Genomic DNA, 72089 nt, shown 5'->3' on the forward strand with positions numbered 1-72089 from the left:
TGTGTAATAACAAAGTTATTAAGAAAAAAACAAGGGAAGGCAGGAACAGAGTAAAAACAATAGAACATGCAAACAATGTGGTGGAGCTCTCAGTGCTCTGGTGATTTTAGTCTTTACCATGTGTTCCAAGGCCCCAGTGCATCTCAGTACAGAGTGCCACTCCTCCTTGTGCACAGCCAGATACCACGAAGGTGGGGCAAAGTGATGTGGTGGGGTACAGATTCTGGATTAGTGGTGCTGGAAGAGCACAGTAGTTCAGGTAACATCCGAGCAGCAGTAAAATCGACGTTTCGGGCAAAAGCCCTTCATCAGGAACAAAGGCAGAGAGCCTGAAGCGTGGAGAGATAAGCTGGAGGAGAGTGGGGAGAAAGTAGCAGAGAGTACAATAGGTGAGTGGGGGAGGGGATGAAGGTGATAGGTCGGGGGCGAAGGGGAGGGTGGAGTGGATAGGGAGAAAAGAAGATAGGCAGGTAGGACAAGTCAGGACATGTCACGGGGACAGTGCTGAGCTGGAAGTTTGGAACTGGGGTGAGGTGGGAGAAGGGGAAATGAGGAAACTGTTGAAGTCCACATTGATGCTCTGGGGTTGAAGTGTTGCAAGGCGTAAGATGAGGCGTTCTTCCTCCAGGCGTCTGGTGGGGAGGGTGCGGCGGTGAAGGAGGCCCAGGACCTCCATGACCTCGGCAGATTGGGAGGGAGAGTTGAAATGTTGGGCCACAGGGCGGTGTGGTTGATTGGTGCAGGAGATGTTGCCTAAAACACTCCGCTAGGAGGCGTCCAGTCTCCCCAATGTAGAGGAGACCGCATCGGGAGCATTGGATATAATAAATGATATTAGTGGATGTGCAGGTAAAACTTTGATGGATGTGGAAGGCTCCTTTAGGGCCTTGGACAGAGGTGAGGGAGCAGGTGTGGGCGCAGGTTTTGCAATTCTTGCGGTGGCAGGGAAAGGTGCCAGGTTGGGAGTGTAGGATATGGGGGACGTGGATCTGACCAGGTAGTCCCGGATGGAATGGTCTTTGTGGAAGGCGGAAAGGGGTGGGGAGGGAAATATATCACCGGTGGTGGGGTCTTTTTGGAGGTGGTGGAAATGTCAGCGGATTATTTGGGTATTTTCGAAGGTTGGTGGGCTGGAAGGCGAGCACCAGGGGTGTTCTGTCCTTGTTACGGTTGGTGGGGTGAGGTCTGAGGACAGAGGTGCGGGATGTGGACGAGATGCGTTGGAGGGCATCTTTAACCACGTAGGAAGGGAAATTGTGGTCTCTAAAGAAGGAGACCACCTGGTGTGTTCTGTGGTGGAACTGATCCTCCTGGGAGCAGATACGGCGGAGGCGGAGGAATTGGGAATACGGGATGGCATTTTTGCAAGATGTAAGGTGGGAAGAGGTGTAATCCAGGTAGCTGTGGGAGTTGGTGGGTGTCAACGTCAGTGTCAAATCGGTCATCATTAATTGAAATGGAGAGGTCCAGGAAGGGGAGGGTGGTGTCAGAGATGACCCAGGTAAATTTAAGGTCAGGGTGGAATGTGTTGGTGAAGTTGATGAATTGCTCAACCTCCTCGCGGGAGCACGAGGTGGTGCCAATGCAGTCATCAACGTAGCGGAGGAAGAGGTGGGGAGTGGTGCCGGTGTAATTACAGAAGATCGACTATTCTACGTAGTGAACAAAGAGACAGGCATAGCTGGGGCCCATACGTGTGCCCATGGCTACCCCTTTGATCTGGAGGAAGTGGGAGGATTTGAAGGAGAAATTGTTAAGAGTGAGGACCAGTTCGGTCAAACAAATGAGTGTGTCGGTGGAAGGGTACTGTTGGTGACGTCGGGAGAGGAAAAAACGGAGGGCTTGGAGGCCCTGGTAATGGCAGATGGAGGTGTAGAGGGATCGGATATCCATGGTGAAGATGAGGCGTTGGGGGTCGGGGAAACAGAAATCTTGGAGGAGGTGGCGGGCGTGGGTGGTGTCTCGAACGTATGTGGGGAGTTCCTGGACTAGGGAGGATAGGACAGTGTTGAGGTAGGTAGAAATGAGTTCAGTGGGGCAGAAGAATGCTGAGACAATGGGTCAGCGAGTGTAGTCAGGCTTGTGGATCTTGGGAAGGAGGTAGAACCGGGCAGTGCGGGTTTTCCGGACTATGAGTTTGGAAACTATGGGTGGGATATCTCCTGAGGTTATGAGGTTCTGAATGGTCTGGGAGATGATGGTTTTGTGATGGAGGGGTGGGGTCATGGTCAAGGAGGCGGTAGGAAGAGGTGTCCTCGAGCTGGGGTTTGGCTTCAGCGGTGTAGAGGTCAGTGCGCCAGACTACCACTGCGCCCCCTTTATCTGCTGGCTTGATGGTGAGGTTGGGATTGGAGGGCTGCACGTTGTGAGGGTGAGAGGTTGGAGTGGGGAAGGGGAGTAGACAGGTTGAGGCGGTTAATGTCCCAGCGGCAGTTGGAAATGAAGAGGTCGAGGGCAGGTAATAGGCCAGCGCGGTGTGTCCAGGTGGATGCAGTGTGTTGGAGGTAGGCGAAGGGGTCTTTGGAAGGTGGGCGGGAGTCCTGATTGTGAAAGTAAGCTCGGAGGCAGAGGCGGCGGAAGAAGTGTTCGACGTCACAGCGTGCATTAAATTAATTGATGCATGGACGGAAGTAGATGAAGGTAAGGCTTTTGCTGAGGACTGATCGTTCGTCCTCAGTGAGGGGAAGGTCTGGAGGGATGGTGAAAACTCGGCAGGGCTGGGAGCTGGGATCTGGTGTGGGTGTGGAGCTGGGAGTGGGGGCGGAGCCTGTAACTGGAATGGGCGGGATGGGGGTGGAATCATGAGCAGGGTTCCACCCCCATTCCCCCCATGGTGACGTCATCATCCTGGGAAAAATACTTCCACTGTCTCCCTTTCTAATCCTCTGGTCATCTTGTATGTCTCTATCAAATCCCCTCTCGCCTTATTCTTGCCAATGAGAAGAGTTTCAAGTCTCTCAGCCTTTCCTCACAAGACCTTCTCTCCAGACCAGGCAACGTTCTGGTAAACCTCCTCTGCACCTTTTCCAATGTTTCCAGATCCTTCCGGAAATATGGAAACCAGTACTGAACACAATATTCCAAGTGTTGCAGCACCAGCGTTTTGTATAGTTGCAGTATGGTATTTCAACTTCGGAACTCAATCCCTCCATGAATGAAACCGAACACACCGTTTGCCTTCTTAACAGCACTATCAACCTGGGTAGCAACTTTCAGGGATCTATGTACATGGACTCAAAGATCCCTCTGCACATCACACTACCAAGAATCTTTCCATTGACCCAGTATTCAGCCTTCCTGTTATTCTTCTCAAAGTGCATCACCTCACATTTAGTTGTATTGAACTCTATTTGCCACCTCTCAGCCCAATTCTGCAATTTATCAGAGTCCCCTTGCAACCTGTAGCATTCTTCCACACTGTCCACTACTACACTGACTTTAATGTCGTCTGCAAATTTCCTAATCCATTCACCTATACCTGCAGTGGTCCCAAAACAGATCCTGGTGGCACGTGACTCGTCACTGGACTCCAGGCTCAATATTTTCCATCAACCACCACTTGCTGTCTTCTTTGAGAATGAAAGTTTCTAATCCAAACTGCTAAATCACCCTCAATTCTATGCCTCTGCATTTTCTCCAACAGCCTACCATGTGGAACCTTGTCAAAGGCTTTACTTTTGTCCATGTGTACCACGTCAAATGCCCTACCCTCATCTACAAGCTTGGTGACCTTCTCAAAAAAACTCAATGAGGTTTGCGAAACATGACCTGCCCTTGACAAAACCAAGTTGACTATCTGAAATCAAATTGATGTTTGCCAGATGATTATAAATCTTATCTCTTATAATCCTTTCCTAAACCTTTCCTACAACAGAAGTAAGGCTCACTGGTCTATAATTACCTGGGTCATCTCTACTGCCCTTCTTGAACAAGGGCACAACATTTGCAATCTTCCAGTACTCTGGTACCAAATCTGCAGACAATGACAACTCAAATATCCAAGCCAAAGGCCTTCTCCCTAGCTTCGCAGAGAATCCTCGGATAAATCCCATCCAGCCCAGGGGACTTGTCTATTTTCACTCCTTCCAGCATTGATAACACCTGTTCGTAACTAACCTTGATAATTTCTAGTCTAATATCTCATACCTCATTCTCCTCCTCTACAATATTCTCCTTTTCCTCAGTGAAAACTGATGAGAAATGTTCATTTAGCATCTCTCCGATCTCCACAGGGTCAACATTCATCTTCCCATTCTGTCTGTGATTGGCCCTATTCCTACCCTAATTATCTTTTTATTCCTCACATACCTATAGAAAGCTTTAGGGTTTTCCTTTATTCTATTTCTTAAAGACTGCTCGTGTCCTCTCTTTGCTCCTTTTAACTCTCTCTTTAAATCCTTCTTAGCTGTTCTGTAATTCTCCATCACCTCATCTGAACTATCTTGCCTCATCAACACCTAAGCCTCCTTCTTCTTCGTAACAAGAGATGCAGTTTCTGCAGTAAACCAAGGTTCCCTTACCTTATCACTTCCTCCTGCCTAACAGGGACATACCTATCAAGGACACGCAATTTCTGTTCCTTAAACCAGCTCCACATTTCCATTGTCTGCATCTCCTGCATTTTGCTACCCCATTCTGTGCATCTAATTAAGATTAGATTAGATTGGATTACAGTGTGGAAACAGGCCCTTCGCCCAACAAGTCCACACCGACCCACCGAAGAGCAACCCTACCCATACCCCTACATTTACCCCTTACCTAACACTACGGGCAATTTAGTATGGCCAATTCACCTGACCCTGCACATCTTTGGACTGTGTGAGGAAACCGGAGCACCCAGAGGAAACCCACGCAGACACGGGGAGAACGTGCAAACTCCACAGTCAATCGCCTGAGGCTGGAATTGAACCCGGGTCTCTGACGCTGTGAGGCAGCAGTACTAACCACTGTGCCACCGTACCGCCCACAATTCTTGCCTAATAACATTATAATTGCCCTTGCCCCATCAATAACTCTTGACCTGTGGCATGTACTTATTCCTTTTCATCGCTAAACTAAACTTAACTGAATTATGGTCTCTCTCTCCAATGTGCTCACCTACAACTAAATAAAACACCTAGTCTGGTTCATTTCCAAGGACCAGATCCAATGTGGCCTCCCCTCTTGTCGGCCCTTCAACATACTGTGTCAGGAAACCCTCCTGTACACATTGCATAAAAACTGATTCATCCGACGTATTAGTTATAGCATTTCCAGTCAATTTTGGGGAAGTTAAATTCCCCCATAATGACCACCCTGTTACTTTCACTCCTATTCAGAATAATTTTGCTAATCCTCTCTTCCACCTCCCTGGAACTCTGCGGAGGCCTATAAAAAAAACTCCAAGCAGTGTGATCGCTCCTCTTCTGTTTCTAACCTCAGCCCACACTACCTCAGGAGACTAGTCCTCATCAAAAGTTCTCTCAGCCACCGTTATACTCTCCTCGGCTAACGTGACTTGCATGGACCCATTGCAGAGCTTCAAACTCCATGAGGCAGCCATACTCTCTGACAGACAGACTCAGTCTGGAACCTGCTCTGTCCTTAAGACGTTATGCACTGCCTGTGCTCCTCCATTTCCCCTTTGCACATTCCCTTTCCAACACACCCCACCTGCATCACTCCACGAATGCTGCTGGCAAGGGCAGAAGTCTGTGGAATACTCTTCCTAACCTTCTCTATCCTCCTTTAAGATGTATTTTAAAATCTTTCTCTTTAATCAATGTTTTGATCATCCATGAAGCACCTTAGGAGATTTGCCATTGTAAAAGACTCCACACAATGCAAGTAGTTGTTGTTATTGCTGTACATGAGGAGAAACAAGAATGATGCATTCAAAATTCTAACAAGAAAGTCACTGACAGGTGTAGTGTGCAGGCCACCAAATAATAACATCACATTGAGATGGGCAATAAACAAAGAAATAACTAATGCCTGTAAAAATGGTATGGCTATTATCATGGATGCTTTTAATCTACATGTAGCTTGGTCGAACCAGCTCAGTCAGGGTAGCCTTGAGTTTATTACGTGTATCCATGATAGTTTTCTTGAGCAGTATGAAATGGAACTGACAAGGGAGCAATCTATCCGGCATCTGGCCCTGTGCAATGAGACAGGAATAATTAATGACCTCAGAGTTAGGGATCCTCTTGAAAGAAGTGATCACTGTATGGTTGAATTTAGAGTACATATGGAGAATGTGAAGATAAAATCCAATACCTGGGTCCTGTGCTTCAACACAGGGAACTACAATACAATGAGGGAGAACCTGGATAAAGTAGACTGGAAACCAAGATTTTATGGTGGGACAGTTGATGAGCAGTAGAAGATTTTCAAAGACATTTTACAAAGTGTTCAGCAATGATATATTCCAGTGAAAAGGACGGACTGTAAGAAAAGGCAAACTCTGTGATGGGTATCTAAGGAAAGCGATCAAATTGAAAGAGAAGGCATGCAAAGTGGCCAAAAACAGCCTGAAACTAGAACTGGGAAAACTTTAAAGGTCAACAGAAAGCCACAGAAGAGCTATAAAGAAACGTAAGATAGAACATGAGAAAAATAAACTAGCACAGACTATAAAGACAGATAGCAAAATTTTATATTGAAGGAGAAAAGAGTGGCTAAAGTAAATGTTGGTCCTTTGGAAAATGAGAAGGAACATTTAGTTATGGGATATCACAGTGGAGGAAACTAATATCTTGCCAATAATTAGCAAAGAGACAAAGATAGGTGAGGATTTGGAAACGATCATTATTATGGAACAGCTAGTGTTGGACTGTTGGAGGTAATTGAGCTAATGACAGAAAAGTCTTCTGACCCTGATGGAATGCATCCCAGGGTACTAAAGGAGATGCCACGAGAAATAACAAATTCACTGGCATTAATTTTCCAAAATTCCAAAATTCACTGGACTCTGTGGCAGTCCCAGCAGATTGGAAAGCAGCAAAAGTGATGCCACGTTTTTAAAAAGGAGGTGGACAAAAGGTGGGGAATTATACACAAGTTAGCTTATTCTCTGTCGTGGGAAAGATGCTTGGGCCTATTATCACGGAAGAAATAGCAGGGAATCTTAATAGAAATTGTCCCAATGGACAGACAGAACATGGGTTCGTGTAGGGCAGGTCATGCTTCACAAATCTTTAGGAATTCTATGAAGACATTTCGAGCAAGGCAGGACAACGGGGACCCAGTGGATGCGGTGTACCTGGATTTCCAAAAGGCCTTCAGCAAGGTGCCATGCAAGAGGCTGTTGCATAATATAAAAGTGCATGGCATTAGGAGTAGAGTATTAGCATGGATAGAAGATTGGTGGACGAACAGGAAGCAAAGTGTGAGGATAAATGAGTACTATTCTGGCTGGCAATCAGTGACTAATAGTGTGCCTCAGGGATCAGTGTTGGGACTGCAATTATTTAGAATTGATACAGGTGATTTGGAGTTGGCGACCACATGTAGGGTGTAAAAGTCTGCATATGAGACGAAGATGAGTAGCAGAACAAAATGTGCGGAGGACTGTGAAACTTTGCAGAGGAACATAAATGCATTGAGTGAGTGGGCAATAGTCTGGCATTTGAAATAGAATGTTCATAAATGTAAAGTCATACTGTTTGGTTGGAGTAACATTAATAAAGAGATTATTACTTGAGTTTTTAAAAGTTGCATCATTTGCTAAGCAGGGGCACCTGAGTATCCTTCTGCATGAAGGTTGGTTACCAGGTAAAACAATCAATTCAGAAAGCAAATGGAAGTTTGGCCTTCATTGCTAAAGGGATTGTGTTTAAAAGCAGAGGTTATGTTCCAGCTGTATTGGGTGCTGGTGAGGCCACACTTGGAGTACTGCATGCAGTTTCTGTCTCCTTACTTGCTCAAGGATGTACCGGCACTAGAGGGGGCGCAGGGGAGGTGAACTAGGTTGATTCCGGAGTTGAGGGGGTTGGCTTAACAGAGACTGAGTAGATTGGGATTATATTCATTGGAAATCAGAAGAATGGGAAATATATAAAATAATGAATGCAATGGATAAAACAGAAGTAGGGAGAATGTTTCCACTGGCAGGTGAAGCCAGGACAAGAGGGCATCGCCTCAAGATTAGAGGCAGCAAATTTAGGACTGAATTGAGAAGGAACTTCTTGACCTCTATGGAATTCATTGCCCAGGGGATTAGTTGATGGTAGTTCAGTGAACGTTTTTACAGCTAAGGTAACGTTTTTTTAAAGAAATAACTAATTAATTAAGGGATATGGTGAGAACGTTGGTAAATGGTTCTGCGTCCACGAAATGATCAGCCATGATCTTAATGAATGGCAGAGCAAGCTCAAAGGCAGGACGGCCTTCTCCTGTTCCTCGTTATTTTGTTGTTATATTTTGCATTCCTCCCGCACTCTTGACTTTCAGGTGCTGGTGTTGGATTCGGATGGACAAAATTAAAATTCACAGAACACCAGGTTATAGTCCAACAGGTTTATTTGGAAGCACTCGCTTTGCAGCTTCTTCGTCAGGTGGTTGTGTGATTTTTAACTTTGTGCCTCACTCTTTTAACTGATAAACAGCAACAAAAGCCACGAAGCAGTGCGCATGCTCCAGGCAACAATGGGCCCTGGTGGTTGATGTCAGCGGAAGGCCAATGGAAAGGCAGGGGCAGAGCTGGAGGACCTGGCGCGGCATTTGGTCCTCCGACCAATCAGAGTAAATGAGGGACGGGACTAGACTATACCACGTGATCATCCTCACGGTGGGCCGGATGTGCGGGACGTGTGGATGGAGAGCTGTTGGTAAGGAAAGAAATAAACAGCAGGAAGTTGGACGGAAATGTTGTTGGTATGGGCTGAGAGGTTTTACAAACATTTGATGCACATCGGAAAATACAAATTTGAAACCTACAGTCCCGTTTTTGCAGTAAAGTTGTAAAAAACCTCATCGTGTTATTGCCGCCATCTTAATTCGGGGCAAAGATTCACTGGACACGAGCGCGGCCGCCAGCTTTGTCGGGGGCAAAGTTCAGAGGTAGCCCTCCCTGGTCGAGAGTCATAGGGCAGGATTTACACAGAGCACATTCAAACCCAGAGAAATGGATTTTTTTTTCTGGATTTGTTTCTTCATCCATTTAAATGATTTGGATGTGAACAGAGCCGGTACGGTTCGTAAGTTTGCAGATGACACCAAAATTGGAGGTATTGTGGACAGTGATAAAGGTTGTCTCAGAATACAATGGGATATTGATCAGATGGGCCAATGAGCTGCGCAGTTGCAGATAGGGTTTAATTTAGATAAATGTGAGGTGCTGCATTTTAGAAAAGCAAACCAGAGCAGGACTCACACTGAATTGTAAGGTCTTGGAGAGTCTTGCTGAACAAAGAGACCTTGGAGTGCATGTTCATAGTTCCTTGAAAGTAGAGTCACAGGTAGATAGGATAGTGAAGAAATTGTTTGGGATTCTTCGCTTCGTTGGTCAGAGCATGGAGTAAAGGAGCTGTACAGGACATTGGTTAGGCCACTTTTGGAATATGGTATGCAATTCTCGTCTCCCTCTTATCAGAAAGAGGCACAGAAACAAGGAAGGTTTGAGAATTGATTTTTTAAGGATGTTGCCAGGGTTGGAGGATTTGAGTTGCAGAGAGAGGCATAATAGGCTGGGGCCATTTTCCCTGGAGTGTCATAGGCTGAGGTGTGATGTTGAAGAGGTTTATAAAATCGTGAGGGTCATGGATAGCGTAAATAGACAAGGTGTTTACCCTGGGGTGGTGGAGCCCAGAACTAGAGGATGCAGGTTTAGGGTGAGAGGGGAAACATCAAAAGGAGCGTAAAGGGCAACCAAAATTGTAACATTTAAAAGGCATTTGAATAGGAAGGGTTCAGAGGAATGTCGGTCAAGTGCTGGCAAATGGGAATAGTTTAGGTTAGAATATCTGGTTTGCATAGATGGGTTGGACTGAAGAGTCTGTTTTTGTGCTAGACATCTGACTGTGGGATCATAAAAGTGAACACTGCTCTGATTCACCTCTGGGCTCCTTGATGTCCACATGTATGTTATTTAGCTTCCTCAGTCTCTCATGAGTGTATTTTGCCATGTTTTGTATTTTACTACTACGTTCACAGACCTTTTTATAAATGGATTGTCCACTGCTGCCCAACTCCTGACTCCATTATCAGGTTATTTTTTCAACAATATATTTGACAGTCAAGAATTCTTTTTTCCAATAGTGAGTGGATTTTTCTTCCATTTCTTACAGTCAAATTCGGCACCATTTTCATTCCCTATAATTCATATTGCACTCCCTGAAACATTATGTGTATTTCTCCTTCCAGAGATACCAGTGATCATTGCCAAAGCCGTGTTGCCTGTGGACAGGGTGATGTTCGACTTCCTTGTACAGCTGCAGTTTGAATGGTGAAGGCGTTCCCACAACGTGGTTAGGTAAGAGACATTACAGATTATTCACTCAGCGATAGTGAAAAGTAGAAGATATCTGTACAAATCAACATGTTTTTAATTTCACAAAAAATGTTGAGAACTTTTGACATACGGCCACAGCTGGAGAATATCATGTCCGGTGACCAAAACCATTGCCAAATAAGCAATTTTTCAGGAATGCCTTAAAGAAAGAAAGCAGATCTTAGAGGGTGGGAATTCCAGACCGTGTTGCCTTGGAATCTATAGACACAGTCACACAGCTGAACTCAAAAATAAACACATCATTGGGAGTCTAAACTAAAATGAGTTGTTGAGATGTGAAAGGGTGTGTGGTGCAGGGAGATAGGAATGATTACAGCCAGGAATTTAGTCAAGGGTGTGAAAGTAAATTGTTGTTGCTTATAAATGGGAGCCTTTTGATGGATCAGCAAGTTCTGGTACAAGTGAGCACTTGGGCGGTAGAGTTTTCAATATTCTGGATATTATAGGGAGGGTGATTGTGGGATTCTGGCCAGGAGTGGGTTTACCTAATGAAATCTAGAGTTAACAAAAGGAATGAAGGAGTGTTTCAGTAAATGAGCTGAGGCTGTGGTGAGGTCAGGTGATATCACTGAAGTCGAAATAGTGATCTTGGAGTGGGACTGGGATGTCAACCTCAGCTCTGGGATTCAGCTGTTTGTCAGTTTGTGAATCAAGTCTGTAACAAGCTCAGAAGCTGATTGGCCCTGGAAGAACCCAAACTGGGTGTCACTGAGCAGGTTATTGTGAGCATGTGCTTGACAGCACTGTTGATGACAACGTCTATCACTTCACTGCTGAGCGAGTGTGGTCTGATGGAGGGAAATTGGCTGGGTTGGATGTGTCCTGCGTTTTTGTGTTGAACAACACTGGGAAACATTTCCCAGTGTCAGTAGGTGCCAGTGCTGGAGCACTACTTGTCTTGGTGAGCAGCAAGTTCTGCAGCACAGCCATCAGTACTATTGCCACAATGCTGGCAGGGCCCATAGCCTTTACACTACTTCTCCATTTCTTGATCTGATTTGAAATGAGTTTTCAACCAATTCGATTCACATCTGTGATGTCATGGACAAATGGAGAAGGCTCATCCACTTGGCACTGCTGGCTGAAAATTGCTGCAAATGCTATCGTCTTATCTGTTGCATGGATGTGTGAGGCCCCTCCATCAGTAAGGGTGGGGATATCTGTGATGCTTCCTGCAGTGAGTTGTTTAATTGTCCATCACATTTCCTGACTAGGTGTGGCAGAACTGCAGAGCTCAGATCTGATCCATTGGTTGTTGGATCACATAATTCTATTTGGTGTTGCTTGTACTGTAGCTTCAGCAAATTTTCACCACATTTTTAGGTATCTCTGGTATTGCTCCTGACATGCCCTGCAGAGCTCTCCATTGAACTCGGGTGATTCCCCTGGCTTGATGTTAATGGTTGAGTGGGGGATATCAGGCCATGAGATTTCAGATTGGGCTGGAGTACAGTTCTGCTTTGTTGTTGGCCCACAGTGAGGCGGAAGTTGCAGGGTCAAGAGGGCTGATTGTGTTGTTGTATTTTCCGGTACATTGGCAGATGTAATGTGGTCCATCCAGTTTCATTCCTTGTTTGAGACTGTGCAGTGATTAATACAATGAGTGATTTGATGGGCCACTGTAAGGAATGCAACTTTTAAAAAAAGGCTTTGTGATTTACACATGAAAGAAGTGAAACTCTCATGGTATTCGAACAGATGAAAGATTCAACAGACAATCAAGGTATTGTTCAATGGATAACTTCAGTTACATCACACTGTAAATTTTTGCTATAAATTCTGTGCCTTAGGATTGTGCCCTCCACAATCACCTGATGAAGGAGCGGCGCTCCGAAAGCTAGTGTGCTTCCAATTAAACCTTTTGGACTATAACCTGGTGTTGTGTGATTCTTAACTGAGAATATGACAGCACTACTAACAGGGCTGCATGTAAACACGCTCAGTCCAGTTAATCAATACATTCGGAAGGATTTCCTCCAAGTTTGACACACTATTAGTCAAAACCGTCAACTTCAACCTGCAATGATGCTCTTAACAAAAACTTCAGGCTGACACAAAGCTCCCCACCCCACTGCAATGTGGTAACTGGGGCCGGCCCAGGAATTGGAACTGGGACACTTGCGGACTGTGATCTCAAAGGAAGGGAGCAAACACAATTCTGACAGGTTAGTCCTCAAAGATGAGTAGCAAGTTTGAGACAAGGCAGGTGGTATGTCATCTTGCACTTAGCTTAATTGCATTTCTTATTTACAATCGTGTTTTGCAAAGTATAAAGAACCAGTTTGTTTTCCATGGTTGGGGAGTTTTATCCTCGTTGATCACCGTTGCTGTCTCTCGCTCCCCAAGTAAAATCATAGGATCTATAAGAAAACAATAAACTGCAGGTGCTGGAGATCTAAACCCCAGAAACAATGTGCTGGAGAAACTCAGCAGTTCTGAGGGCATTGGTGAAGAGAAAAACATGATACATTTCAAGTTCACTGACTCTTCGTCTGAATGGACAAAAGGTCACTGGACTTGGAACTTACAATGTTTTTCCCCCTCAGAGGGGCTGCTGGACCTGCGGTTCTTCAGCAATGTGCTTTCTATAGTGAACTTTATTTACAAAACAGATCGGAAAAATACAAATCTCCAAAAGTGAAAGGTTCATTGCAAACATGAGCATAGTTTCCACACTTGAGTTACACAAGCACGCCTCAGTTTTAACTCAAAGTAACATTCCATCTCAAAATTAGCCAAGTTACACCAGTAATAAAGCTCATCCACCCAATGAGGCACTTCAGCACAACATCCTGCAGTGTTGCACACAGCCACCTTTACCAAGGAATGATCACATGTTACAAAATTGAAGGCCAAGAGCATGTCTCTTTAAAGGAGCTGAAGTCAAACTCAATTTTTTTTGAAGGAATTTTATTAAACCTGATTGAACATTTAAATCTGAGCATAATCTTTGTTTTTTTAAACAAAGTTTGTGGGAAAGATCCCACATCGTTTAAAGGTTCAGTTCGGCCTGATACATAGAGCCAAAGGTCAAGCAAACATCACACTGTGCACTCACTTCTACAAATTGTTTATAAAATCATTTGTCACATTAAAGAACTGGACAATAAATGTTACTGTATGCAATAAGAGAGAAGCCTGTGACAGCAGATTTAGCTTTGGAGGGCAGTGTGTGCGCTTTCTAAATTCTGGGAGCACTTAGGAGACTGCTCCCAGATGGTGATAGTGAGCATATCTGGAACGCACTGTTTAGCTTTGGGAATCCTTGGGAGACAATCTGTGGTTTCAATAGTACTTGGCTTGCGTTGTGGGTGTACAGTAAGCAATTCATAAAGGTACTTATGTATTGTTGTTGACTACCTGCATGGTATTCAAATCTGCCAGGTTGCCTTCAATAGTGTGAATGCATCTTTTGTAAATATTTGGAATATTCCAGAACTGCCCAGTGCTTGGCAAATTCAGGGGGGACAAAAAAATCACTGAGTAATTTGAAATTAAGAATCCAAGAGGACCTAACCACTGAAGTATTCAATTCAAATAGTTATATGGATTGCTCACATTTAAAATACCTGTTATCCAGAGAAATGGATCGACTGACAGAATTGGGACCAAATTCCTAGCTGGGGCATGTGAAAGGTGCTTTGATAAAGTCACCTCCATTTACCAACAATAATTTGGCAAGCTCGGAAATTTAAAAAAAACAATACGAGCTTCATTGCTGCTCCAGTCGGGTCCCACGCTCTGAGAAAAAAAAACAATGTTCAGGTTTATTGCATACACTCTGAAACACATGTTCCTTCTATAGATCCTGCAAGTTTCCCCAATGAGCACAGTCCATCCAAATGATGTTGGTAATTTAGGCCAACTCATTCCTTTCCGAGCCTCTATAACCTGAAGAGTGACCAGGAGCAATTATTCCACATATGTGGGAACATTACCAACGAGGATTTTTTTTTTCCTTCAGAATTGACTTCCATATATTCAGTGCCCAAAACAGATAGAAAGCTTGTTACCTTTTATAGAGCAATAATTCAGTGGGAGTAAAACGCCAACCTTTTATTGCTTAACAATCAAGCTGCCTAAATTTTAATTATGAACACTTCTTAATAGTTCACTAGATCCTAACGAAACATTTTGTGTGAAACAAATCATATGATACATAGTTATTCAGATGATAAAACAAGTTTGTTCATTGAAGAACCCAGAGGAAAAGGTCATGAAACAATGTGAGTTTGACCTACCTCAATCATCATTTCAAGTGCATTCTCTGCATCAATTCACCTTTTCCTCCTCGAAGTATTCAACTTCTTGAATAATGAAGTCACAGTTGTACAATACAAAATCAGACCCTTCAGTCCAACTTGCCCATGCTGACCAGATATCCAAAATTAATCTAGTCCCATTTGCCAACAGGACATTGTTGTCAATGTGAGTACTGAGTCACAATTAAGTAGAATGGATGGCTTTGAGGTATGTAGAGAAGAGGTGTTGGAAATTCTGGAAAGGGTGAAAATAGATAAGTCCCCTGGGCCTGATGGCATTTATCCTAGGATTCTCTGGGAAGCAAGGGAGGAGATTGCAGAGCCATTGGCCTTGATTTTTATGTCCTCGTTGTCTACAGGAGTAGTGCCAGAAGATTGGAGGCTAGCAAATGTGGTTCCCTTGTTCAAGAATGGGAGTAGGGATAACCCTAGCAACTATAGGCCGGTGAGTCTCACTTCTGTTGTGGGCAAAATCTGAGAGAAAATTGTAAGGGATAGGATTTATGAACATCTGGATAGGAATAATGTGATCAAGGATAGTCAGCATGGTTTTGTGAAGGGCAGGTCATGCCTCACAAACCTTATTGAATTCTTTGAGAAGGTGACTAAGGAGGTGAACGAGGGGAAAGCAGTAGATGTGGTGTATATGGATTTTAGTAAGGCGTTTGATAAGGTTCCCCATGGTAGACTACTGCAAAAAATACGGAGGTATGGCATTGAGGGTGAGTTGGAGGTTTGGATTAGGAGTTGGCTGGATGGAAGAAGACAGAGGGTAGTAGTTGATGGCAAAGGTTCATCTTGGAGTGCTGTCACTAGCGGTGTTCCGCAAGGATCTGTTTTGGGACCATTGCTGTTTGTCATTTTTATAAATGACCTGGTGGAGGGGTTAGAAGGTTGGGTGAGCAAGTTTGCGGATGATACGAAAGTCGGAGGAGTTGTTGACAGTGAGGAAGGATGTGGCAGGTTACAGCGGGATATAGATAAGCTGCAGAACTGGGCAGAAAGGTGGCAAATGTAGTTCAATGTAGCTAAGTGTGAGGTGATTCACTTTGGTAAGAGTAATAAAAAGATGGGGTACTGGGCTAACGGTCGGATACTTGGTAGTGTGGATGAGCAGAGGGATCTTGGTGTCCATGTACACAAATCTTTGAAAGTTGCCACCCAGGTAAATAGTGCGGTGAAGAAGGCATATGGTGTACTGGCTTTTATTGGTAGAGGAATTGAGTTCCGGAGTACTGAGGTCATGTTGCAGTTGTATAAGACTCTGGTGCGGCCACATCTGGAGTATTGTGTGCAGTTTTGGTCGCCATACTATAGGAAGGATGGGGAGGCACTGGAACGGGTGCAGAGGAGGTTTACCAGGATGTTGCCTGGTATGGTAGAAAGATCGTATGAGGAAAGGCTGAGGCACTTGGGGTTGTTTTCATTGGAGAAAAGAAGGTTTAGGGTGACTTGATAGAGGTGTGTAAGATGATTAGGGGTTTAGATAGGGTCGACAGTGAGAATCTTTTTCCACGTATGGAGTCAGCTATTACAAGGGGGCATAGCTTTAAATTGAGGGCGGGGGGGGGGTAGGTATAGGACAGATGTTAGGGGTAGGTTCTTTACTCAGCGAGTCGTGAGTTCATGGAATTCCCTGCCAGTAGCAGTGGTGGTCTCTCCCTCATTATGGGCATTTAAGCGGGCATTGGATTGGCATATGGAGGATAGTGGGCTCGTGTAGGTTAGGTGGGCTTGGATCGACGCAACATCGAGGGCCGAAGGGCCTGTACTGCGCTGTATTCTTCTATTTTCTATTTGTTCCATATCCATCTTAAACCCTTTCTAAATATTATCAGTTTACTTTACTTTATCAGCACTTGAAATACTGACTTTTTTTTCTCCCAACTTTAGTTATATGAATGAACTTATGATTTCTTTACGTTAATTTTGTAATCCTTCACAAAGAAACAAGTGAGAACAACATATAGCTGAGTGCAAAAAAAAATACTGCAGCTGCGCGACATCTGGGAACAGTCTAAAGTTGAGACACCAATACTGCACAAGTTTGTCAGCACGGTTTCAATTACTGACAATAATTTAGTAATGTCTTAGCCTTCATATAGTTAAGGTAAATGTGAGATATCTGATTTTCATGAATTGGTTCCTATTGCAATTTGATCAACAAAAAATATTCTTGGTTTAATCTCCTCAAAGAAGAAAGTGACGACCAAAGAAGCTGGACATCAGAATCGAAAAGTGTCCTGCTGGAAAAGCACAGCAAGTCAGACAGCATCCGAGAAGCAGGAGAGTTAATGTTTCGGGCATAAGCCCTTCATCAGGAGAAACAGGCTTCAGAAAAATAACTGGCATAGACTTATGCCAATACATACGTAGAAGGGTCAGAACATGTTACTATCAGATTAGAGACTAATTTCAGATTTGGTACCATTCAGTGCAACATTTCAGTATGATATTTATATATGTACCTAAAAGAGAAGTTGTCTAAAATTACAAGCTCTAGAATGATTATAGAATTAAACCTGGAAATAAAGCTGGTGAACAAGAATGGCAAAGTAAAGTCCCATCAGTATCGCCTTGGGGAGTGTCAAGTAAGAATTTGAGAGCAGAGTTGCCACTTTGGAGTAACCTGCAGTCTGGCCAAATTGCAGCAAAAAGCTGTTCAATTTTATCTGCAAACTGTTGAATGCAAAATCCTCCTTGCACAATAATGAGGCAGCATTTTGGGATGTCATTTTAAAAATATATTATTTTCAAAGTTACTCACAATTAAGAGTGATCACTCGGTGCTGTCTGCATAACACACTATGAAAAGGAATTAACAGAAAAAAAAGCATTATAACCCAAATTCATAGTCACAAATTCATTGATTATTGCATGGGTCCAGCATTTATGAGTAATCTATTTTTAAAAATAAATACAGATACATTTACTCACTATATTTGAGTACAATCAAGTTTCTTACTGAACAGTGACAGGATTGGACAGAGTCCACATGGATTTAAGAGAGGGGAATCATACTTAGCAAATCTACTGAAAGAACCTACAGAGTCGAATATTAAAGTAAGAAATTGCAGGACATTTAGAAAAGTTTATCATTAAACATGGTAGACTGGGGTTTGTGAAAGAGAAACTATATTTGACAAATTTGCGACAGTTCATTGAGGAGATAACAGGCAGGGCTGATAAAGGGTAATCCAATGATGTTCTGTATTTGGATTTTAAAAATGCAAATGATAAGGTGCTACATAAAAGTTAATTGCACAATTTAGGAGCTCATGGTATCGGGGTAATGTATTAGCGTGGATTGGGGATTGCTGGAAATGTGTTGCTGGAAAAGCGCAGCAGGTCAGGCAGCATCCAGGGAACAGGAGAATCGACGTTTCGGGCATAAGCCCTTCTTCAGGAATGAGGAAAGTTTGTCCAGCAGGCTAAGATAAAAGGTAGGGAGGAGGGACTTGGGGGAGGGGCGTCGGAAATGTGATAGGTGGAGAGAGGTCAAGGTGAGGGTGATAGGTCAGACTGGGGTGGGGGCGGAGAGGTCGGGAAGAAGATTGCAGGTTAGGAAGGCGGTGCTGAATTTGATGGATTTGACTGAGACAGGGTGGGGGGAGGGAAAATGAGGAAACTGGTGAAATCCGAGTTCATCCCTTGTGGTTGGAGGGTTCCTAGCCGGAAGATGAGGCGTTCTTCCTCCAACCGTCGTTTTGTTGTGTTCTGACGATGGAGGAGTCCAAAGACCTGCATATCCTTGGTGGAGTGGGAGGGGGAATTGAAATGTTGAGCTACAGGGTGGTTGGGTTGGTTGGTCCGAGTGTCCCAGAGGCGTTCTCTGAAACGCTCCGCAAGTAGCCGGCCTGTCTCCCCAATATAGAGGAGGCCACATTGGGTGCAGAGGATGCAATAGATGATATGTGTGGAGGTGCAGGTGAATCTGTGGCGGATATGGAAATTTCCTTTGGGGCCTTGGAGGGAGGTGAGGGGGGAGGTGTGGGCGCAAGTCTTGCACCTCCTGCGGTTGCAGGGGAAGGTGCCGGGAGTGGAGGTTGGGTTGGTGGGGGGTGTGGATCTGACGAGGGAGTCACGGAGGGAGTGGTCTTTACCGAATGCTGATAGGGGAGGGGAGGGAAATATATCCTTGGTGGTGGGGTCCGTTTGGAGGTAGCGGAAATGACGGCGGATGATGCGCTGTACATGGAGATTGGTGGGGTGGTAGGTGAGGACCAGTGGGGTTCTGTCCTGGTGGCGGTTGGAGGGGCGGGGTTCAAGGGCGGAGGAGCGGGAAGTGGAAGAGATGCGGTGAAGGGCATCGTCGACCACGTCGGGGGGAAATTTCGGTCCTTGAAGAAGGAGGCCATCTGGGTTGTACGTTTTTGAAACTGGTCCTCCTGGGAGCAGATGCGGCGGAGTCGAAGGAATTGGGAGAATGGGATGGCGTTTTTACAGGGGGCAGGATGGGAGGAGGTGTAGCCCAGGTAGCTGTGGGAGTCGGTCGGTTTGTAGTAGATGTCCGTGTTGATTCGGTCGCCTGAGATAGAAATAGAAAGGTCGAGGAAGGGGAGGGAGGAATCTGAGACTGTCCAGGTGAATTTGAGGTCGGGGTGGAAGGTGTTGGTGAAGTGGATGAACTGTTCAACCTCCTCGTGGGAGCACGAGGCAGCGCCGATACAGTCATCGATGTAGCGGAGGAAAAGGTGGAGGGTGGGGCCAGTGTAGTTGCGGAAGATGGACTGTTCCACATATCTTACGAAGAGGCAGGCACAGCTGGGGCCCATGCGGGTGCCCATGGCTACTCCTTTCGTTTGGAGGAAGTGGGAGGATTGGAAAGAGAAGTTGTTCAGGGTGAGGACCAGTTCAGTCAGTCGAAGGAGGGTGTCAGTGGAAGGGTACTGGTCGGTCCGGCGGGAAAGAAAGAAGCGGAGGGCTTTGAGTCCTTCGTGATGGGGGATGGAGGTGTACAGGGACTGGATGTCCATGGTGAAAATAAGGCGTTGGGGACCCGGGAAGCGAAAATCATGGAGCAGGTGGAGGGCATGGGTGGTGTCCCGAACGTAGGTGGGGAGTTCTTGGACTAAGGGGGACAGGACGGTGTCAAGGTACGCAGAGATGAGTTCGGTGGGGCAGGAGCAGGCGGAGACAATGGGTCGGCCGGGGCAGTCAGGTTTGTGGATTTTGGGCAGGAGGTAGTAACGGGAGGTGCGGGGTTGTGGGACTATGAGGTTGGAGGCGGTGGATGGGAGATCCCCCGAGGTGATGAGGTTATGGACGGTCTGGGAGATGATGGTTTGGTGGTGGGGGGTGGGGTCATGGTCAAGGAGGCAGTAGGAGGAGGTATCTGCGAGCTGGCGTTTGGCATCAGCGGTGTAGAGGTCGGTGCGCCAAACTACTACCGCGCCTCCCTTGTCTGCTGGTTTGATAGTGAGGTTGGGGTTGCAACGGAGGGAGTGGAGGGCTGCGCGTTCCGAGGGTGAGAGGTTGGAGTGGGTGAGTGGGGTGGGGGAGTTCAGGTGGCGGTTAATATCGCGGCGGCAGTTGGCTATGAAGAGGTCGAGGGCAGGTAGGAGGCCAGCACGGGGTGTCCAGGTGGATGGGGTGTGTTGGAGGCGGGAGAAGGGGTCGTCAGAGGGTGGGCGGGAGTCTTGGTTAAAGAAGTGGGCACGGAGGCGAAGGCGGCGGAAGAATTGTTCGATGTCACGCCGCGTGTTGAATTCATTAATCCGGGAGCGTAGGGGAATGAAGGTGAGGCCTCTGCTGAGGACTGATTGGGGATTGGTTAAGCACACTGGCTGTTGCTGAGTCCTCACTTGCAGTGCTGTATACAATGATAGCTCCCATATTTAATAAAGGATAAACCACATCGGAGACCATTCAAAAAAGATTCACTTAGCTGCTTCGAGGACGAAAGGGTTGACCTATCAAGAATAGATAAGCAGGGGTGATCTTACGGAAACAAGATTCTGAGGAGCTTGAAAGGGTAGATGTTGACTAGATCTAGCACTAGTGAAGTCTCAAACCAGGGGACATTACATAAGGGAACATTCATTTTAGAAAAAGTAAAGATTTTTTTTCTCTCAGTGAATGGCTAAATTTTCTCGCCCAAACAATTGTGAAAGTAAAATGTGGGAGGGGAATGGTTGGGTTACTCTTCGGAGGGTTGTTCTGGCTTGTTGGGCTGAAGGGCCTGTTTCCACACATTAGGGAATCTATGATTCTATCTCAAATTATTTTAAAAGAGTGCAGATAGATTTTTGAAATATTGAGCAGTTGAAGGCGATGTGGATCAAGCATAAAAGAGGTGTTGAGGTCTGGGTTGGCCCAGCCATGATCTGATAGAATGGGGGAACAAGCTGAACGGAATGAATGCCCTACTCCTGCTCCGATTCCTTGAGGCTCTGTTTCATGTTTTTTTTTATCTCCAAAGAAGAGCGTGATACAATGTGCTAAAGATCTCATGTGAAAATGGGGTATTTATGTACTGATTCAGATGGCATTGATTCATCAATCACAGCTATACAGTCATGAGTAGGAAGGCAATCCCCTCCATGAATAAAGGAAATCTACTGCAGAGCTCACACAAATGGAATTCTTACCCTCAGCAAATTGTCCCATCACATGACCCAACATATCAGCTAAAGCAGGACACACTGTGCATGCTGTTGCCAACAAAGTGACCACCGGGTGATTGATGTCAGCACCAGACCAATGAAAGGATGGCGGGCGGAGCTGGATGACCTAGCGGGATGTTGGTCCTCCAACCAATCAAAGTGACTGAAGGGCGGAGCTAAACTAAACCATGTGATCACCCTCGCGCGCGGCACAGAGTCGCTGTAATGAATGTTCGGGAAATTATGGAGAGAAAGGATACGGTAAGGAAAGAAATAAACAGGGAAACGGGAGAAAAACTGTATTGCCATGAGCGGAGAGGTTTTACAAACAAATTGTGCACGTCGGAAAATACAAATTTGAGCGTCCCAGTCCCGTGTTTGCAGTAAATGGGGAATTGCCTCTGCGCGGCTGCAGGCCTGAGTGAGCGCCGCCATCTTTATTCAGGACAACGATTCACTGGAAACCTGCGCGGCCGCCATCTTTGTAGGGGGCAAGGTGCAGCCAGGCGCATGTGCAGCCTTTCTCAGTACAGAGTCATTGGGATCAGAGCAGCCAATACTGCTCTGATTCACCTCTGGCCTCCCTCATGGCCACTTTGTCAATATCTAGCTTCCTCAGTCTCCAACCATGGGTGTATTTTTGGTCTGTTTACTACTGTATTATTACTTTTTTTGACCCTTTGTAAATGAGTTTTTCACTGCGGCCCAGCGCCTGACCATGTACTGCTCTATTATCAGATTACTTTTTTCTTGAATATTTTTGACAGTCAAGAATTCTTTTTTCCAACAAGCAAGTGTATTTTCCTTCCATTTCTGACTATCAAATTCTGCACCATTTTCATTCCCTGTAATCCATTTTGCACTCCCTGAAACATCAACTGTTTTTCTCCTTCCACAGATACCAGTGATTAATGCCAAAGCCCTGTTGCTTGTGGAGAGGGTGATGTTTGACTTACTTGTACAGCTGCAGTTTGTGTGGTGAAGGTGCTCCTACAATGTGGTTGGGTAAGTGGCATTATAGATTATACATTCAGCAACAGTGTTGATTTGAAAATAATGTCTAAATCAGCAACAGTTTGTATTTTTATTATCATGCTTATAATTTCACAAAAGTACTATTGAGAACTTTAGTTATAAGACCAGAAATGGAGATATTAGGTCAGGTGACCAAAAGCATTGCCAAAAAACAGGTTTTGAGGGATGTCTTAAAGGTGGAAAGCAGACCTGTGAGGTTTTGGCTGTGAATTTCAGACTATGCTGCTTCAGCAACTGTAGAAACATCCACACAGGTGAAGTAATGAATTAACAAATGGTTGGGAGTCTTGAAGAAAATGAGTTGTCGAGGTCTCAATGTGTGTGTGTTGCAGGGAGCTAGGGATGATCACAGCCAGGAATTAAATCAAGTGTGAGAATTCTAAATTGAGGGATATTGGCCAGGTGCTGGCAGGTGAGACTAGATTGGGGTGGGGTATCTGGTCGGCATGGACGGGTTGGACCGAAGGCTCTGTTTTCTTGCTGTACATCTCTATGGCTGTATGCTGTTGATTATAATAAGGAGCCTTTTGATGAATCAACAAGCAGAGATTTAGACTTTCTTGAGATTACAGGGAGGTTAAATGTGGGAAGCTTGGCCTGAGTATGTTTGGAAAATGAAGTCTGGAGATAACACAAGGTGGATGAAAGTATATGAGCTGAGACAAGGGTGGAATCAGCTAGAAATAGTGGTCTTGGAGTGGGACTGAGTTATCACACTCACCTCACCTCTGGGATTCAGCTGGTTGTCAGGTTGTGAATCAGGGCGGTAACACAATTGGGAGCTGAGTGGCCCTGGTGGAGCCTAAAGTGAGTGTCACTCAGCTGGCTGTTGCTGAGCAGCTGCTGCTTGGTAGCCCTGTTGATGACATCTTCCATCACTTTACTGCTGATCGAGTGTGGACTGATAGATGTAAATTTCCTGGGTTGGATTGCCCTGTGTTGTTGTGTTGAACATCCCTGGGCAATGTTCCACATTGTCGGTAGATGCCAGTGCTGGAGCGGTACGTGGCTTGGTGGGTGGCAAGTTCTAGAGCACAAGCCATCAGTATTATTGCCAGAATATTGGCAGGGCCCGTAGCTTTTGCACTACTTAACCATTTCTTGATGTTATTCAAACTTAATCGAACTGGCTAAAACTCACATCTGTGATGTTAGAAACCACTGGAGAAGGCTAAGATGGATCATCCCACTTTGCACTTCTGGCTGCAGATTGCTGCAAATGCTGTCATCTTGTCTGGTGCATGGGTGTGTGAGGCTCCTCCATCAGTAAAGGTGGGGATATCTGTGATGCTTCCTCCAGTGAGTTGTTTAATTGTCCATCATCGTTCACAACTGGGTGTGGCAGAACTGCAGAGTTCCGATCTGTTCCATTGGATGTTGGATCACTTAGCTCTGTTGCTTGCTGCTGATGCTGTTTGATATGCAGGTAGTTCTGTTTGACAGCTTCACCAGGTTGGCCCTTCCGTTTTAAGTCTGCCTGGTGCTGCTCATGGTATGCCCCCCTTTTCTGTCCATTGTGATGGGTGAGAGCAGGATTTACAAACCCATGAGATTACAGATTGTGCTGGAGTACAGTTCTGCTGCTGTTGATGTCCCACAGTGCCTCAGAGATATCCAGTTTGAGATCCTACATCTCTTCAAAGTCTGTCCCATTTGGAACGGTGATAGTGTCATTCAACACAATGGAGGTTTTTCTCAACTTTAAGGCAAGACTTTGTCTACAAAAGAATGTGTGATGGTCGCTCGTACTGATACTGTCATGGCCAGATGTATCTGCAGCTGGTCAATTCATAACAATGAGATCAAGTATGTTTTACACTCTTGTTGGTTCCCTCACCACCCGCTGCAGACTCAGTTGAGCAGCTATTTCCTTTAGGATCTGACTAGCTCAGTGAGTAATTCTGTTGCAGAGCTAGTCTCGATTGTGGATATTGAAATCCTGTACTCAGAGTACGTTTGACATCATTTTACTTCCTCAGTGCTTCCTCCAAATGTTGTTCAACATGAAGGAGAACTGATCCATCAGCCAAGGGAGGACGGTACGTGGTAATCGGCAGGAGCCATGAGACTTCCTGGTCTCCGGAGCCAATGCTGTGTACTCCCAGGGCAAATCCTCCCTGTCTGTACACCACTGTGCCACCACCTCTGCCTGGTCTGTCCTGCCGGTGGGACAGGACATATCCAGAGATTTCAGGAGAAAGTGAAGACTGCAGATGCTGGAGATCAGAGTCAAGAGTCTGGTGCTGGAAAAGCACAGCAGGTCAGGCTGATGAAGGGCTTAGGCTCAACGCCGATTCTCCTGCTCCTCGGATGCTGCCTGACCTGTTGTGCTTTTCCAGCACCACACTCTCGATATCTAGGGATGGTGATGGTAGTGTCTGGTCATTGTCTGTAAGGGATGATTCCGTGAGTATGAGTATGTCAGGCTGTTCCTTGACTAGTCTGTGAGACAGCTCTCCACATTTTGGCACCAAAAACCATATGTTAGTGAGGAGGACGTTGCACCATTGAGAGGGCTGATTCTGTGGTTGTAATTTCTGGTGCCTTGTTAGTTGCCAACTGGTCCATCCAGTTTCATTCCTTTATTGAGACTTTGCAGTGATGAATACAGTGAGTAGCTGGCTGGGCCGGTGTCAGGTTGGCAGGATTTTTTTCGCCATTGACAATGGTTCCATGGAGATCAGGAGATTCCTAACACTTTTTTGTCTTGAATTCAGATTCCACCATCTGCCAAGACGGGATTCGAACCAGGACTTCAGTCGTTTGTTTTAATATTCTGGATAAAAGCTAAATACATCAGGTTTGTTCACTCATTTTAAATATCACTAACCCTGCTTTTGTTTCTTTGTAAAACACTGTCCATCATCCTGTCTCCTCCATCCTCCCCTCCAACAACGAGTGAGGAGCACGTGGAGTTTCTCTGTCACTAAGACTAAGATAATCCGATCTGCTGCTTCTCTCCCTCCCACTAGCCCACTGAGCCAAACTGCCTCACGTGGTGTTCCTGGTTTTTGTCCTAAACCTACATCTTTCTCCAGTCTCTTGTCAAGCCTTATCAGAGCTCATCTTGATCCTTTACCCTAATCTCGCTAAACTCACTTTCCAACTCTCTTTCCTCCGCTGCCGCCTCATCACTCCCCCTCTCCAATTCATATATATTGTTCCTTGTTCTGTCTGTTGGTCTTTTTTGGTTATGTCGTTCTCTCCCATTCTGTGAAAAACGAATATTTGACCTCACCGTTGTTGGAAAATCCTGCTCCATCTCCACTCTCCCTTTCCTTTCTGAATTCCTTGCATTTGGTGTCCCTCAACGATCTATCTTTGGTCTCTCCTGTATCTCACGTACATAGTGCCAGGAGGTGATATCGTCCAAAAACACTGTGTTAGGTTTGACATGTACACTGACAATACCCAGCTCTCCCTCCCCATCATCCCTCTCCATTATTCCACTGTTACTCAGTTACCAAACTGCTTACCACATTCCCACTACTCGATTAGGTGCAGTTTCCTCCAATGAAACATTGTCACGGTTAAACCCATTGCCTTACCTTTACCTTTCTGCTGAGCCCCTCCTTCCCACTGGAAACTCTCTGAGGCAGAACGACACTCTTCACAATATTGCTGTTATATCTGACCCCAAGGTGACCTTCTGATCAGATATCCACACAATCACACCAGGAATTCCAATCTCTTAAACTTTGCTTTTCTCCACCTCACCCCAGCTCCATTGCCACTGATACCCCTTACCCGCGTCTGTGTCGCCTTAAACTTGAATCCAAAACAGAACTCTTGATTTCGTGACTCAGAATCTGGTTTCAGACATCCCTCTCAGTATTTACCCTCGGGCACATCCTCTCAGTATTTATCCTGTCAAACCCCTTAAGAATCCCATCTGTCTCAATGAGATCAGCTCTCTTTCTCCAAAATCCAGTGAGTAGAGTCCCAACCTTTTCAGCCTTTATTTAAAAGATAATCCCTCCAAACCAGGAATCATCTCATTGAATCTTCCCTGAAATGCCTCCAATAAAGTGACACATTTCCTTATTAAAGGGTCCAACACTGCTCTCATTACTGCAGATATGGTGGTGTCACCAGCACTTCCACATGTTACTCTCGGGTATATACTCCAAACTCTCATACTGAAAACCTTTGAAACAAAACATTCCATTCCCCTTCCTCATTCCCTGTTATAACTGTGTGGTAGCTTTCTGTGTTTCCTGAACAATTACCCCTAGTCCCTTTGTGGTCCAGCTTTCTACAGTTTCCACCATTTAAATAGTACTTTGTTCTTTTAGTATCTCCTCCAAAATGAGCAACTTCCCACTTTCCCAAGTTACACCCCATTTGGCAACTTGTTGCCCCCTTCTCCTGTGCATCTCTCTGTTTTCATAATCCTCTTAGACCTTACAGTTATGCCTTTTCTAGGAGATATCCCCCCCTTCCCATTCTTCCAAACGTTTACTGGGAGCACTGGGCAGTGGGAAGCAGACAGAGTTGCTATCTTTTTAGGGATACGGTTTGGAGTGATTGGGAGGATCTTCCTACCCATTGGTCAGGGTGGAGACAACTTGCCCATCGTTAGGCATTAGCCTTTCACACCCATGTCTTATTGATGAGGCAGAGCGGCAGCACGGAATGAAAGAAAAGAAAGTCATTCTTGTTCCCCATATCTCACTGACGCTTGGATCATTTTCTCCAATGTGTCAAAGAACTGTTGTGTTCAGTCACATAACATCTCAAGTTGGAATCTCCTGGACACCCACAGATTTCCCCCTGAGTTGACTGCTGATGTCCTCAAGGGTCATATGTACAGTAATCCTGGGCCACGAGGAGGGGATGGTGTGAGTTTCTAAGTTGAACTGAGAGTGACAGATTTTGTAAACTTGTATTACAGGATATTATAGGTGGACATTCAGATGGTAATCTCAGTAAATGTTAATAGACAATAGATAAATGTATGCTTATCCACTTTGGTGGCAAGAACAGGAAGGCAGATTACTACCTCAATGGAATCAATTTAGCCAAAGTGGCAGTACAGAGAGACCTGGGTATTCTTGTACACCAGTCAATGAAGGCTAGCATGCAGGTATAGCAGGTAGTGAAGAAGGTTAATCGCATGCTGGCCTTCATAATAAGAGGAATTGAGTATAGAAGCAATGAGGTGCTTCTGCAGCTGTACAGGGCCCTGGTGAGACCACACCTGGAGTACTGTGTGCAGTTCTGGTCTCCAAATTTGAGGAAAGATATTCTGGCTATTGAGGGAGTTGGTTCACAAGGTCAATTCCTGGAATGGCAGGATTACCTTACACTGAAAGACTGAAGCGACTGGGCTTGTATACCCTTGAGTTTAGAAGACTGAGAGGGGATCCGATTGAGACATATAAGATTATGAAAGGATTGGACACTCTGGCAGCAGGAAACATGTTTCCACTGATGGGTGAGTGCCGAACCAGAGGACACAGCTTAAAAATATGAGGTCGACCATTTAGGACAGAGATCAGGAGAAACTTCTTCACCCAGAGAGTGGTGGCTGTGTGGAATGCTCTGCCCCAGAGGGCAGTGGAGGCCCAGTCTCTGGATTCATTTAAGAAAGAGTTGGATAGAGCTCTCAAGGATAGTGTGATCAAGGGTTATGGAGATAAGGCAGGAACGGGATACTGATTAGGAATGATCAGCCATGATCATATTGAATGGCAGTGCAGGCTCGAAGGGCTGAATGGCCTACTCCTGCACCTGTTGTCTATTGTCTATTCAATGTGTCATGTAATTCTTTTATGATGACCTGTTGAGTGTAATGTTTATTATTCGAATGTGTAATTTTTGTATAAGGATACCTCAGAGAGGGAGCAGAATATTCTTAAAGGGGACAATAACCATTTGGGGGGGGGGGGGGGGGGGGGGCTGTTGTTTATTGGTATCAATGACATAGGAATAGAAGAGTTCACATTGTTGGATCTTTGGAATCTCTTGTGGGGTAGAATTGACCTCCATCAGAAGGATGGATTGTCCCGGCACTGGAAAGGAAGAGTTGCTTTTGCTATTCAGGAGGCATTAAAACAGTGAAGTAATGTGGGTAAACCAAAAGAGAAAGTGAGGAAAGAGCTAAGTCTGAGGCTGGTACAGTTCAGACGTCAAACAGTCAAGGCAGGCAAAGGCATGGCAGAGAACGAGGTAGGACTGAGCAGTTACACTGCATTTATTTCAATGCAGGAGGCCGGATAGGTCGGGCAGATGAGCTCAGGGCATAGTTTTGAACATGGCACTGGGATATTATAGCAATGACAGAGGCATGACTCAGGGATGGATAGGACTAGCAGCTTAATGTTCCGGTGTATAGATGCTATAGCAAAGATAGAAAGGGGGCAACAGAGCACGGAGAAGAGGTATTTTTGATTAGGGATAACATTACAGCTGGGCTTCAAAAGGGTATTCCTGGGAGTACATCGAGGCAAGTTATACAGGTGGAACTGAGAAATAAGGGATGATCTTCTTACTGGGATTGTACTATTGACCCCTCCTCACCCCTTCCCCAATAGTCAGCGGGGAATTGAGAAGCAAATTTATGAAGACATCACTTCATCTGTAAGAATAGTATGGTTGTATACAAGACTTGACCTTTTTTATTCATTCACAGGATGAGGGTGTCACTGGCTGGGTCCAAAGGGCAGTCACATTGCTGTGGGTCTGGAGTCACACGTAGGCCAGACCTGGTAAGGATGGCAGATTCCTTCCCTGAAGTATATTAGTGAATCTGATGGGTTTTTTTTTCGCAACAATCGACAATGGATTCATAGTCTTTCATAGATTCCTAATTCCAAATTTTTATCGAATTCACATTCCACCATCTGCCGTGGTAGGATTCACACCCAGGGCTCCAGAACGTTATCTGGGTATCTAGATTATCCGTTTAGCGAAAATATCACTTGGCCATTTGGCAGGGTGAGTGACTGAGGTATCCGTAGGACAGCACATCAGCACCAAAATTCCCATGGTCTCTGCGGAACATAGAAAGGGCTGGGGAGGGAAATATATTCCTGGTGGTGGGGTCTGACTGTAGGTAGCGGAAATGGCAGAGGTTAATGCGCTGTATCTGGTGAAAGGTGGGGTGGCAAGTGAGGACCGGTGGATTATATTCTTCTTGTGGTGGGAGGGGTGGTGTAAAGGCGAAGGTGCAAGAAGTGGAGGATATGCATTGAAGGGTATTGTTGATCACGTGGAAGGGAGATGTGGTCCTTTAAATAGGAAACCTTTCTGGGATGTCCCGGAGTGGAATTGCTTCTGCTGGGAGCAGATATGGCAGAAGCAGAGGGATTGGGAGTACAGGATCACGTTTTTAAAGGAATATACTCGAGGGTAATCAGGAGAGCAAAAAGGGGACTTGAAATATCTCTAGGAAATAGTTTAAGGAGAATACAATGAGATTCTACAAATACATCAAGGATAAAAGAATAACCAGGCAGAGAATAGGACACCTTACAGATCAACAAGGCCATCTATGGAACAACAGGAGGTGGGAGATATACTATGCTATTCTGTTCTAGAGAGTTTGGAGAAATAAGAGTGATAACTTGAAAAGTGTCCATATTACAGAGGAGGTGGTACTGGATGTCTTAAATCGCAGCAAGGTGTATCCCAGAAATTTGTGGAAAGCTAGGAACGTGACAGCAGTGCCCTTCCCTGAGATATTTATATCATCATTTGTGACAGGTGAGGTGCTGGAAGACGTGTGCCATTATTTTTAAAAGGTGGTAAGGAAAGGCCAGGGAGCAAAAGGACAGTCACCCTGACTCAGTGGCAGGCAAGTTGTTGGAAGGGATTCTGAGGGATAGGATTTACATGTATTTGGAAAGACGAGGAATGATTAGTGATAGTCAGCGTGGCTTTGTGTGGGGGAAATTCTCTCTCTCTAACTTGATTGAGTTTTTTTGAAGGCAGACTGTGGACGTTGTCTATATGGACACTGAGCAGACTGGTTAGGAAGGTTAGATAACATTGAATGTTGGGAGAACCAGACATTTGGATACAAAACTGGCTTGAAGGTAGGCGGCGGATGGTTGCTTTGTGGACTGGAGGCCTGTGAGCAGCAGTGTGCTGCAGGAATGGATATGGGGTCCTTAAATAAATGACTTGGATGTGAATATGAGGTATGGTCAGTAGGTTTACAGAAGACACCGAAATTGGAGGTGTCGTGGATAGTGAAGAAGGTTAGTCCAGAATACAACAGGATCTTGATCAGATGGGCCAATGGAGCAAGGAATGGCAGATGGAGTTCAATTTAGATAAATATGAGCTGTTGTATTTTGGAAAGGCAAATCAGGGCTGGACGTATGCACTCAATGGTAAGGTCCTTGGGAGTGTTGCTGAACAAAGAAACCATGGTGTGCAGTTTCATTGTTCCTTGAAAGTGGTGTTGCAGGTAGGAAGGCTAATGAAGGTGGTGTTTGGTACACTTATATTTATTGGTCAATGCATTGAATATAGAAGCTGGGACGTCATATTGTGGCTGGACAGAACATTGATTAAGCCATTCAGGAATTCTGTTTTAAGTTCAAAATTCCCTGTTCTGGGAAGGATGTTGTGAATCTTGAAAGAGTTCAGACAAGATTTACAACGATTTTGCCAGGGTTGGAGGATTTGAGCTAAAAGGAGAGGCTGAATAGGCCAGGGTTAATTTCCCTGGAGAGTCAAAGACTGAGAGGTGATTTTACGGAGATTTATAAAATCACGAGGGGCATGGATATGGTGAACACCTGGAGTCTTTTCCCCCCAAGTTAGATGGGTCCAAAACAAGAGCACATGGGTTTAAGTTGAGAGGGCAAAAATTTAAAAGGGATCTAAGGGGCCACGTGTTCAAGCTGAGCGTGGTGTATGTGTGTAATGAGCTGCCAGATGAAGTAGTGGAGGCTGATAGAATTACAACATTTAAAAGGCATCCGATTGGGTACATGAATAGGAAGGGTTTCGAATGATACGGACCACTAGCTGGCAAACGGGACCCAATTAGTTTAGGATTCCTAGTTGGCATGGACCAATTGGACCAAAGGTCTGTTTCTGTGCTGTACGTCTCTGACACTAATAAATGAAAATATGATGTGTTCCTCTTTTGTGGAGAGCTAGCAGAAGCACAGATAATTATCCTTGGAGCTGAGAAGGTTAAGCAGTGATTTCGACCAGGTGCAGATTTGTTTCCAAGATATTTAATTTGCAGAGAGAGAGAGGAATTCTAAACAACGTCACAATTTTAGTAACTATTTTAAAGTAATTGGCAACTAATGCAGGGTGAATATGTGAAAATTATTTTATTCAGTAAATTCTGAGCATCTGGGACAGTCTGAATGGCAGCTGGACACAGATTCAGCAGTTATTCATAAACAGATTTGGAATTTTACTTTTTAAGCAAAGATTTGTGGGGCTATCGGCAAATGGGAGGGGAGTTGGGTCAGATTTGCAGCATCTCCAGAGGGAGAGAGTATAGCCCCAGTGGGCTGAATAGCCCCCAGCCCCATGCTCTGTGGTACTGCCCCATTCACTGTGAATGATGAAGCTCATCCCAGGGCAGAGAGAGGGAGGATCCCACCACTCACCTCACAATGAGATTCAAGTGATTGATGTCAGCGCAGGCCAATACGAGGCAGAGGGTGGGACTGGAGGACCAGGCATACCAGTTTGTCTTCCAACCAATCGGAGTGAATGAGGGTATCCTTAAGGCTGGAATTAAAGAAAGGCACATATCGCAGAGATTTGAGAAACTGGAGGAGATTAGAGATAGGGAGCGTTCTGTGGCTGGAGGGGAATTATATAAATAAGGAAGAGTTGTGAGGCTGGATGAGGTGACAGTGATCGGGAGAGTTGTGAGGATGGAGGAATTTGGAGACAGTGAGAATTAGAGTCCTAATGTTATACAGCAAGGAAACAGGCCCTGTGGTCCAACCAGTCCATGCCGAACATAATTCCAAACTGAACTAATTGTACCTGCCTCCGCTTGGTCCACATCCATCCAAATATTTCCTATTTATGTACTTATCTGAATGTATATAAATATTATAATTGTATTCACAACTACCACTTCTTCTGGAAGTTCATTCCACGCGTGTATTTTTTTTTTCAAACCCTAATGTCTTTCCTCAAATCTTTCTCATCTCTTCTCAAAATGAATGCAGCCAAATTTTGAATTCCCATCTCTCCCGGCCATTCACCTTTATCTACACTCTTCACGATTTCATAAACCTTTTAATAAGATCACCCCTCAACCTCCTACACTCCAGTGAAAAAAGTCCCAGCCTCTCCTTATTACACAATCCCTCCATTCCCATTAACATTCCAGTAAATCTCTTCTGAACCTGCTCCGATTTAATGATATCCTTCCTATAACAGCACAACCAGAGCTGGGTTTAGAATTCCATAGGAGCCCTCCCCAACATTCTGTACAACCTCAACATAACATCCCAATTCCTATACTCAAAGGTATGAACAATGAAGGTAAGTGTGCTTGAACACCTTCTTAACCACCCTGTCTACATCTAACACAAACTTCAAAGACATGAAGCCCTCGGTCTCTTTGTTCCATATCACTACTCAACGCCTTACTTTTAATGAGTGTAACTCCTGCCTTCGTTTGTTTTATCAAGATGTAATATTTTGCATTTATTCCAATCCAAAAATCCTCTGAGTATAAAGGCAGTAGGAGTATAATTAAGAGGGAAATCAGGAGGCAAAAAGGGGACGTCAGATAGCTTTGGAAAATAGGGTTAAGGATAATCCAAAGGGCTTTTGTAAATACATGAAGAACAAAAGGCTAACTAGGGAGAAAATAGAGACCCTCAAAGATCAGCAAGGCAGCCATTGTATGGAACTGCAGGTGATGGGCGAGATAGGGAAACAAGTATTTTGCATCAGTGTTTACTGTGAAGAAGTACATGGGAGATGTAGAATGTGGGGAAAAAATGGTGACATCTTGAAAAATTCCATATTACAGAGGAGGAGGAGGTGCTGGATGAGTGGCTAAGGAGCTGGTGCAGGGGAAAAGGATTCACATTTTTGGATCATTGTGATCAACTCTGGAGTAGAGTTGACCTGCGTAAGAAGGATGGATTGTACCTGATTTGGAAGGTGTCTAATATCGAGGCAGGGAGATTTGTTAATGCTACTCAGGAGGCAGTAAACCTGCGAGGAGTAGGTGTGATCGCAAATAGATAGTGAGAAAAGAGGTGTCTCTGAGGCTGGTACAGATCAGAAGGCAAATAATCATTGCAGGCAAGGGCAAGTCACAGAACAAGGTGGGATTTAGCAGTTACACTGCATTTATTTCAATGCAAGAGGCCTGACAGGGAAGGCAAATGAGCTCAGGGTATGGGTTTGAACATGGCACTGGGATATCATGGGTATTATAGAAACGTGGCTCAGGGATGGAAAGGACTGGCAGCTTAATGTCTCCGGGTATAGATGCTATAGGAAGAATAGAAAGGAGGACAAGAGGAGGGGGAGTGGCATTTTTGATTAGGGACAGCATTATGGTTGTGCTTATGGAGGACATTCCTGGGAGTACGTCCAATGAAGTTATTTGGGTGGAACTGGGAAATAAGGAAGGGATGATCTCCTTATTGTGGTTGTCTGCGTGGGTTTAATCTGGGTACTCTGGTTTCCTCCCACAGTGCAAAGATATGCTGGGTAGGTTCGATTATCCAGGCTGAATTGCCCACAGAGTTCAGGGATGTGTCGGTTGGGTGGATTATCCTGACTGAATTGCCCATAGTGTTCATGGATATGCAGGTTGGGTGGATTATCCAGGCTGAATTGCCCACAGTGTTCAGGGATGTGTCGATTGGGTGGATTATCCAGGCTGAATTGTTCAGTGTTCAGGGATGTGCAGGTTGGGTGGATTATCCAGGCTGAATTGCCCACAGTGTTCAGGGATGTGTAGGTTGATGGCCCTGGGAAATGCATCGTTGCAGGGGAAGGTTAGGCAGCTCTGAGAGTCACTGTCGATGTGATGAGATGAATGGTCTTATTCCACACTGTCGGGATTCTCTGATAATTCTATTAGTTTTAAAATAGTTACAGAAAATAATAGACCAGATCTAAAAGTTAAGGTTCTAAATTAGACAAAGGCCAATTTTCACAGCACAAGGCAAGCACTTTCAAAATTTGTTTGTGGGAGGTTATTCCCAGGGAAAGGGACGGCTCGAAAGTGGGAACATAAGAACATAAGGAATAAGAGCAGGAGTAAGCCATCTGGCCCCTCAAGCCTGCTCTGCCATCCACAAGATCAGGGCTGATCTATTCATGGCCTCAGCTCCACATTCCTGCTCACTCACCATAGCCCTTTATTCCTTTCCTGTTCACAAATCTACATTTTGCCTCAAAGGCATTCAAGTTGATAACGTCAAATGCTGCACTCGGCAGGTAATTCCACAGATTCACAACCCTTTAGCTGAAGAAGCTCCGCCTGAACTCAGTCCTAAATCTGCTTCCCTTATTTTGAGGTGATGCTCTAGTTTCACCCGTCCACAGTGGAAATAACCTCCCTGCTTCTGTCTTATCTACTTCCTTCATAATTTTATTTTTTCCTCTACAACCTCCCATTCTTCTAAATTACAATGACTATAGAACCAGTTTTCTCAATCTCTCCACATACGCCAAACCTCTCAACTCCCAACTCAAACTAGTGAACCTCCTCTGTACTCCCTCCAGTGCCAGTACATCCTTGCTAAGGTAAGGGGACCAAACCTGTACACAGTACTCCAGGTGTGGCCTCCCCAGCACCCTGTACAGCTGCAGCATAACCATCCCTCTAGCAATGAAGGACAATATTCCCTTCACTGCCTTAATTACCTGCCGCACCTGCAAACCAACTTCCTGTGATTCATGCACAAGGACACCCAGCTCCATCTGCACAGCAGCATGCTGCACGTTTTCACCATTTCGTCATCAGTTTGCTGTTAGTCCAACTAAAATGGATAACCTCACATTTCCCAACATTGTCCTCCATCCACCAGATCCTTACCCACTCACTTAACCTATCTGTATCCCTGTGCAGACTGACAGTGGCCTCTGCAGACATTGCTCTACCTCATCTTTGTATCAAATGTGAACTCTGACACCGTACACTTGGTTCTCAACTCCAAAACATTTGTGTAAATTATAAACAGTTGTAGTGCCAACAGTAATCCAAACACCTATTTATCCCCATTCTTTACTTTTTGTTGGTTAACTGATCCTGTATCAATGATAATACATTACCCACAATGCCATGCAACTTTACCTTATACAGCAGCCTTTGTGTGGCAACTTGTCGAATACCTTCTGGAAATCCAAGTACACCACATCCACCGAGTACCCTTTGTCCAACGTGCTCGTCGTATCTTCAAATAACGAGTTGTATTTGCTATTCCCTGCCCCCCCCCGCCATCTCCTTTTTTCCCTGGGATGCATTCTATCGGGGCCAGGAGACCCATCTACCTTTAGGCTGTTATCTTTCCCAACATTACCTCTGAACTGAGAATGATTGCTTCTGTATCCTCATCTGCCATTGCCTCCATAGGCCTGCGACAATGAGAGTATATAGACAGTATGTTCCTGTTAAGGCCAAGGGGTAGAGAATGCTGCCTGTCGAGAGAAATTGTGGGCCTGGTCAAGAAAATGAAGGAGGGATATGGCAGGTACAGAGAGCTGTGTTTGTGTGAATCCCTAGAGGAGTGTAGGGGCAGTAGGAGTATACTGGAGGTAAACCAGGAGGGCAAAAAGGGGACATGAGATAGCTTTTGGAAATAGGTTTAAGGAGAATCCAAAGTAATTGTACAAATACACTAAGGACAAAGAGTAACCAGGCAGAGAATAGGTACCCGCAAAAATTATCAAGGCTGTCTGTGGAACCGCAGGAGCTGGGAGAGATTCTATATGAGATTCTTTTACTGAAAGAGGATGTGGCAGCGAGAGTGTTTGGAGAAATAAATAGTGATAACGTGACAAGTGTCCATATTACCGAGGAGGGGGTATTGGATGTCTTAAACGGTAGCAAGGTGGAATAATCCCTGGGACCTGCTCAGGTGTAACCCAGAACTTTGTGGGAATCTAGGGAAGTGTTTGCTGGACCCCACGCTGAGATATTTGTGTCATTGATAGTCACAGGTGAGGTGCTGGAAGATGGGCGCAATTATTTGAGAAAGATGGGAAGGAAAGGCCAGGGAACAATAGGCCAGTGAGCCTGAAATCAGTGGCACAGAAGTTGTTGGATGTGATTCTCGGAGACATGATTTACCTGTAATTGGAAAGGCAAGAAGTGATGAGGGACAGGCAGCATGGCTTTGTATATGGAAGTCACTAACTTGGACTCCAGGAAGACACACGGTTCTACATAACAGACCGGTTAGCAAGTTTGAGACTGTAGAATACAGGGAGGACTAGCTATTTAGATACAGAATGAAGGTCATAGAGATGTATAACATGGAAACAGACCCTTCAGTCCATACCGTCCATGCCAACAACTTACCCAACCCAACAACTGAGAAATATGCTGTCAGGATGGGTGCTGGGTCCACTGCTTTTTGTCATTTATATCAATGATTTTTATGTGAATATATGAGGTATGGTTAGTAGGTTTACACTAGACACCAAAATTGGAGGTGTAATGGGCAGTGAAGAAGGTTACCGCAGTACAATGGGACTTCAATTAAATGGGCTAAGGAGGGGCAGATGGGTTTAATTTAGATAAATGAGGTTCTGCATTTTGGAAAAGCAAATCAGAGCAGGACTTGCACACTTAATGAGGAGTTCCTGGGGAGTGTTGATGAACAAAGAGACCTTGGAATGCAGGTTCACACTTCCTTGAAAGTGGAATCTTAGGTAGGCTAGTGAAGAAGGTGTTTTGTATTGAGTATAGGAGCATTTTGGAGCTGTACAGGGCATTGATTCACCTACTTCTCGAATTCCGCTTTCAGTCCTGGTCTCCCCGCTATAGGAATGATGTTGTGAAACTTGAAAGGATTCAGAAAAGATGCACAAAAATGTTGCCAGGTTTGAGAGTTTGAGTTATAGGGAGAGGCTGAATTGGCTGTGGCTGTTTTCCCAGGGGCATCGAATGCTGAGAGGTGACCTCAGTGGTTGATACACTCGTGAGGGACATGGTTAGGGTGAACAGCCAGGGTCTTTTTCCCATGTTAGGTGTGTCCAAAACCAGAGAGCACAGGCTTAAGGTGTGAGGGAAAAGATTTAAAAGGGATGTGAGGGGCAATGTTTTCAAGCTGAACATGGTATGTGTATGGAATGAGCTGCCAGAGAAAGTGTGGAGGCTGGTACAATTGCAACATTTAAAAGGCATCTGATTGGATATGTGATCAGGCAAGTTGGAGAAGGATATGAGCCAAGTCCTGGCAAATGGGATGAGATTAATTTAGGATATCTGGTGGGCATGGACAAGTTGGACCAAGTCGTCTGTTTCTGTGCTGTACATTTCTATGACACTAAAAATTTAAAATTAAGATCGGTTTCTCTTTTATGGAGAGTTAGCAGAAGGTCAGAAAATTCTCCTTGGAGCTGAGAGGGTTAAGCAGTGATTTCAACGAGGAGCAGAATTGTTTGCAGGAAATTTAATTTACAGAGAGACAGCATGAGAAATTATTAACATTGTCACAATTTTTATGAACTACTTTCAGGTAACTGGCAAATAATGCAGGGTAAAAATGTGAAGATTATTTTACTCAGTAAGTTCTGAGCATCTGGAACAGTTTGATTGACAGCTGGATGCAGATTCAGTAGTTATTGTCAAAACAAATTTGCAATTTTCCTTTTTAAAGGAAGGATTTGGAGGGCTATGTCCAAATGGAAGGTGAGTTGGGACTGACTGGCACCATCTCCAGAGGGAGAGTGTACAGCCCCATTGGGCTGAATAGCCCCCAGCCCCTGTGCTCTGAGATACTGTCCCATTCACTGTGAATTATGAAGCTCATCACAGGGCAGAGCCATAGACATGTACAGCATGAAAACACACTCTTTGGTTAAACTGGTCTATGCCGATCAGATATCCCAACCTAATCTAGTCCCATTTGCCAACACTTGGCACATATCCCTCTACTCCCTTACTATTCATATACCCATCCAGATGCCAAATGGTATAATTGTACCAACCTCCCCCACTTCCCGAGAGAAGATTCCATCCACGCACCAACTATAGTGTGAAGGAAATTGCCCCTCAGATCCATTTTAAATCTTTCGCTTCTCATCTTAAACCTATGCCCTCTCGCTCTGGACTGCTCCATCCCAGGGAAGAGACCTTGTCTATTTATCCTACCCATGCCCCTCATGATTTAATAAACATTTGAGGTTATCCCTCAGCCTCTGATGCATCTGGGAGGATCCCACCACTTATGTCACAATGGAGCCTGGCTGATTGACACAGATTCAGACGAGTAGGACAGTTGGAGTGATATTCCAGCCAATGGGAGTGAATGCGGGATGGGTCCAGCGGGCCAACACCTGACCATGAGCTTTGCAAGCGCAGTGTCACTGTGAGGGGGGAGGGGTCTCGGTGAGTGTGAAGCGACTGGGAGGGAGATGGAGTTAGTGTGGACTGGGAGGGGTGATAAACACTGTTTCAGTCTGCTAGACCTGAAAAAAATACTCTGGGTAAATTAAAACCAAAAGAACTGTGGATGCTGTAAATCACACACAACAACCAGAAGGTACTGGAAAAGCTCAGCAGATCTGACAGCATCTGTGAAGAGAAATCGGTTCGCATTTTGGATCTGGTGACGCTTCCTCAGGTACTGATATTACTGAGAAAAAACTATTGGTTTATATGCAGAAGGTAGGGTTTAAGGAGTAAATGATAGGTGGGGATAGAGTCCAAAGAGAGAGAGATTGGAGCAGTTGGACAAAGGAGTGGATAATGATTTGGCTGGGGGGGAGGGTGAATAGCTGTTTATGGAAACTGTTAGTGGTTATCCATAGGTAGTGTGTAATAGCAGGCTATGTAATAACAAGGCCTGGTATGTGAGGTAGGGGGCAAAGAAACTAGAACGTGGGAGAGTTCAGGACCTAAAATGATTGAATTTGATGTTGAAGCCAGAGGATTGCAGGGTCCCCGAGTGGGAGATAAGGTGTTGTTCTTCCAGCTTGTGTTAAAGTGTGGCGCTGGAAAAACACAGCAATTCGGGCAGCATCCAAAGAACAGGAGAATCGACATATTGGGCATATAAGCACTTCATCAGAAATGTGGGAGTGGGGGAAAGCGGGCTGAGAGATAAATAGGGAGGTGTGTGGGGTTGGGAGGAAGGGAGCTAGGAAGAGACTAGGTAGATGTAGATGGGGTAGTAAAAACAATGACTGCAGATGCTGGAAACCAGATTCTGGATTAGTGGTGCTGGAAGAGCACAGCAGTTCAGGCAGCATCCAAGGTGCTTTGAAATCGGCGTTTCGGGCAAAAGCCCTTCCTGATGAAGGTCTTTTGCCCGAAACGTCGATTCCAAAGATCCTTGGATGCTACCTGAACTGCTGTGCTCTTCCAGCACCACTAATCCAGTAGATGGGGTAGTGGTGAGAGGGTGGAATGGATAATTGGGAAGGATGATGGACAGGTGGGAAAATTCAAGAGGCCAGTGCCGAGTTGGAGGGTTGAATCTGTGATGAGGTGGGGGAGAGGAGATGAGGAAACCTTGATGCCGTGTGGTTGAAAGGTCCCAAGGTGCAAGATGAGGTGTTTTTCCTCCAGGCGTCTGGTGGCTCGGGTTTGGGGGTGGATGACACCCAGGAATTGCATGTCCTTGGCAGCGTGGCGGCAGAGGGGGGTAGCTTAAGTGGTTGGCCACAGGGCGGTGGGTTTGGTTGGTGCATGTTCCCTGAAATGTTCCACAAGTTGGCATCCTGACTCCCCACTGTAGAGGAGACCGCATCGAGAGCAAAGGACACAAAAGGTGAGGTGTTTGGATGTGCAGGAAAATCTCGGTTGGATGTGGGAGGGGTGGGGAGGGAAATATATCTCTGGTGGTGAGGTCTGATTGTAGTTGGTGGAAATGGCAGACGATGATGCATTGTATCTGGGTGGAAGGTGAGGACTAGGGGGATTCCATCCTTGTTGCAGTTGGAGGTGTGGGTGCGAAGGGCAGTGGTGTGGGACGTGGAGGAGATTCACGGGAGGGGAAATTGCAGTCCTTGAAATCGGAGGCCATTTGGTATGTTCTGAAGTGTTCTGCCAGCTTGCATCAAGCTTCACTGGAACACTGCAGTAAGCATGAGACAGAGATGTTGGCCTGGGAACAGCCTTGTGTGTTAAAGTGGGGGGCAACTGGATGCTCCGGGTCTTTTTTGCATCAGAACGTAGATCATCGGCCGCCATTTCCACCACCGCTACTGAGATGCTACCAGGTTCCTGTCTCCTCCATTAACAGCTTTCTGCCCTCCCAGCCGGATCGTTATCCACTCTTTTGTCTTTCCAAATGTTCCAGTCTCTCTTTGGCCTCTGTCCGCACCTATTTAACCCTTATCTCCGTTAGTCCGAAGATGTGCAGTTTAGGAGAATTGGCCCAGCTAAATTTCCCGTAGTGTTCAGGGATGTACATTAGTCCGAGGAAATGTTGAGTAATAGGGTAGGGGAATGGGTCTGGGTGGGTGTGGAATTGTTGGGCCGAAGGGCCTGTTTCCTGTGGGGATTCTAATTTTCCCAGCTGCCATCGGTTCTGAGGAAGGGTCACTGGACTCGTGATGACCCTTGGTGTGTGTAGGAGGCGGAAATGGGAAAGAGGAGAGTGGCAACAGAAACTGGATGAAATGTATCAGTGTGGACTGGGAGAGTTGAATTACACTCTGTGCAGGTCGTTAGTCTGAATTAGAAACTCCTGGTCCCACGTTTGCAGCAAAGCGGAAGATGGCTTGGGCTTCAGGCAGTGAGAGGTGCTGGGTTATGGCTGCCATCTTTATCTGGGGCCAAGGTACAGCAAGGAGCATGCACGTGTCTTGTTCCAGGGTGGGGGCGGTGTGATTTCAAGAGGAGCAACCAACACATACCAAAAGAAGTGTTTGCCTTCACTATTCATCCTGCACTGACTATGAGCTTTGTTTTGTGAATTCATTTTATAGGATCTTAATTGAGAATAATTGAGACTGGGATCTCAAAAGCAAGTTTCTACAGTCCACAGAGTCATCACGATCTGAATATCATTGGCATTTAACTGTGAAAGGAGAAAGATTTGTCTGTTCTGTGGGAAAATATTTTCAATATTTTTGTCAAGCAAAGAGCAGAACGATGTTTAAGTTTATGGTTGCATCACCCTTTGGGTATGTGTTTAATTCTTGGCCCTGTAGCTGTGGAAGGAGGTATTGGCCTGAGAGAGAGCACAAATTTATCCATATTACGCCTCGTCTCTTTGCAGGAACTGTCAGATTTAGTCCCAATCATCCACTTCATGATGTTAACCTGTAAACTCCCTACTTCCAATTCCCTGCAAATTTCTCATTGAAATTCCTTGTGGACTCATTCCAGCACCATTTCAGGTGGAACGTTACAGATTCTGACATCTGTCTGCTCATTCAGAAACTGCTGAAGTCCATTTTGACTCTGGGGTTACAAAGGACTGAATTGAAAGATGAGATGCTGTTCCTGAGCTCCCATTGAGATGCATTGGAACGGTACAGGAGGCTGAGGGCAGTGTATATGTGAGCAGACAATGAAATTGACAGGGCTGCACTGTGAGGGCTGCTTGGGTCAATGAGAGTGTTTTGGAGTTGGATGTAAACAGAGTGAGGTGAGACAGGGAGAAGATGAAGCTGAAACTCCGTTTTACTTCAGGCTATTCAGAAATTCACAGTCCCAATGGGAATAGTCAATTTGTCAGTGATAACTGCGGAGTATGTACGTTTTTAAAAGTACGACATATCAGCTTAAGTAAATTTTTTTATTATAATGGGCATGTTTGAAGTGAAGGAAGGTTGCTCACTCATTTAAATTCTCTTAATGGGAGTAACTAGATGAATGTAGTGAAATGTTGTTACAGGAGACCTCCGACCCGTGGTATGCTCCTCTTGCACAATGTGGGACATAAGGGACGCTTCCATTGTCCGTGACGGTTATGTGTGCAGGCAGTTTGCCCATCTGTAGTTACTGGGAATCTGTTTTTCAGACCTGGAGCTGAGAGTGGACTCACTGTGGAGCAATACTGAGAATGTTATGAGCAGCATGGTTAGTGAGTTAGTCACACTGCAGGTGAGGGTGACACAGGCAGAAAGGGAATGGGTGACCATCAGATCCAGTAAAATGCTCAGGAAGGAAGTGCAGGACTCCACAATGATCATTCCCCTTCTCAAACAGATACTGTACACCGCTTGGGATTCTATCGGGGGGGGGGGGGAGGGGCGGGGTGGCCTCTCAGGGGAAATCAACAGCCAGATTCATGACATTACAGATAGCTCCGCTGCACAGAATGGGAGGATGGAGAACGGCAGAGCTATCGTGACAGGGGATCCACTAGTCAGTGTCAGAGACAGGCGCATCTGTGGCCACAGACATGAACCCAGGACAGTGGCATTGAACCCAGGTCCATTTATTGATAAGTGCACAGACCAATAAAGGTCCGCCTCCCAAATGCAACCTTCAGTACTTGATCACCGTGAAACGCGACTTTCCAGGGACTGTAGACTTGTTCTGAGCCCTTCAGAGGGATTGAAGTGGATGAGGAGAAAACAGGAACAGGGTTGTGTTGTAGATCTACAAACTAACCGTCACCCTCCACCCTCGGTCTCCCCCCCCCCTGTCTCCCATCACCCATCGTGCCTCCTCCCCCACCGCAGGGAAAAGACCTTGTGTATTTACCCTACCCATGCTCCTACTGATTTTATAAACCTCTATAAGGTCACCCATCAGCATCTAATGCTGCAGGAAAAAAAGTGTATTCATCCTCTCCCTGTAGCTCAAATCCCCCACCCTGGCAACATGCTTGTAATTCTTTTCTGAACCGTTTCAAGTTTCACAATATTGTTTTGATAGGAAGGAGACCAGAATTGCACGCAGTATTCCAAGCGTGGCCTAACTAATGTCCTGTACAGCCGCAATATGACCTCCCAACTCCTATACTCAGGGCTCTGGCCAATAAAGGGAAGCTCACTAAACACCCTCTTCATTATCCTATCTACCTGCGATTCTGCTTTCAAGGAGCTATGATCCTGCACTCCAAGGTCTCTTTGTTCAGCAGCACTCCCGAGGGCCTTACCATTAAGGGTATACACCCTGCTAATATTTGCTTTTCCAAAATGCAGCACCTCACATTTATCTAAATTAAACTCCATCTGCTAGTCCTCAGCACATTCAACCATCTGATCAAGATCCTGTTGTAATCTGAGGTAATCCTCTTCACTGTCCACTACACCTCCAATTTTGGTGTCATCTTACTAACATTAATTCCTATATTCAAATCCAAATCATTTATATAAGTTATGAAAATTAGTGAATCCTGCGCCGATCCTTTGTGACACCCCACTGGTCACAGGTCTCCAATCTGAATAGCAACCTTCCATCACCACACTCTGTCTTCTACCTTTAAACAAGTTTTGTATCCAAATGGCTACTTCTCTCTGTATTTCATGAGATCTAACCTTGCTAACCAGTCTCCCATGGGGAACCTTGTTGAACACCTTACTGACAACCATGTAGATCATTTCCACTCCTTTGCCCTCATCAATCCTCTTTGTTGTTACTTCAAAAAAATTGACCCAAGTTCATGAGACGTGATTTCTCACACACAAAGCCGTTATTAATATCCAGGACTTAACTCTGTCCATTGGGGTCTGTGTCACCCAGTTATGGGTGTTAATGTTCTGGATAAAGTTCACGTCCACCAGCTTTGTGTTAGTGACTGTGTTGAGTCTTGTTAATAACACTAATGCCGGTGAGTTCCTTTTGAAAGGCAGTCCCTATGTCCCTAACCCCCTCCCACCTGCTCTGTCTCCTCCATCCCCACCATAGACAGTAAGTGGGAGGAGCTCATGGAGTTTCCATGTGAGTGAGATTGAGAACATCTTTCCTTCTTTCCATTACCCCATCAAGAAATGGTGGTAGTGTCCTTACCTGTGGACCAAGAGGATCGGGTTCAGGGTTTGGTAACAGCGGCTTTGAAGAGGCAGATTAGAAAACGTGCCCAAGCCACCAGGCCATACGGTCTCCCAGCTGTCCCTGCCTGAACCTCTAACTAGAACCTTCCTGTAGTTTCTCTCCTGTCAGACTCTCCCATTGCTCAGTTTGTCCAGGATCCACTCCTGCTGCTGCACTGCTCCTGTCCCTCACTGACCTGTCCATCCCCCAGTGTCCTCCACATTCATTCATTGTTGACAATCTCCAGCCCTGCCCCCTCCACCCTATTGGGCAGCAGCTGCTGTCAGTCTCCCAGGCTCCTGTGTGATCTGGAGCATGTGCTGTAGAAGGGGAGACAAGTGCACGGGCGTGGTGCTGGCCAATTGTTGGCGTATGTGCAGGGCGGGTCAGTGCCAGGAGGGAGGCTGTGGGTGTGTGGGGTTAATCTGTCATTGGCAGTTTCCTCCCTCTGAAAGCAGGACCCAGGGGAATGGCCCCTCCCCTGGTATCCTGACGAATGGTCAAAGTATCAATGGGGAAGCATTTTGCAGAAAGTTATCAGAACTCTTGTGAAGATTCAGGAATGTTATGGAGAGGGACAGGGGTCGGCCTGTAATTAGAGTTCTAATCTGTTTCATTTTAGTTCAACTAGATATGATTTGGCCAGTGTGTGCAGGATGGTTCTCATCAGAGTTCGGAGTGGGGGAAATGAGTAAGAGGTTCCAGATTGGGGGGAAAAATCAATGTGGGTCTGACCAGGAAGGACACCCTGGGAGGTGGGGGGAGGATTCACCAACACCCGGGAGGCTCTGAGTCAGACTCATTGATTTGATTAGATTTCCTACAGTGTGGAAACAGGCCCTTTGGCCCAACCAGTCCACACTGACCCTCCAAAGAGCAACCCACCCAGACCCATTTCCCTCTGACTAAAGCACCTAACACTATGGGTAATTTACCGTGGCTAATTCACCTGACCTGCACTGTCACTCTTCGGATTGTGGGAGGATACCGGAGCGTCCGGAGGAAACCCACGCAGACACGGAGAGAATGAGCCCAAGGCTGGAATCGAATCTGGGACCCTCGTGCTGTGAGGCAGCAGCGCTAACTACTGTGCCATCGTGCTGCCCTTTTTATTGGTTCTTAGTCTGCAGACAGGAGCTAGGAAACTGAATTCAAAGAGAGGAGAGAGTGTTAGAACTGGGTGTGAAGGGAAGGAGTGAGGAGATTGGTTTGGATTTCAGTTCATAGAAGAGAGCAATTGTGAGACTGAGATTTAAAGCTTGGGGGAAAACAAAGAAACTACAATTTAATACTATAATTGTCTTATGAATTTCCATTCTTGTGTTAGCGGTGGTGACCTGTTTTCTCTATTGTAGGGTTCTGAAAGGGTGGATTTGTGGATGAGAAATTCAAATTGAACTTTCTTTTCCGTTTTCATGGTTACTTGATCAGTGCCGATCTGAATATCATTGACCTTTTCATGTGGAAGGAAAGGTGTGTATTCTGTCCGTGGGCGAATATTTCAAATGTCAGTGTGTCTGTAAAAATTACTGAGACACAGCCAAGTCCATGTTAGTGTGGTGACTGTGGAGAGAGATTTCATTTGCTTTTAAAAATCTGAAAAACATGGCACATTTCCCAGGAACAATTAAGCTACAGATTTGTTTTGTATGAGGACAAGTTGTAAATTAATTATGCAACCAGAAAGACACAAGGATACCTGCAGCATTGAAAATACTAGGAAAACGGAATTGTTGTAAAGGAGTTAATTATCGATCATGGCTTGTAATCCATTGGCGTTGTCACGTCAGTTCCAATGCCGTGGGGAAACACTGGAAATGTGATGAATGCAGGGTAGGTTTCAGTTATTAAACTGTAAAAATTTGCAGAAGAAATTTACAAGGATGATGCCAGGTCTCAAGGGTCTGTGTTAGAGGGAGAGGTTGGACAAGTGAAGTTTTTTTTTGTTTAGAGCAGTGGAAACAGAGGGGGGATGTTTCCTGGAAGTGTATAAGATCATGAGTGGCTTGGGTAAGGTGAATGCACTCAGTCTTTTTTTCAGGAAATTAAGGACTGGAGGGCATCAGTTTATGGTTAGAGGATAAATTAAGAAAGGGAACCTGAGGGGCAACTGTTTTACACAGAGGGTGGTATGTATATGGACTGAGCTGCCAGTGGAAATGATTGAGGTGAATACATTAACAACTTGTAAAAGATATTTGGACAAATACATGGATAGCAAAGGGTCAGAAGCAGATGGGCCAAGTGCAGGGAAATGGGGTTAGCGTGGATAGACATTCTGATCGGCATGGGCCAGTTTGGGCCAAAGGGCCTGTATCTGCTGTAGGACTCTGACTCCAAGTATATTTACTATTTCTCCCGCTATCTCTGGTAGTACCCTGGGATGTATTCCATCAGAGCAAAGAGACTTGTCCACCTTCAGATCCATTAGCTTGCCCAGCTCTAACTCTCTCGTGATAACAGTTATTTCTAGGTCCTCACCTTCCTCAGTCTCCTTGACAATTACTGGCATGTTCTTCGTATCCACCACTGTGAAGACTGACTGCTGTGTACTCATATTCCTAAATCCTGCTGAATAGGAATAACTAGGTACAGAACTCTGAGAGGTCTTCTTTGAGTCTTTTATTGATGAGACATGGCAGTTACCTGGATAGCGTACATGCAGAACACCTCCAGGCAGCATCAGGTAACTCCCCGCCTGTCCGATGTGCCGCTCCCATTCTTATACCTTTGTGGTTTGTGGTTTTGAATGGACGCTGTCTCTCAGTATTAGCTCTATGGCAATGGCAGTTAAAAAGTAGAGTTCAGCTCAGCACTTTGTGGTTAAACCACATACCCTCCCCCACGCCCCTGTGGCTCAGTCAGTTATCTGACAGGCACTTCAGTTTCAGTGGGGCTGTCTGTCAGGATTCTGATGTGGAAGAGCCGGTGTTGGAGCGGGGTGGGTAAAGTTAAAAACCACACATCACCAGGTTATAGTCCAACAGGATTATTTGGAAGTACAAGCTTTTGGAGTGTGCTGTGATTTTTAACTTGATCAGGATTATCTCTATGGTAACAGTTAAGTGCTTCAACAATTACAGAGGCCATATGTTCCCCACACAATAGGTTCCCCTCTCGCAGTGTAAACTGCTATTCTGGCCCTGGGGATAGCTACTGATCACTTTTCTCCCCCAATCCCATCTAGCTTTCTGTTGATCTTTAAAGTTTTTCTAATCTCCTAGTTTCTCCTTGGTCTTTGCCAATTTGTATGCTTTCAATTTCAATTTGATAGACTCCCTTATTTCCTTAGCCACCCATGGCAGATTACACCATTTCCGACAGTCCTCCCTTTTCACTGATATATACTTTTGCTGAACAGTTTGAAAAATTCTTTGATATTCCTCCACTGTCTGTCAACTGTCCCACCCTAAACTCTGCTTCCAGTCTACATTAGCCAACTCCTGCCTCATCCTATTGTAGTCTCCTTTGTTTAAGCACAGGATCTTGGGATTGGATTTAATCTTCCCGCTTTCCAACTATATTCTAAATTCAACCAGACTTATCACAAGTCTTTTCATCAGATTACAAGGTGAGGCTATGTTACCTCGGTGTTTTGGTTTTCATTGTCAGAGACCTTGGCTTTGTCATAAAGTACGGGATAGATATTCTCAACAGAGTATTCTGGACGGTGTGAATAGTACGACACAGTCTAAAACCATACATCACTGTCTCCCCTCAGTTTACATGATTTGGAGATGCCGGTGTTGGACTGGAGTGTATAAATTTAAAAATCTCAACACCAGGTTATAGTCCTTCAGGTTTAATTGGAAACACACTATCTTTCGGAGCGTTGCTCCTTCATCATGATCCAATTAAACCTGTTGGACTATAACCTGTTGTGTGATTTTTAACTCCCTTCAGTTTAAAATTGCAAAATTATTATCTCCTACATGCTTCCGCACTAAGTTTGGAACGCTAATCCATCTGACTATCCTCCATTTTCCGAAAATCTTCTTTGGTGAAGGTGGTGAGTTTTGGATTCAGCTTTCCAGTTATTACTGTAAGAAGATAAGCATTGGGCACAGGAGAAGCAATACAGCCCTTTGAACCAGCTCCACCATTTAATACCATGATTATTAAGCTCACCTCGGTGTCAGCTGGATTTTCCCGCCTGCTCTCTCTCACCCTTCAACTCATTGCAAATTAAACATCTGTATCTCTGCATTAAATTTGCTCATTGTCCTGGCGTCCACCGCATTTTGAATAGGGAATTCCCACAGATTCACAGCACGTTGAGGTAAGTACATTCTTCTTCATGAGAATAGAATAGAATCCCTATAGTGGTCCACACCAACCCAAAAATGACCATCCTATTCAGACTCACCCATTCCCTGTATTTCCCATGGTTAATGGCTTAACCTGCACACGCATGGACACTGTGGGAATGTAGCATAGCCAATCCACCTAACCGGCACATCTTTGGACTGTGGGATGAAACTGGAGCACCCAGAGGAAACCCGCACAGACACGGGGAGAACGTGTGAACTCCACACAGTCGCCTAAGGCTGGAATCAAATCCAGGTCCCTGACGCTGTGAGTCAGCAATGCTAACAATTGAGCCACCTCTGCTTAAAACCTGCTCCTCCTATTAACCATCCCACGCCCCAGTTGGCTGAAACTATATTCCTTACATCAGAAAATCAGGTTGTGGAAGCAGATGTCTCAGTAAAACTCAGTGACAGTCCATATGTTCTGTGTGTCTGAATGGGGATCCTACACACAACACCCTCCAGTCCACACTTTTCATTCACTTTCCAGAGACAGGGCTCCAGTGGCTTCATGGGGACTACAACTCCCACAATCCCTGAGGCAAGGACCACACATGTGCGGGGAAACCCAGCATTGTGCATGTACAGATTGTGGGCGGGTATTGGAGATGTGCTTTGGGTTAGTATAATTTGCGGAAAGTTTTTCACACTGTGATTGGCTGGAGGAGGAATGCATCTGCTTATAGTATTGATCAGTTGGAGTGTCAAAGTGCCACCACACCAATGTAGGACCACCCTCCATCCCCAATTCATTGTAATGCTAGGAATCAACTAATAGGGAACTAAGAAGGATGTGACCCATTCTCCCAGACTGAAGGTTCCTCTTCTGTCCAGGATTTGCCACCTCCCTTTCTGTTTCCTTTTGTTTCATTCTGCTGTTACATTACTGACTTGCAGCAACTGAAGGGAAAGGAAGTGAACCCAGAAAGGGTGCAGAGTCTAACCAGGGACGGGAAGTGGTGGCATAGATCTGTTTATCAGCAACTCCATGAGAATGTGGAGGGTGTACATTTGGGGGTAGCAGAGTCAGAATGGTGGGAGAGAGTAAGTGGGCTGGAGGGTTACAGCTTTGAGGGAAGAAAAGAAAAAAGATATTCCAGAGAAAGTAGAGAAACAGTCTATTCTGAATTTATAATATGTGCATATTTCTTTATGCAGGGTGCTAGATGGTGAAGATTTGCAGACTGAAATCTCAAAGTCGTGTGCAGATCGTGATAAAGTTAACCAACATTTGAAGAACCAAAGATAGAGAATCACTCGGCCAAAATCCTGCAACACTCTCCCTCCCAGCATTGTCGGTCTCTCTGCACCAAATGGACTGTGAATGGTACAAGACAGCAGCCTACTACCACCTTCTCAAGGGTAACTAGAGATGGGGAATAAGTGCTGGCTGAGTCAGTGATGCCCATATCCTGGAAATGGGTTCTATCTCTAGTTGCTGAAACCCAGTTGATGTTACTGCAGGATGAAGAGGGATGCTGAGTGCATCCTCCAGGAGGCAGCACCATCACATTACTCCTGCGTACACCCACACAGTAACACAGCAACGTCACTGGAACAAAAGGCAGTGAAACCAAAGGAGGACTTAGTTATAGTTCTTCGAGGTAAAGCCATGAAAGGGGATTGGAACACAGCAGGAACAGGAGACTGAGCTGGATGGTCAGCTGTTTCCCATTGAATTGTGGCGCAGGATTGAAAGGCTGAATGGTCTCCTCCTGCTGCTATCTCCCAGGTATGTATATAGTCATGGAGCCCGGGTAGGAAGAAGTGGGCAGGGATTCTCCAGGAGATTGCACTTCCACAACAGTTTTCAGTGAGGGATGGTATGTAAATTTTGGTTTTAAAATGTTGTAAAAGTTTTTTTTGCACAGCAAATAAAATTAAAGAAAATAAATTGATCTGTCAGAATATAACAGTTTTAAAACTTTTAATCTTTTGTAAAACAAAATCCTGTCTTCTCCCGGACACCATCACTTTCCAGTTACTCAAACTCCAGGGAAATATTCCCTCCCTGTCTGAACCTTTGGTTTGATTTAACTGCTTTTCAGTTCTCATTCTGTGAGCTGTGAGGCTTTATTTATTCCCCATTTCTCCTACCCAGAAGTGTTATCACACACAGCTGAGCAACCTTCCCACCATCAAAAATCATCATTACATCATTTTTCTTTTTGTTAACATATAATCACCAGCAATAAACCATTTGTGCAACCAATTGAATATTTATAAACAAAGCCAATCATGGGCAAAGCAAACCATTACAAGTGACAGACTGGGAAGGAAATAAATCAAAGTAGATTTGAAGGGGGGAGGGGGAAGCGGTGGAGATAAAGCACTGTATCCCCTGTGGTGCCCACCTCTATCTAAAGGCATCGAAAGTATTGATACACACCACATGCTCCTTCTCCAAGGACAGCCTACTTTATTCTCAATCATAGAATAGAATCCCAACAGTGTGGAAGGAGACCATTGGCCCATCAAATCCCACCGACGACCTGAAGAACATGTCAGCCAGTGCACTCCATCCCTGCAATACTGCATTTATCATGGCTGATCTACCTAGTCTGTACATTCCTGGACACTGTGGGCAATTTAGCACGACTGATCCACCTAATCTGCACATCTTTGGATTGTGGGAGGAAACCAGAGCACCTGGAGGGGACCCACACTATCATGGGGAGAATGAGAGAACTACACACTGGCCGTTGACCAAGGCTGGACTCCAACCTTGTAACTGATGCTGTGAAGCAGCCATGCTACAATCACAATTTAAATTAAAACAGACGATCCCTGCTCGTTGTCACATGGCTTTTTGAGGAGCCTTGTGCCCAGAGAGACACTCTGAGGTTCAGAAAGTGGCAATATAAATTCAGTCAACTCCAGCCCAGTTAATGTGATTAACAACAACAACATCAATACTCCAACAGTGTCATCATGGACAAGGTCCAGTCCTGACTCTGATGGACAGTAACTCCAGAATCAGAGTCCTGCAGTGATGTGTGAACTCTACCCCACACGGAGCAGGTGGGTGATCACTTCCCTGTGACTACTCACTGGGCTCTCAGTCATGTTGAAGATTCAGCAAATCCCTTGTCACACAGAGAGGGAAACAGCTCCTACCCAATGTGAACCCGCTGGTGTATCAGCAGGCAGGATAAATCACTGAGTGAGTGGTGAGGCACCTGAGATTGAATCTGCCTCACTTCACAATCAGGGATGTGGGAAAACACTCGGGCACTGATCTGTCCATCTGATTGTTATCACAGACAGATAGACATAAATCAATATGCACATTTAGATAGCACCTTTGATATACTGGGACAATGAAACATGCTTCCAGCCCAATGATTTCAACCTCAACTCTCTGAAAACATGGGCACAAAGCTTCATGCTTGTACCAGGTGCCTCTCAGCCTCCCACTTTCATTGAGAAAAGAGATTTAAGCTGTTTAGCAATTCATGGTGATTGTAACCTCTGTGTCCGTTTTTTAGATTAGATTACTTACAGTGTGGAAACAGGCCCTTCGGCCCAACAAGTCACACCACCCCGCCGAAGCGCAACCCACCCATACCCCTAACCTAGCACTACGGGCAATTTAGCATGGCCAATTCACATGGCCTGCACATCTTTGGACTGTGGGAGGAAACCGGAGCACCCGGAGGAAACCCACGCAGACACGGAGAGAACGTGCAAACTCCACACAGTCGCCTGAGGCGGGAATTGAACCCGGGGCTCTGGTGCTGTGAGGCAGCAGTGCTAACCACTGTGCCACCGTGCCGCCCTTGTGAGATGCATGACTGAATCTTATTTTCCTGTTCCCTGTGAGCAACACCAGCAGCAGAAACAGGTCCTGACCTGTGAGGGGTTTTGGTTGGAGATTTTGTATTTACAAATTCATTCTCACCTTCATATACAGTGTGAAATTGCTGTACAACAGAAGGAAAGGAGTGAGTGAGCACGCACAGAAACATCAAGGCAGCATATGTACCTGAGTTGAATGAACCTGGCATGAGGAAAACGTGATGACAATCACAACTAGTTAGATACACAGAATCCCATTGGTGCAGAAAGAGGCTATTTGACCCATCGAGTCTGCAATTACCTGCTCTCCCACCCTACCCCTATAACCCCACATTTATCATGGCTAACCCAACTCGCCGAACCTGCACACCTGAGGCCATGTTAACATGGTCAATCTAGTAAAGCTGCACATTTGTGGGCGATTCACAGATTACATCTAAATGCTCGGAATTGCGGATGAAGGCTCACAAATACTTGACTCTTACACAAATGCTCTGCTTTTCAAAATAAAATCTGAGGGAAACTGCAGCCAGAAAGATTTCCAATTATCTCTGGAGGAAGAGAATTCAAAACTCATGCCACTGACCCAAGGGGCGCAGTGAAGTCACAGAGGTCTGGGAACCACCAGAAATGTAACATGATGTGAGCAAGGTGGGGGTGAGACAAGTACAAAAAGACAGCCTGTCACACAGGGGAAGGCAGGAGAGATTAAACAGCAGAAATGGTCATCCCTCAAGGCCACGGGGAACGGAGTTCGAGCTGGGAAAGTTACCAGTAAACAAGGTGTGCAGCTGTCAAAGAAATACATTGAAAAAATATATTATAACAACATAGAGGGCGGAGTATACAGTCTGAAATAGTTGCTCTCATCGGTGAGTACAGAACGTTGTAATGACTAAGTAGTAAAATTACAAGAAACACATACAGGATGGGCCAAGTGACCTCGAAATGTGCTGCAAATCTCTGATAATTTTTTCCGACATTTGGAGTTCAAGTTTGATGATGTTAAAAAATTTTCAAATTGGACTGGAGTTTAATATTCTGGAGAGACGTCAAATAAATCACATTGATCCCATTCTGCAGAACTTAGTCCATAGCCCTGCATGTTCCAGCATTTTAATTACATCCATGTCCTGCTGGTGGGACAGGACATACAGGGATGGTGATGGTGGTGTCTGGGACATTGTAAGGTATGATTCTGCGCGTATGACTATGTAAGGCCGTTGCTTGAGCAGTCTGTGTTCCAGCTCACCCAATACGATGCTGGCAGAATGAGAAACTAGTTGCAGCTCCTCTGCTCACCAGTTCCTTTCTGCTTTTAAAAAAAATTATTTCTCTCTCACTCTCCCCCTTGCAGCCTCTGACACAAATGTCTCAACATTGAATTATATCAGGATAACCCTGTATCCCATGCCTCATTACTTTCTGAATAAGACTACCATGTGGAACCTTATTAAACACATTGCTAAAATCCATATACACCACTTCCGCTGCTCTGTCCTCACCAATGTGTTTGTCACATCCTCAAATAATGCAGTAAGGTTTGTGAGGCATAATCTGACGCTCACAAAGCCGTGCTGACCATCTCTAATCAATCTATGCTTTTCCAAATAATCATAAATCGTGTCTCTCTGAATCCTCTCCAATAATTTACTCATAACTGATATAAATCTGACTCATCAATGATTCATAGGATTATCTTGATTGCCTTTCTTGAATAAGGGAATAACGTTTGCCACTCTCCAATCATCTGGTATGACTCAAGTGGACAGTGAGGATACAAAGATTTTCGCCAAAACACAGTAATCCCTTCCCTCGTTTCACATAACAATCTTAGTTATATCCTTTCTGGCTGAGGAGACTATCTATCTCCGTGATTTTTCAATATGGTCAGCATGTCCTCCTTCATAATCTGTACCGTTGGGCTTGCCTTCACCTGAACCGATCTGGTACCAATGTTCTAGTGAAGAGGATAAACAGGGTGGTCAGTAGGACTTTAAACTTCTGGGTTGGGGGGGAAGGGAAAGTGAAAGCGACCGGAAAGTGAAAGCGACCGGGAGTATGGAGTTAAATGGAAAGATAAGCAGCAGGATAGTGTGTGTGCAAGTGGATTTAAGCTTGAGGCAGACTAGGAATGCAGCAAAAATGAAGGATAACTTAGGACATCTTATGACTTCCAATATCTCTCATGATAAGAAAGTTAGCATTAAGGCACTTTACCCGAATGCTCGTAGCATTCATAACAAAGTAGATGAACTAACGGCACAGATCATTGTGAAAGATTACGATGTGGTAGGCATCACAGAGACATGGTTGCAGGGGTTTCAGGACTGGCAGTTAAACATCCAAGGATTTACAACTTATCTAAAAGACAGGGAGGTGGGCAGATGGAGCGGGTTTGCCTTGTTAGTTAAGAACAAAATTAAATCTATGGCACCGAATGAGATAGGGTCGGATGATGTGGAGTCTGTGTGGATGGAATTGAGGAACCACAAAGCCAATAAAACCATAATGGGAGTTATGTACAGACCTCCTAACAGTGGTCAGGACCAGGGGCACAACATGTGCCGGAAAATAGAGAAGGCATGTCAGAAAGGCAAGGTCACAGTGATCATGGGGGACATCAATTTGCAGGTGGACTGGGTAAATAATATTGCCAGTTGATCCAAAGAAAGGGAATTCATGGAATGCTTACAGGATGGCTTTTTGGAACAGCTTGTCATGGAGCCCAAAAGGGAGCAGGCTATTTTGGACCTAGTGCTATGTAATGAACCAGACTTTATAAAAAATCTTAAAGTAAGGGAACACTTAGGAAGCTGCGATCATAATATGGTAGAGTTCAGTCTGCAGTTTGACAGAGAGAAGGGAAAATCAGATATAATGGTGTTACAGTTAAATAAAGGTAATTATGAGGGCATGAGAGAGGAACTGACGAAAATAGACTGGAAGCAGAGCCTCGTGGGGGAGACAGTAGAGCTCCAGAAAATGGCTGGAGTTTGTAGGTATTATTGAGGACACTGTACAGAGGTTCATCCCCAAGAAAAGGAATATTATCCGAGTAGGGATTAGACAGCCATGGCTGACAAAGAAAGTCCGGAAATGTATCAAAGTGAAAGAGAGAGCCTACAAAGTGGCCAAGAGCACTGGGAAATCAGAAGATTGGGAAGGCTACAAAAACAAACAGAGGATAACAAAGAGAGAAATAAGGAAGGAGAGGATCAAATATGAAGGTAGGCTAGCCAGTTATATTAGAAATGATAGTAAAAGTTTCTTTGAATACATAAGAAGCAAACAACAGGCAAAATTAAACATTGGGCCACTTCAAACTGCTGCTGGAAGCCTAGTGATAGGAGTTAAGGAAATAGCTGGAGAAATTAATAAGTACTTTGCATCAGTCTTCACAATGGAAAACATGAATGATATTCCAAATATTAAAGGGAGTCAGGGGGCTGAGTTGAGTATGGTTGCCATTACAAAAGAGAAAGTGCTAGAAATGCTAAAAAGGTCTTAAAATTGATAAATCTTCTGGCCCTGATGGGCTCCACCCTAGAGTTCTGAGGGAAGTGGCTGAGGATACAGCAGAGGAGTTGGTTGAGATCTTTCAAAAGTCACTGGAGTAAGGGAAAGTCCCGGATGATTGGAAGATCGCTGTTGTACCCTCCTTGTTCAAGAAAGGATCAAGACAAAAGATGGAAATTTATAGGCCAATTAGCCTAACCTCGGTTGTTGGTAAAATTCTAGAATCCATCATTAAGGATGAGGTTTCTAAATTTTTGGAAGAGCAGGGTCGGATTAGAACAAGTCAACATGGATTTAGTAAGGGGAGGTTGTGCCTGACAAACCTGTTAGAATTCTTTGTGACAATTAGGTTAGACTAGGGAAACCCAATGGACATGGACTATCTAGACTTCCAAAATGCCTTTGATAGGGTGCCACACGGGATGCTGCTGAGTAAGGTGAGGGCCCATGGTCTTCGGGGTGAGCTACTGGTATGGATTGAGGATTGGCTGTCTGACAGAAGGCAGAGAGTTGGGATAAAAGGTTCTTCTTCGGAATGGCAGCCGGTGACAAGCGGTATCCCGCAGGGTTCAGTGTTGGGGCCACAGCTGTTCACGTTATATATTAATGATCTGGATGAAGGGACTGGGGGCATTCTGGCGAAGTTTGCCGATGATACAAAGTTAGGTGGACAGGCAGGTAGTACTGAGGAAGTAGGGAGGCTGCAGAAGGATCTGGATAGTTTGGGAGAGTGGTCCTGGAAATGGCAGATGGAATTCAATGTGAGCAAATGCGAGGTCTTCCACTTTGGAAAAAAATAATACAAGCATGGACTACTTTCTAAACGGTGAGAAAATTCATAAAGCTAAAGTGCAAAGGGATCTGCGAGTGCTAGTCGAGGACTCTTCTAAAGGTAAGAGGTTGAGTCCGTGATTAAGAAAGCGAATGAAATGTTGTCATTTATCTCAAGTGGAGTTGGAATATAAAAGCATCGATGTGCTACTGAGACTTCATGGTTAAAGTGTAACATCGCTGGGTAGCGTAAGGAGTACTGAACATTTAAGTCCCTTAAACGCTTCTTCGCCTCGTCGAATGCCTTCCTCTTTCAAACCAGAGCCGGGGAAAAGTCCTGAAATAGCATGATCTTGGATCCTTTGTAGATCATAGCTTGGGGGTCTTTTCCGAGATTTCTAGAGGCTTCTAGGAGTATCTGCCTCTCCCTGTAGCTCTGCAGCCGGAACAGGACCGGCGTGGGCGCTGGTTCGAGCCGGGCCCGCGTATTGCGACCCGGTAGGCCCATTCCACCCTTACCTGGCCTGATCCAGCTTGCAGATTTAAAAGTTGTGGCAGCCACTGCTCCAGGAATGCTGTAAGCTGGCCTTCCTCTTCCTGTTCGGGAAGGCCCAGCAAACGAATATTTTTTCGACGACCTCGATTATCGAGGTCGTCAATATGATTTTCCAAGGTCCGGACTCGCTGCTCGAGAGTCCGGACCTGATCCACGGCCGATTGAGCGGTTGTCTCCGAGGTCGCGGCCTTTAGCTCCGCCCCTCCGACTAGGCGTTGAATTTCTTCAATTTCACGGTCGTGCTTCTGCAGCGCGGCCGAGAGCGACTCCCAACGATTTCTGGATTCGACGATAAAGGCATCGATCTTCGAGTCAAGCTTGGAAAGCATTTCTGCAAGACTTGCTCCTGTAGGTAAGTCCCCCGGGCGGCTGTGGACGCCTCTGCTGCAGCTGGAGAGTGTGGGGGAGGGGTTCCTGCTTGCTGAGAGCTGCGGGCTCCCTTCCCTTTAGTCATTTTAACTTAGGATAAAGTTGCTTAAATGTAATATTACACAACTAATTGAGTTACTAAACTATTATAAATGATTTATAAATGATTTGGTGAGCTTGGTAGGGGGTACGTGACCCACTGTACCCAAGTCTTGGGAGGAGCACTATAGACTCAGTCTTACTGGGTCGCCGCCATCTTGGATCCACGACTTGTCAATCTTAATGTTTGTCAAAATGTTTAGCACCTCAGCTTCCTCAATCTCTATCCGATCCGTTACCTGATCCTCAATGGTTTCATTTACTACAAGGTCCTTTTCTTTAGTAAAGACAGAAGCAAAAAACTCATTTAGGTCTTCCCCTACCTCCTCAGACTCTATACACAAGCCTTTTTCGTGCCCCCCTCCTGCCTCTCCTCAGGACATTTTTGAGCTCCTTCCTCGCCTGCCTGTAATCCTCTAGAGCTGAGCAAGACCCTTGCTTCCTCCACCTTACGTAAGCTGCCTTCTTTCTTTTGACAAGAAGCTCCTCCGCTCTCATCACCATCCCCAAACACCTGATTCCCCAATGTCTGTCTGCTCTCTATAAGGGACACATCAGGATTGTGTTGGAACAGTGCCCACTTGCCTGCAGTGGTGCAGCTCCCAGCAATGTTAAAGAACGTGAACATCCTCCAGGATAAAGCACTGTGCCTGAGTGGTGCCCCATCCACTACCTTCAGCATTCCCTCTCCCCATCCCAGAGACACAGTGGCATCACTGTGTAAAAGGTAAAGACAGCGTTGTCCTACCAGACCATAGGGATGCTCTCTCATTTGGGAGAGATGGCTGGTGGTGGTTTAACCTGCAAGTTACCACAACCCAGGCAACGGGAGAGGGAGAGAAGGAGAGTCCATCTGTTGTAGATCGATATTCTCTATGTATCTGCAACACCAATATCATAAAAATGAATAGCGTAAAAAAAATCCAAAACACACTACTAAAATCTCCCATTCCTTGAACCATCCTGGTAAATCTCCTGTGCCCCCTCTCATGGACCCTGCCATCCTTCCCAATGTGTGGGCGATCTCTGGTTTGCACAGACCCAGCTGCTTGGTGTTCCTGTGGGTGATGTCATCACCGAGCAACAGTTGCACTAAACCTCACTGTCTGTAAGGGTAGGAAACACAGAAATCCCAATAGCATTTAAGACATATTTATGTGCACGCTTGTGATACCAAGACAGATAACGCGATGGACCGTGCATTGGAAAATGGATTAGGATAGTTTGGTGGTAGTTTTCTTTACTGGCACAGACTCAATGGCCCACAGAGCCTTTTTCAGTGCTGTAAACCTCGAGGTACATAATATAGGGATATGACAGGACACATTTGAAACCAGGTCAGAAAAGGTGTTATTAAAATAGATGACACATGATTGGTCAATGTGTTTGAGAGGAACATGAGACGGAGAGGTTTAGGAGGAAATTCTGGAGCTCGGTGCAGGAATCTGAAAGGGCCGTCATCAAATGAGAAATAAAAATGGGAAATCCACATGGCTGGAAATAAAGAAAGGCATATACAGCAGAGCATTGAGAGACTGGAGGGGATTAGAGTTAGGGAGGGTTCTGAGGCTGTCGAGGAATTATTAGAGATAAGGAAGAGTTGTGAGGCTGGATGAGGTGACAGTGATAGGGAGAGTTGTGAAGAGGGAGGAATTTAGAGATAGCAAGAATTAGAGTCATAATGTTAGATAGCACGGAAACAGACGCTGTGGTCTAATCAATCCGGGTCAGCCATAGTTCCAAACCGAGTTAATCTCACCTGCCTCCCCTTGGTCCACATGCATCCAAACATTCCCTATTAGGTACCTGTCCAAATGACTTTCTCGTAGAATCACTGCTGGGCGGAAACAGACCATTTGCCCAACAATCCACCTGGACCCATTCCCCTATATTTACCCCTCACTAATGCACCCAACATACACATCCCTTAACAGTATGGGCAATTTAACATAGCCAGTTTACTAGTGGGAGGAAACCCACACAGACACGGGGAGAATGTGCAAAGTCCACACAGACAGTCGCTAGAGGCTGGAATTGAACCCAAATCCCTGGTGCCATGAGGCGGCAGTGCTAACCACTGAGCCACCGTGCTGCCTAGCCTTTGAATTTATCGCTATCACTCCGCTGGAGGTTCAGTCAACACATGCACTAACTGGGTGTAAAAATTAATTTTAAAATCTCTAATGTCTTTTTAAAGCCATTTCTCCCCTCACCTGTAAAATTATGCAGCCCATTCTTGAATCACACCTCCTTCTAGAAAGGGCACCTGCTATTCACATTACCCTAGACGACTCATGATTTTATAAACCTCTAATAAGGTCACCCCTCAACCTCATACACGCCAGTGAAAATAAGTCCCAGCCTCTCCTTATAACTGAAACCATCCATTACCATCACCATTCTGGGAAATCCCTTCTGAACCCGCTCCAATTTAATGATATCCTTCCTATAACAGCACAACCAGACCTGAGGACAGTATTGCAGAATATTAGATTATTAGATTTCCTACAGTGTGGAAACAGGCCCTTCGGCCCAACAAGTCCACACCGCCCCGCCGAAGCGCAACCCACCCATACTCCTACATTTACCCCTTACCTAACATCACGGGCAATTTAGCATGGCCAATTCACCTGACCTGCACATCATTGGGCTGTGGGAGGAAACCGGAGCATCAGGAGGAAACCCACGCAGACACGGGGAGAATGTGCAAACTCCACACAGTCAGTCGCCTGAGGCGGGAATTGAACCCGGGTCTCTGGCGCTGTGAGGCAGCAGTGCTAACCACTGTGCCACCGTGCCGCCCAATAGGCCTCCCCAACACCCTGTACAGCTTCAACATAACGTCCCAACTCCTGCACTCAAAGGTCTGAGCAATGAAGGCAAATATGTTAAACACCTTCTTAACCACCCTGTCTACATGTGAAACGAACTTCAAAGACCTGAACCCTTAGGTCTCTTTGTTCTATATCACTTCTCAAGGCCTGACTTTTAATGAATGTAAGTCCTGCCCTTGTTTATTTTATGAAAATGTAATATCTTGCATTTATTCAGATTAAACTCCATCTGCCACTCTTCAGACATCCACCCAATTGATCAAGATCTCTTTGGAATCGTACATAAACTTTGTTGCGGTCTACTTTAACATCATTTTTAGTGTCACCTGCAAACTTACAATCCAATCTTTCCATATTCTCATCGAAATCATTCATATGAATGGCAAACAACCCAGATTTGATCCCTGGGGAACATCGCTGGTCACAGGCCTTCAGTCTGAAAAACAACCCTCCACTATTACTCTCTCGCCTACTGTTTCAATGCTGATTATCAATAATCATTCCATATCTCTCCAAGTACATGTAAATCCTATCCTTCAGAATCACCTGCAGCAACTTGCCCATCACTGAAGTCAGACTCACAGGCCTGCCTTTCCCAGGCTTCTACTTATATCCCTTCACAGACAAAGGTGCAACATTAGCCACTCCACTCATCAGACCCACACCGCCCTCCACACACTGCCCCCGGCCTGACCCTCACCCCCATCCACACACCGCCCCCATCCTGATCCTCACCATCATCCACACACCGCCTCCAGCCTGACATTCACTGCCTTCCATTGTCGCCCACAGCCTTAACCTCACCGCCGCCCACACATCGCCTCCAGCATCACCCTCACCGCCGTCCACATGCTGCCCTCAGTCTGACCCATACCGACCTAGTCTGACCCTCACCACCCTCCACACACTGCCCGCCGCCTGACCCTCACCGCCATCCACATACCGACCACAGCCTGAACCTCACTGCCATCCACTTACCAACCACAGCCTGATCTCACTGCCCTCCACACACCGCCCCCATCCTGACCCTCACCGGCATCCACACACTGCCACCAGCCTGACACTCACTGCCTTCTATTATCGCCCACAGCCTTAACCACATCGCTGCCCACACACCGCCTCCAGCATCACCCTCACTGCCGTCCACACACTGTCCCAGTCTGACCCTCACCGCCGTTCAATATCGTCCCCAGCCAAACCCTCACCGCAGTCCACACACCAGCCCCAGCCTGACCCTCACCACCGTCCAAAAACCGCCCCCAGCCTGGACCTCACCGCTGCCACAAAACACCCCCAGCCTGAACCCAGCACCGTTCAGCACAGCCCCCAACCTGACCCTAATCGACCTTTCACACCATTCAATTTGACCTTCACCGCCGTCCATACACCGCCCCCAGCCTGACCCTCACCGTCCCCAGCATGACCCTTGCCGCCATCCACACACACACACCACCCAGAATGACCTTGACTGTCGTTCAACATCACACCGCAGCCTGACCCTCACCACTGTACAACTACCACCACCAGCCTGACCTTCACCCCGGTTCACACACCGCCGACAGTCTGACTCATACGGCTATGCACACACCACCCCTATCTGACCCTCACCGCCCTCCACACACCGTCCGCCGCCTGACCCTCACTGCCGTCCACACACCACCCCTTCCTGTCCCTCACCGCCATCTACACACCATCCACAGCATGACCCTCACTGCCCTCCACACACCACTCCAAGCCTGACCCTCACCTGTATCCATACCCCGCTCCCAGCCTGACCCTCATTGCCGTTCAACTTCACCCCAAGTTTGAACCTCACTGCCGTCCACACACCGCCGCCAGCCTGACCCTCACTGGCTTCCACACACAACCCCCAACGTGACTCTCACCACCGTCCACACATTGTCCACAGCCTGATCCTCACGCCGGCCACACACTGCCCCCAACCTGTCCCACACCGTCGTCCACACACCGCCCCCAGTCAGATGCACACCGCCATCCCCACATTGCTCTAAGCCTGATGCTCACTGCCCTCCACACTCTGCCCACGCCTGACCCTCACTGCTGTCCACACACCATCCCCAGCCTGAAGCTCACCGCCATCCACACACCGCCCACAGCCTGACTCTCACTGCCCCCACACACCGCTCCCAGCCTGATACTCACCACCATCCACGCACCGCACCCAGCCTGACCCTCACCAGCAGCCACACACTGCCCCCAACCTCGCCCTCACCGGCATCCACACACTGCCACAAGCCTGACCGTCACTGCCTTCCATTACCGCCCACAACCGTAACCTCACCCCCGTCTACACACCACCTCAGTATCACCCTGACTGACGTCCAGACACCGGTCCCAGGCTGACACTCACCGCCGTTCAGGATCACCCCCAGTTTGACCCTCACTGCCGTACAGACACCACCACCAGCATGACCTTCACCCGCTCCACAAACCGCCCCTGTCTGACCCTCACCGCAATCCACACACCGCCCGCCGCCTGACCCTCACTGCCATCCACACACCACCACCTTCCTGACCTTCACCAATGTCCACACACCACCCCCAGCCTGACCCTCACCGCCATCCACACACCATCTACAGCTTGACCCTCAATGCCATCCACAAACCGCCCCCACAGCCTGACCCTCACTGGCGTCCGCACACTGCCCAAAACCTGACCCTCACTGCCGTCCACACACTGCCCCCAACCTAAACCTCACTGCTGAGCACACACCACCCCCAGCCTGACCCTCTCTTCTGTCCACACACTGCCCCCAGCCAGACACTCACCGCCATTCAACATCGACCGCAGCCTGACACTCACTGCCATCCACTCACTGACCCCAGCCTAACCCTCACTGCCGTCCACACACTGCCCTCTTCCTGAACCTCACCACTGCCCACACACCATCCCCAGCCTGAGCCTGACTGCCATCCACACACTGCCCACAGCCAGACCCTCACCACAGTCCACACACCACCCCAGCCTAACTCTCACTGCTGCCCACACACCGCCACAAAACTGACCCTCTCTGCCATTCAAACTCGCCACCAGCCATTCCCTCACTGCCTTCCACACACTGCCCATTGCCTGACCCCAACGCCATCCACCCAGTGCCCCAAGTCTGATTCTCACCGGTGGACACACACCACCCCTGGCCTGACCCACACCGCCATAGGACACCGCACCCCAGCCTAACCCTCAGTGCCGTCCACACATCTACCCCAGCCTGACCCTCACTGCCATCCATACACCGCGCCCAGCATAAACCATACCGCCGTCCACTCAATGCCCCCAGTCTGAACATCAACACTGCCCACAGACCGCCCATAGCCTGACCCTCACTGCTGTCGAACATGGTCCCAGCCTGACACTCACCATCATCCGCACACCATCCCCAGCCTGACCCTCACCGCCGTCCGCACACCACCCCCAGACTGACCCTCACAGTGGTTCAACACCACCTCCAGCCTGACCCAAACTGCCCCCATGCAATGTTCCCAGCCTGATTCTCACCGCCATCCACACACCACCTCCAGCCTGACCCTCACCGCCAGCCACACACCGTCCGCAGCCTGACACTCTCTGCCATCCACACACCGCACCCAACCTCACCCCAACTGTCGTTCAACACTGCCCCAGCATGACACATACTGCCATCCACAATCCGCTCCCAGCATGACCGTAACCACAGTCGACACATTTCCCCCATCCTGACCCTCTCTGCCATCCACACACCATCCCCAACCTGACACTCTTCGCCATACATACACCGCCCCCAGCCTGACTCTCACCTCCGTCCAACACCGCCTCCTGCCTGATACATACTGCTGTCCACAAACCACCGCAAGCCTGACCCTCTCCGCCATCCACACACCGCCCCAGCCTGACCTTCACCGCCGTCCACAAACTGCCCCAGCCTGACCCACACTGCTGACCACATCCCGCCCCATCCTGACCCACACTGCCGTCCACACACCGTCGCAACCTGACACACTCCGCTGTCCAACACCGCCCCTAGCCTGACCCTCACTGCCGTCCACACCTTGCCCCCAGCTTGACCCTCATCGCCATCCAACACCTTCCTCAGCCTGACCCAAAACACCGTTCACACAGACTGCCCTCAGCCTGACGCTCACCACTATCCACATACCACCTCCAGCTGACCCTCACCGCCATCCACACACCACCTCCAGCCTGACCCACACCGTTATCAACACACTGCCTATAGCCTGACCCTCAATGCCTTCCATTACTGCACCCGGCCTGACTGACACCACCGTCCAACACCGCCCCCAGCCTGAACCTCACTGCAGTCCACACATTGACCCCAGCCTGACTCTCACTGCCGTCCACACACCGCCCCCTGCCTGACCCTAACCGCCATCCAACACGCCCGCAGCCTGACCCTCACCACCGTTCACATTGCCAACAGCCTGACCCTCACCGCCGTCCAAACACCAGCCTCAGCCTGAACCTCACTGCCATCCACACACGGTCCCGAGCCAGAAACTCATTGCCATTCAACACTGCCCCCAACCTGACCCTCACTGCTGTTCAAAATTGCCGCCACCCTGAACCTCACCGCCGTCCACAAGCACCATCCCGCAGCGTGACCCTCACTGTTGTTCAACTTCACCCCAAGCCTGATGCTCACCACAATCGACACACTGCTCCCAGCCTGACCCTCTCCGCCGTCCACATACCACCCCCAGCCTGACACACACTGTCCTCAACACATCATCCCCAACTGACCCTCACCGCCGTCCACATACCACCCCCGTCCTGACACACACTGCCGTCCACACACCGCCTCCAGCCTGATCCACACCACCGTCCACTCAATGCCCCCAGCCTGACCCTCACCACCGTCGAACACCGCCCCAGCCTGAACCTCACCGCTGCCCACACACCATCCACAGCCTGACCCTCACCGCTGTCAAACACCGCCCCAGTCTTACCGTCACCGCTGCCCACAAGCCGCTCCCAGCCTGACACTCACCACAGTCTACACACCGCAACCAGCCTGACCCCCACCACAGTCCACAAACCGCCCCTAGCCTGACCCTCACTACAGTCCATACACCACCACCAGCCTGACCCTCACCACAGTCTACGCACCGCTCCCCAGCCTGAACATCATTGCAGTCAACACACCGCCACCAGCCTGAACCTCAGCGCCATCCAAGACTGCCCCCAGCCTGACCGTCACTGTCGTCCACGCACCACCAAACGCCTGTCTGCCATCCACACACTGCCCTGAGCCTGACACTCACCACAGCCCACAAACTGCCCCCAGCCTAACCCTCACCGCGGTTCAATACCACCCCCAGCCTGACTCACACTGCCCCCATGCACTCTTCCCAGCCTGACCCTCACCACCATCCACACACCGCCCTAAGCCTGACCCTCACCGCCGTCCGCCCAGCACCCCCTGCTGGATCCTCACCGCCATCTGCACACCACCTTCAGCCTGATCCTCACCGCCGTGTGCACACCGCTCCTAGCCTGACCCTTACCGCCCTTCAACACCGCCCGCAGCCTCACCCCCACTGCCGTCCACACACCACCCACAGCCTGACCCTCACTGCGCGCAGACTGACTCTCACCGCCCTCCAACACCGCTCCCAGCCTCACCCTCACTGCCATACACACACCACCCACAGCCTGACCCTCATCTCACCCACCTGACCCTCACTGCCATCCACATCCAGCCCCCATCGTGACACACACTGCCGTCCAAACACCGGCCCCACCTGACCCTCACCGCCGTCCACATACTGCCCCCATCCTGACACACACTGCCGTCCAAACACCGGCCCCACCTGACCCTCACCGTTGTCCACACACTGGCCCCACCCTGACCCTGACTGCCGCCCACACACTGCCCCCTGCCGGACCATCACCGCAGACCACACAACGCCCCCGTCCAAACTCTCACCGCTGCCCACAAACTACTTCCAGCCTGACTCTTACTGCTGCCCACACACTGCCCGAAACCTGACCCTCACTGCCGTTCAACTTCGCCAGCAGCCTGACCCTCACTGCCGTTCACACACCGCCCCCAGCCGAACACACACCATCATCCACACACCGCCCTCAGCCTGAGCCCCACCGCCGTCCACTCAGTGCCCCCAGCCTGACCCTCTCTGTCGTCCACACACCGCCCTCAGCCTGACTCCCACCGCCGTCCACTCAGTGCCCCCAGCCTTACTCTCACCGGTGCCCACACACCGCTCCCAGCCTGACCCTGACTGCTGTCCACCCACAGCCCCCAGCCTGAACCTCACCGCTGCCGACACACCGCCCCCAGACTGACCCTCACTGCTCTCAAACACCGCCCCAAGCCTAACCCTCACTGCCGTCCACACACCGCCTCCATACTACCACACACCGCCATCCACCCACCGCCCCCAGCCTGACCTTCACCGGCGTTCAATGTCACCCCCAGCCTGACCCTCACTGTCAACGACACACTGCCCCAAGCTTCACCCCGACCGCCATCCACACACCACCTCCAACCTGACCCACACCACCGTCCACTCAATGCCTCCAGCCTGACCCTCACCACCATCGAACACCGCCACTAGCCTGAACCTCATGGCTGCCCACACACCGCCCACAGCCTGACCTTCACCGCTGTGAAACACTATCCCAGCCTAACCGTCACCGCCGCCCACAAGCCGTACCCAGCCTGACCCTCACTACAGTCCACACACCGCAACCAACCTGACCCTCACCACAGTCCACAAACCGCCCCCCGCCTGACCCTCACTACAGTCCTTACACCACCACCAGCCTGACCCTCACCACAGTCCACACACGGCCCCCGCCAGCCTGAACCTCACTGCAGTCCACACACCGCCACCAGACTGACCCTCACTGCTGTGAAACACTACCCCAGCCTAACCGTCACCGCTGCCCACAAACCGCACCAAGCCTGACCCTCACTACAGTCCACACACCACCACCAACCTGACCCTCACCACAGTCCACAAACTGCCCCCAGCCTGACCCTCACGACAGTCCTCACACCACCACCAACCTGACCCTCACCACAGTCCACACACGGCCCCCACAGCCTGAACCTCACTGCAGTCCACACACCGCAACCAGACTGACCCTCAGCGACGTCCAACACTGCCCCCAGCCTGACCCTGAATGCCGTCCACTCAGTGCCCCCAGTCTGACCCTCACCGCCGTTGAACACCGTACCCAGCCTAACTCTCACCAGTGCCCACACACCGCTCCCATCCTGATCCTCACCTCCATCCAACCACAGCCCCCAGCCTGTACCACACTGCTGCTGACACACCACCACCAGACTGACCCTCACTGCTGTCAAACATCGCCAGCAGCCTAAACCTCTCTGCCATCCACACACACCCCCAAAGCCTGACCTTCACCGATGTTCAACGTCACCCCCAGCCTGACCCTCACCGTCATCCACATACCACCCACAGCCTGACATACACTGCCATTCAAACACCGCCCCCACCTGACCCTCACTGCCGTCCACACACCGCCCCTACCTGACCCTCACCGCAGTGCACAGACCGCCCCAGCCTAACTCTCACCGCTGCCCACAAACCATTTCAAGCCTGAATCTCACTACTGCCCACACACCGCGCCAAACTTCGCCACTAGCATGACCGTCTCCGCCATCAACACACCATCCCCAACCTGAACCTCACCGCTGCCCACACACCGTCCCCAACATCACCCTCACTGTCGTTCAACACTGCCCCCAGCCTGACACATTCTGCCATCCACAACCCGCCCCCAGCCTGACCCTCACCACCGTCGACACATTGCCCCAAGCCTGACCCTCTCTGCCATCCACACACCGTCCCCATCCTGACCCTCTTCGCCATACATACACCACCCCCAGCCTGACTCGCACCTCCGTTCAACACCGCCCCCTGCCTGACCCACACTGCTGACCACATCCCGCCCCCATCCTGACCCACACTGCCGTCCACACACCGCCGCAACCTGACACCCTCCGCTGTCCAACACCGCCCCTAGCCTGACCCTCACGGCCGTCCACACCTTGCCCCCAGCCTGACCTTCATCGCCATCCAACACCTTCCTCAGCCTGACCCAAACCACCGTTCACACACACTGCCCTCAGCCTGACCCTCACCACTATCCACACACCACCTCCACCTGACCCTCACCGCCGTCCACACACCACCTCCAGCCTGACCCTCACCGTTATCAACACACTGCCTACAGCCTGACCCTCAATGCCTTCCATTACTGCCCCCGGCCTGACACTCACCGCCGTCCAACACCGCACCCAGCCTGAACCTCACTGCCGTCCACACATTGACCCCAGCCTGACTCTCACTGCCGTCCACACACCGCCCCCTGCCTGACCCTAACCGCCATCCAAAACGCCCGCAGCCTGACCCTCACCACCGTTCACATTGCCCACAGCCTGACCCTCACCGCCGTCCAAACACCAGCCTCAGCCTGAACCTCACTGCCATCCACACACGGTCCCGAGCCAGAAACTCATTGCCATTCAACATCGCCCCCACCCTGAACCTCACCACCGTCCACAAACACTATCCCGCAGCCTGACCCTCACTGCTGTTCTACTTCACCCCAAGCCTGATGCTCACCACCGTCAACACTCTGCTCCCAGCCTGACCCTCTCCGCCGTCCACATACCACCCCCAGCTTGACACACACTGTCCTCAACACATCATCCCAAACTGACCCTCACCGCCGTCCACATACCGCCCCCGTCCTGACACACACTGCTGTCCACACACCGCCTCCAGCCTCATCCACACCACCGTCCACTCAATGCCCCCAGCCTGACCCTCACCACCGTCGAACACCGCCACAGCCTGAACCTCACCGCTGCCCACATACCACCCACTGCCTGACCCTCACCACTGTCAAACACCGCCCCAGCCTTACCGTCACCGCTGCCCTCAAGCCGCTCCCAGCCTGACCCTCACCACAGTCCTCAAACCGCCCCCAGCCTGACCCTCACTGCAGTCCATACACCACCACCAGCCTGACCCTCACCTCAGTCCATGCACCGCCCCCGAGCCTGAACCTCAGCGCCATCCAAGACTGCGCCCAGCCTGATCATCACTGCCGTCCACACACCACCAAACGCCTGTCTGCCATCCACAAACTGCCCTGAGCCTGACACTCACCACAGCCCACAAACCGCCCCCAGCCTGACCCTTACTACAGTCCATACACCACCACCAGCCTGACCCTCACTACAGTCCACGCACCGCTCCCCAGCCTGAACATCATTGCCGTCAACACACCGCCACCAGCCTTAACCCTCCGCTGTCCAACACCGCCTCTAGCCTGACCCTCACGGCCGTCCACACCTTGCCCCCAGCCTGACGCTCATCGCCATCCAACACCTTCCTCAGCCTGACCCAAACCACCGTTCACACACACTGCCCTCAGCCTGACCCTCACCACTATCCACCCATCACCTCCACCTGACCCTCACCGCCGTACACACACCACCTCCAGCCTGACCCTCACCGTTATCAACACACTGCCTACAGCCTGACCCTCAATGCCTTCCATTACTGCCCCCGGCCTGACTCTCACCGCCGTCCAACACCGCCCCAAGCCTGAACCTCACTGCCGTCCACACATTGACCCCAGCCTGACTCTCACTGCCGTCCACACACCGCCCCCTGCCTGACCCTAACCGCCATCCAAAACGCCCGCAGCCTGACCCTCACCACCGTTCACATTGCCCACAGCCTGACCCTCACCGCCGTCCAAACACCAGCCTCAGCCTGAACCTCACTGCCATCCACACACGGTCCCGAGCCAGAAACTCATTGCCATTCAACACAGCCCCCAACCTGACCCTCAATGCTGTTCAACATCGCCCCCACCCTGAACCTCACCACCGTCCACAAACACTATCCCGCAGCCTGACCCTCACTGCTGTTCAACTTCACCCCAAGCCTGATGCTCACCACCGTCGACACTCTGCTCCCAGCCTGACCCTCTCCGCCGTCCACATACCACCCCCAGCCTGACACACACTGTCCTCAACACATCATCCCAAACTGACCCTCACCGCCGTCCACATACCGCCCCCGTCCTGACACACACTGCTGTCCACACACCGCCTCCAGCCTCATCCACACCACCGTCCAGTCAATGCCCCCAGCCTGACCTTCACCACCGTCGAACACCGCCACAGCCTGAACCTCACCGCTGCCCACATACCACCCACAGCCTGACCCTCACCACTGTCAAACACTGCCCCAGCCTTACCGTCACCGCTGCCCTCAAACCGCTCCCAGCCTGACCCTCACCACAGTCCTCCAACCACCACCAGCCTGACCCTCACCACAGTCCACAAACCGCCCCCAGCCTGACCCTCACTGCAGTCCATGCACCACCACCAGCCTGACCCTCACCACAGACCACGCAACGCCCCCGAGCGTGAACCTCAGCGCCATCCAAGACTGTGCCCAGCCTGATCATCACTGCCGTCCACACACCACCAAACGCCTGTCTGCCATCCACAAACTGCCCTGAGCCTGACACTCACCACAGCCCACAAACCGCCCCCAGCCTAACCCTCACCGCGGTTCAGTACCACCCCCAGCCTGACACACACTGCCCCCATGCACTGTTCACAGCCTGACCCTCACCGCCATCCACACACCGCCCAAAGCCTGACCCTCACTGCCGTCCGCCCAGCACCCCCTGCTGGACCCTCACCGCCATCTGTACACCACCCTCAGCCTAATTCTCACCGCCGTCCGCACACCACTCCTTGCCTGATCCTTACCACCCTCCAACACCGCCCGCAGCCTCACCCTCACTGCTGTCCACACACCACCCTCAGCCTGACCCTCACTGCCCCCAGACTGACTCTCACCGCCCCCCAACAACGCCCTCAGCCTCACCCTCACTGCTATACACACACCACCCACAGCCTGACGCTCACCTCACCCACCAGACCCTCACCGCCGTCCACATACCGCCCCCATCCTGACACACACTGCCGTCCACATACCGGCACCGCCTGACCCTCACTGTTGTCCACACACTGGCCCACCCTGACCCTGAATGCCGTCCACACACCGCCCCCATCCTGACCCTAACCACCATCCAACACGCCCGCAGCCTGACCCTCACCACCGTTCACATTGACCACAGCCTGACCCTCACCGCCGTCCAAACACCAGCCTCAGCCTGAACATCACTGCCATCCACACACGGTCCCGAGCCAGAAACTCGTTGCCATTCAACACCGCCCCCAACCTATCCCTCACTGCTGTTCAAAATCGCCCCCACCCTGAACCTCACCGCCGTCCACAAACACCATCCCGCAGCCTGACCCTCACTGC

General features: G+C 47.8%; 1 long non-coding RNA gene across 1 annotated transcript; it reads left to right on the forward strand.

Moving 5' to 3' along the window:
- Positions 1-10352: 10352 nt before the first annotated feature.
- LOC148138011 (uncharacterized) lies at positions 10353-50672 on the forward strand. Its single transcript, XR_015754134.1, has 4 exons — positions 10353-10453; positions 22258-22364; positions 25112-25194; positions 49935-50672. It is a non-coding gene; the product is annotated as an uncharacterized LOC148138011 (long non-coding RNA).
- The last annotated feature ends 21417 nt before the right edge of the window (positions 50673-72089 follow it).

Source organism: Chiloscyllium plagiosum, unplaced genomic scaffold (assembly GCF_037043375.1).
Source record: "Chiloscyllium plagiosum isolate Xiang-an unplaced genomic scaffold, Cpla_swu_hap1 HiC_scaffold_42, whole genome shotgun sequence".
In the NCBI taxonomy this organism is placed as follows: domain Eukaryota; kingdom Metazoa; phylum Chordata; class Chondrichthyes; order Orectolobiformes; family Hemiscylliidae; genus Chiloscyllium; species Chiloscyllium plagiosum.